A 72089-nucleotide genomic window follows, 5' to 3' on the forward strand; every position below is an offset into this window, starting at 1 on the left:
TGAAAAGAAAAAGTGGCTGATATTAATTTAATTAAAGAAAGAAAGCATTAAAAACATGACCAAGTGTGTAGCAGACTTGACGAAGCAGTACAATACTGAAGCAGAATGAGTCGATAACGCCAGCCTAAATGGTGAACATTTAGCCATGAAAATATGAAGAAGTTGCTTATGGTGTGTTTGACGTTGAAGCAGTTCCATCCATCTATCCATTTCCTACTGCTTGTCCCTCTCAGGGTTGGGGAATATGCTGCGGCCTATCTCAGTTGAATTTGGGCCACAGGAGAAATTGTCCAAGCTCCAAGGTGAATATTATACATTATTATTTAATTACTTCATAAAAGTAGTACATTCTATTGTATTGTTTACAATATATAGTTGTTTTTGTTTTGTTTTTATTTGTTTAAAAAAACGCTTTGTATGTTAAAATTGTGGTGGTTTTTTTTTTTTTTTGGGAGGGAGAGGGGGGGGCAGAATGTACAAATAGCATTTCAATTCATTTCAATGGGGAAGATTGATTTGAAATATGAATATTTTAGGTTACGAGCTTTGTCACATAAATTAATCAATTCCCGTAATTACCGGACCATAGGGCGCACCGGATTATAAGGCACACTGCCGATGAGCGGGTCTAGTCAGGTATATTTTCATACAAAGGCACACCGGATTATAGGGCGCATTGAAGGGGTCATATTTTTTTTATTTTTATTTTTTAAACACTTCCTTGTGGTCTACATAACATGTAATGGTGGTTCAATCAATCAATCAATGTTTATTTATATAGCCCTAAATCACAAGTGTCTCAAAGGGCTGCACAAGCCATAACGACATCCTCGGTACAGAGCCCACATAAGGGCAAGGAAAACTCACCCCAGTGGGTCGTCGATGTGAATGACTATGAGAAACCTTGGAGAGGACCGCATATGTGGGTAACAGTGGCGTGCAGTCACTAGAGGCAGGGGAGGCGGAGCCTCACCTGCCATCATGGAAAGAAAAAAAAAAGGAAAAAGAAAAAAAATTAATTAAATTGATATGTATCCAGTGATTATACTAAAGTTATTTTCCATTTAACTTCACCAGTTTTAGATTATTTTTATTTTTATTTTCACATTTGCCGTTCAAATACTGAACGGCAAAAATACATGTCCTGGTAACAATACCTTTATTTGTTTTGGAAGCATCAACACCTGCAGGGCCCTCCCTTCCCCCCCTCTATTTACGTAAAATGGTTCAGTCCAACTGGATCAGCTGCAGGTAGAGCACCGGTGATTTGTCACAGACAGACAGCGCCACAGCGGGCAAAGCGGAGGAGACAGCAGTATGCCTCAAAAATCAGACAGCCAAAAAAGAAAGGAAAATAAAATAAGAGAGGAGAAGGAGTTGAAGGGTCGACAATATGTCACCCAATATTTCCCAAAAAAAGGTGGGTTTGTTAGTTGTGGTGGAAAGTTATGCATATTAACTTTGTCCCTGTCTGTGGTAATAAGCTAGCTCACTTTTCTCACCATGTTAGCTCAAGAAAACTCTGGATTTTTACATTTCACTGCTATATTAGTTTAGTTTAGTCTTTATTTGAAGGGACAATGTACAGAAACATTAAGCTCAAAGACAGATATGTTCTGTACCAGATTATAGCTAAATAGCTAATTTCCATCTGCAGTCCCTGGCTACCTAAATTAAAGGGATACAAAAATCATGCAATAAAATTATGACAATAAAAACATACACAAGTATTAAGAAAAAAGTCATAAAATGCCCTTTCATGGACACATACTTAATATACAATACAACCACACCTCATTTACATCATCACACAAAGACAATACATGCTTTTGTTCACATCTGTCATCATTTGTAAAAAACAACCATGATTTTAACACACACACCTCACAATTTACAACAAAAATGCTCTCATGAATAAATATAATACACATTAGGTTGATGTGTCAAACATAATGCCCATCTTAGTGACCGTGTGAGCAGCTTTGATTGCTCCAAAGCCACTTTTTAACTTCAATTGTGAATGAAGAGTAATCTGTTAGACTTTTTAAGTTTGTTGTGAGGTCGTTCCATTCCTTTATGGCTTTATATGAAAAGGCTGATTGTGCAAAAGAGGTTTTACATCTGGGTATGCTACACTGCCCCCTGGTGGAGCTTCATGTGTTTCTAGTTGTCACAGCAGATGTAAACTGGACAAAGTGCTTAAGTGGCACTGGTGCAGTATTATTTAAGATTCGATGGGCCATTCGTATTGATGCTAATCTTTGAATTTTAGCTAAATTTAACAATCTATATTTTTGGAGAACTAAACAATGATGGTATATTAGTTAAATAATCAATCCAGTCAAACATTTATCAAGCTGTTCTTATTCAATAATAGTTGATCTCCCCTCTGTCAAAATGATGCCTCATTCTGAACAGAGTCAAGTGCAGCAGCTGTCTGTCAGCCCCCAAATCCCCCTGCCCCTGAATCAGCCCCAGTGCCCTCACATGAGGAAGGAGGTGAGCAGCTGTGTGTGTTGAAATAATAATAATAATAATGATAATATAATACAAAATATAATACATTTTACTACTGTCTCAAGAATCAATGGTGCAGCAAATAAATGACTCAAAATGAATTCCATTGTATTCAGAGTGCTCAGTTCTTCCCCTACTGTACATGTCAACTGTGATGCTGTTTTTCTTTCAAAAATATGGTAATGATAGTCAAAAATACCATTAAAATGCATAATTGTACGTAAAATAGCATCAAAAAATGTTGCCGCTGTGTTGGGGGCCCTGTAAAGATTATTTTCATGGGGCCCAAAATCCCTAGCGGCGCCCCTGCCAATGATTGTCACACACACACTAGGTGTGGTGAAATTTGTCCTCTGCATTTGACCCATCCCCTTGATCACCCCCTGGGAGGTGAGGGGAGCAGTGGGCAGCAGTGGCGCCGTGCCCGGGAATAATTTTTGGGGATTTAACCCCCAATTCCAACCCTTGATGCTGAGTGCCAAGCAGGGAAGAATGCTGGTATGAGCTTTTAAACATAACCCGTTAACTGCTGCCAATCAAATGGTGAATAAGATACTCTTTAGGGTTCATATGTTTGTAAATCTGACTGTGAGGAAGTCAGTGCCTCACCTGACATGAACCTCACCGCACGCCACTGGTGGGTAACCCCACCCTCTAGGGGAGACTAAAGCAATGGATGTCGAGTGGGTCTGACATAATATTGTGAAAGTCCAGTCCACAGTGGATCCAACACATCAGCGAAAGTCCAGTCCACAGTGGATCCAACACAACAGTGAGAGTCCAGTCCATAGTGGGGCCAGCAGGAAACCATCCCGAGCGGAGACGGGTCAGCAGCGCAGAGATGTTCCCAACCGATGCACAGGCAAGCGGTCCACCCCGGGTCCCGACTCTGGACAGCCAGCACTCCATCCATGGCCACCGGACCTGTGTAACTCCCCCTCCACAAGGGACAGGGGCAGGGACGTGCACATGATTATAGAGGGGCAGGGGCAGAAAGTCAGAAAAGGGCAGGAATTTTTTTTTTGGTCCTTTACACAATATGGAAATTAATGTAAAATTAAATTTGCTAATAGGCAGCTAACTACTTAGCTGTGTGTCCTTTGTAGGTAAAAGTGATTGCCATTTCTTTTGTGTCAACAAATTATGGTCATAATGAGTTAATTTACATTATCATAGGCTTGGAAGACATGAAAAGCAACAAAACACTGGTTTATTATTAGGCTATTTTTTGTTAAAGATAAGCACTTTAATATTGAACATTGAACAGTGCAACATGAACTTTGAAAAAAAATTCAAAAATAAATACCCAAATGGAAAAAACTTCAATGTGAAAATCTGTCCTTCTTCCCTTAACTTGATAAAAACACCATCAAGTTGTAACTTATGGTCTATCTCACTTAATGCTCAGACTAAACAACTGAAACGCAATACAGGGCCAACAATATGGACCAGGGGCCAGTAGAGGGCTGTATCCTTTCTTTTTTTGGCTTTGGGCTGCAGGCATAATCAACATGAATCAAGTTTAAATACAGATGGCAATATTCCTAACAGATAACCTACATCTTATATCCCCAGAATGTTGAAAATATTATTATTATTAATAATAATAATAATAATTATTATTATTATCATTATCATTGTTCTTCTTATTATTATTGTTATTATTATCATTATTAGTATTATTATTTTGTTAACCCACACAGTAATAGCAAAGTCACAATAACCTTATATCTAAAACTCTACTGTGAGAGAAATGTGATCCGCCGTAAACGTGCGATTTATTTTGAAAATTAACCCGGTGTTTTATTTTGTACATTACTTCCTGTCCCGCACGATCCGCTCTGCTCTGTGCGGACTTGATGTGCCGTGCTCAATTGATGCGCCGTGCTCCGACGTCCGGCAAAAACAAAGCTGGCACATTGACTAATAGAATAATGCAACGTTTTTCTGAAATATTACCCATATTAGATGCTGAATAAGTGGACGGCGACTAGACCATAACTCACAGGTTCAAGTTGCTCCACTGTCACGTCTGAGTAACCCTGGCTGCAGCCCGCAGATCGAGGAGGGGCTAAACGTTTAAAGGAAGCGGCAGGCTCAAACAACGCGGTATTACAAGAAAACGTGGAGTTTTTGTACCGCTGTTTTTTTTGTTGTTTTTTTTTTACATCCCTTACAGGGATTTATTAAAGGCCTACTGAAAGCCACTACTACCGACCACGCAGTCTGATAGTTTATATATCAATGATGAAATCTTAACATTATAACACATGCCAATACGGCCGGGTTAACTTATAAAGTGACATTTTAAATTTGCCGCTAAACTTCCGGTTCGAAACGCCTCTGAGGATGACGTATGCGTGTGACGTAGCCCGACGAACACGGGTATGCCTTCCACATTGAAGCCGATACGAAAAAGCTCTGTTTTCATTTCATAATTCCACAGTATTCTGGACATCTGTGTTCGTGAATCTGTTTCAATCATGTTCATTGCATTATGGAGAAGGAAGCCGAGCAAGCAAAGAAGAAAGTTGTCGGTGCGAAATGGACGTATTTTTCGAACGTAGTCAGCCACAACAGTACACAGCCGGCGCTTCTTTGTTTACATTCCCGAAAGATGCAGTCAAGATGGAAGAACTCGGATAACAGAGACTCTAACCAGGAGGACTTTTGATTTGGATACACAGACGCCTGTAGAGAACTGGGACAACACAGACTCTTACCAGGATTACTTTGATTTGGATGACAAAGACGCAGACGTGCTACTGTGAGTATGCAGCTTTGGCTTTTTTTTGCGTATGTACGTAACTTTTTTTAAATATATAAGCTTTATGAACCTTGGGTTAGGTGAACGGTCTTTTGGGCTGAGTGATTGTGTGTGTTGATCATGTGTTTGAATTGTATTGGCGTGTTCTATGGAGCTAGGAGCTAGCAGAGGAGCTAGGAGCTAGCATAACACGTACCGTACCGTACGTGCGCGTCACGTACGTAACTTTTTAAAAATATATAAGCTTTATGAACCTTGGGTTAGGTGAACGGTCTTTTGGGCTGAGTGATTGTGTGTGTTGATCGGGTGTTTGAATTGTATTGGCGTGTTCTATGGAGCTAGGAGCTAGCAGAGGAGCTAGGAGCTAGCATAACAAACACGCAGGTGTTATTATGCAGGATTAATTTGTGGCATATTAAATATAAGCCTGGTTGTGTTGTGGCTAATAGAGTATATATATGTCTTGTGTTTATTTACTGTTGTAGTCATTCCCAGCTGAATATCAGGTACCGTGAGTATGCAGCCTTGGCTGCTAAACATTCGATAACTTGACCGTATGTGCGCGTCACGTACGTAACTTTTTAAAAATATATAAGCTTTATGAACCTTGGGTTAGGTGAACGGTCTTTTGGGCTGAGTGATTGTGTGTGTTGATCGGGTGTTTGAATTGTATTGGCGTGTTCTATGGAGCTAGGAGCTAGCAGAGGAGCTAGGAGCTAGCATAACAAACACGCAGGTGTTATTATGCAGGATTAATTTGTGGCATATTAAATATAAGCCTGGTTGTGTTGTGGCTAATAGAGTATATATATGTCTTGTGTTTATTTACTGTTGTAGTCATTCCCAGCTGAATATCAGGTACCGTGAGTATGCAGCCTTGGCTGCTAAACATTCGATAACTTGACCGTATGTGCGCGTCACGTACGTAACTTTTTAAAAATATATAAGCTTTATGAACCTTGGGTTAGGTAAACGGTGTTTGGGCTGAGTGATTGTGTGTGTTGATCAGGTGTTTGAATTGTATTGGCGTGTTCTATGGAGCTAGGAGCTAGCAGAGGAGCTAGGAGCTAGCATAACAAACACGCAGGTGTTTTTATGCAGGATTAATTTGTGGCATATTAAATATAAGCCTGGTTGTGTTGTGGCTAATAGAGTATATATATGTCTTGTGTTTATTTACTGTTGTAGTCATTCCCAGCTGAATATCAGGTCACCCCCGGCTCTCACAGCATCTTCCCTATCTGAATAGCTTCAACTCCCCACTAGTCCTTCACTTGCACTTTACTCATCCACAAATCTTTCATCCTCGCTCAAATTAATGGGGAAATTGTCGCTTTCTCGGTCCGAATCTCTCTCACTTCATGCGGCCATCATTGTAAACAATAGGGAACTTTGCGTATATGTTCAACTGACTACGTCACGCTACTTCCGGTAGGTGCAAGCCTTTTTTTTATCAGATACCAAAAGTTGCAATCTTTATCGTCGTTGTTCTATACTAAATCCTTTCAGCAAAAATATGGCAATATCGCGAAATGATCAAGTATGACACATAGAATAGATCTGCTATCCCCGTTTAAATAAAAAAAATTCATTTCAGTAGGCCTTTAATGTTGTTTAAAGAAAAGAAAAAAACACACACACACAGGCAGAGGGCGAGGCAAAAAAGGGCAGGGGCTCAGGCACCCATAGGGCCCTATGTGTGCACGTGCCTGGAGAGGGGGGCAGAGGAGAAAAGAAAAGAAAAGATTCTTTGCTCAAAATGTTGCATAGATTATGTTTTATAGATCATCTTCAAGCCGCTCTCTGACAGTCGCTTCAGGATGCGCCGTTTTGAGAGCGGTCTTATTGACGTGGCTCACCTTCGGCAGCGTCTTTTCTCTGTCATCTTTGTTGTAGCGGTGTAGCGTGCAAGGACGGGAGTTGAAGAAGTGTCAAAAAATGGGGCTAACTGTTTTAATGACATTCAGAAAGCCTTTTTAAATGTGATAAATCGTCCGAACTCTCTAATAACTAAAGTTCCGTGCATGTTTAAGCGCTTTCATGGCGAGTTTACTGACAGATTTAAGTAAGAACTTGACACTACTTTATATTAGAAATTGCAACAGCGGAGGATGAATGTCACAAAACAAGAAGATAGAGAAAAGGAATAAGCTTATCGACTACGACGTCGGCACGGACTACAAAGGCGGACGTCAGCATATTTTCGGGATTTATGCAGATCCCAAATACAGATCAGCAGTTACCAGAAGGTAAAAAAAGTTGATTTTGCATAATATTGTGAAACAAAATGCCAGATAATATGTCTTACCTTATACACACACCATAATAATACTCAAATATTTAATGTGCCGACAATTATTCATGCGGTGCGGCTTCATAGCTTACCAAAGTCGTACTAAAATATTTTGATGGATTTTTGAGTGCCGTGTGTAATGTTCTATATTTTCAATGGAACATATAAAATGTTGGTGTTGTTTACTTGAGTCATATTGCAGTCTACACATATATCTTATGTGTGACTGCCATCTACTGATTACACTTATCATTTCACCATGTAACAAATAAAATAGCTTCGAGGTCGGTAAGCACAACCAAACCGATTACGTATATTAGGCGCACCGGGTTATAAGGCGCACTGTCGAGTTTTGAGAAAATGAAAGGATTTTAAGTGCGCCTTATAGTCAGAAAAATACGGTATACCATCAATTAAACTTGTAAGCCGAGGTACTACTGTAAGAGCTGTACACTGACTACAATCCAGTATTTCCACATTATCTTTCTACGTTGTCCCTTGAGAATATATACTATAATTAAAAATACTAGCTGTAATGTGTCCTCCAAAACTATGCTATAAGCTTTACACATGTCGTCATGCATTTTGTGTGTGTGTGTGTGCGTGTGTGTGTGTGTGTGTGCGTGTTTGTTGAGGCGAAAGTGTCGGTATGTCAACTTTACCATGGAAAGTTCTGCACTGCTCTTCCACCTCAATGACAGATGGATCACATTCTCCTTTAACTCCATGCACTCGTTTCACCTTCCGCTTTCTGTCCCCGTGCCATCGTTCCTAACGGAGCTTGTTTGTAATCCCTCTCTGACTTCACTTCTTCTGAATTCTCTTCACTGTCAGTGTGGGCAGCTGCTGCTTGCTGCAGGATGTGTGTGCACGTGTGCGCGCGTGTGTGTGTGTGTAGGAGAGCGCGAGAGAGACACCTACAAGAGCTTTTCTAAATCCCAGGTAAGTGCAAAGCTTTTCTGTGGGAGAATTTCATTTCATCACCTCTCATCCTGCACACGGGGAGCGGATTGGAGTTTCCCTAGTTATGAATCCAATAACTACTGTGTGTGTGAGAGAGAGGTTGGTGGGCTGTTTATGGGAGTGAAGGTTGCTTCCATCAATTCAGCCTGAAGGTTAAAGACAAAAGGACGCAGAAAGGAAGGAATAAATGTGCTGGAAAAGGCAAAGTCAAGGTGGCAACATGTCACAGTCACCGCCTATATCCATGCATAATAGGCTTGCATTGACATACAAGCAGGCTTGCTTCCTGACACATATATGCATACTGTACACACACACAAAATTGCTGCAGCTGAGTGGTAAACAATACATTGAGCTCAAGAGCTGAGGTCAGCCCTAAATCATTAAAGGTCACTGTGGCGACCAGATTAGATTTAAGTCTTGCTGATAGTCCCGGCCATGCACAATAAAACACACACGGCGGCACACACTTGCACATTAATCACATGGAGCGGAGACGTAAATGTGCAGCGAAGGGGCTTTGCTTTGCATTCTTGTACTATACACTCCAAAGCAGGGGCTTCCAAACTTTTACCACTGAGGGCCGCACGCTGAAAAAAGAAAGCACGCTGGGGCCATTTTGGTATTTTGCATTTTCAAAACCAATACAATTTGTTCTGCGAATGTTGCCCCCAATTTTGGTGAATGATAAAAGTCCTGCATGGGGACACAAAAGGGTCTCAATAATTAAAGTGTTAAAAAAAAAAATCCATCTCTATCCATCCATCCATCTCCTTCCGCTTATCTGATGTCCGGTTGCGGGGGCAGCAGCCTAAGTAGGGAAGCCCAGACTTCCCTCTCCCAAGCCACTTAGTCCAGCTCTTTCCGGGGGATCCCGAGGCATTCCCAGGCCAGCCAGGAAACATAGTCTTCCCAACGTGTCCTGGGTGTTCCCCGTGGCCTTCTACCGGTCGGACATGCCCGAAACACCTCACTAGGGAGGCGTCCGGGTGGCATCCTGACCAGATGCCCGAACCACCTCATCTGGCTCCTCTCGATGTGGAAGAGAAGTGGCTTTACTTTGAGCTCATCCCGGATGACAGAGCTTCTCACACTATCTCTAAGGAAGAGCCCTGCCACCCGGCGGAGGAAGCTCATTTTGGCCGTTTTACCCGTGATCTTGTCCTTTTGGTCATAACCCAAAGCTCATGACCATAGGTGAGGATGGGAACGTAGATCGACCGGTAAATTGAGAGCTTTGCCTTCCAGCTCAGCTCCTTCTTCACCACAACGGATCGATACATCGTCCACATTATTGAAGACGCCGCACCGATCCACCTGTCAATCTCACGATCCACTCTTCCTTCACTCGTGAACCAGACTCCTAAGTACTTGAACTCCTCCACTTGGGGCAAGATCTCCTCCCCAACCCGTAGATGGCACTCCACCCTTTTCCGAGAACCATGGACTTAGACTTGGAGGAGCTGATTCCCATCCCAGTCGCTTCACACTCAGCTGTGAACCAATCCAGTGAGAGCTGAACATCCTGGCCAGATGAAGCTATCACGACTACATCATATGCAAAAAGCAGATACCTAATCCTGCAGCCACTAAACCGGATCCCCTCAACGCCCTGACTGCGCCTAGAAATTCTGTCCATAAAAGTTATGAACAGAATCTGTGACAAAGGGCAGCCTTGGCGGAGTCCAACCCTCAGTGGAAACGGGTCCGACTTACTGCCGGCAATGCGGACCAAGCTCTGACACTGATCATACAGAGAGCGGACTGTCACAATCAGACAGTCCGACACCCCACTCTCTGAGCACACCCCACAGGACTTCCGGGGTACACGTTGGAATGCCTTCTCCAAGTCCACAAAATACATGTAAACTGGTTGGGCAAACTCCCATGCACCCTCAAGGACCCTGCCGAGAGTATAGAGCTGGTCCACAATTCCACGACCAGGACGAAAACCACACCTGTTTCTCCTGAATCCGAGGTTCGACTATCCGGCGTAGCTTCCTCTCCAGTACACCTGAATAGACCTTACCGGGAAGGCTGAGGAGTGTGATCCCACGATAGTGGGAACACACCCTCCGGTTCCCCTTCTTAAAGGGAGGAACCACCACCCCGGTCTGCCAATCCAGAAGTACCGCCCCCGATGTCCACGCGATGTTGCAGAGTCTTGTCAACCAAGACATCCTCACAGCATCCAGAGCCTCAAGGAACTCCTGGCGGATCTCATCCACCCCCGGGGCCTTGCCACCGAGAAGCTTTTAACTACCTCAGCAACCTCAGCCCCAGAAATAGGAGAGCCCACCACAGATTCCCCAGGCATTGCTTCCTTACAGGAAGACATGTTGGTGGGATTGAGGAGGTCTTCGAAGTGTTCCCTCCACCGATCCCCAACACTCGCAGTCGAGGTCAGTAGAACACCATCCCCGCCATACACTGTGTTGACAGTGCACTGCTTCCCCATCCTGAGGCGGCAGATGGTGGTCTAGAATCACTTCCTAGCCGTCTGGAAGTCGTTTTCCATGGCTTCCCCGAACTCCTCCCGTGTCCGAGTTTTTGCCTCTGTGACCGCTGAAGCCGCACACCGCTTGGCCTGTCGGTACCTGGCTGCTGCCTCCGGAGTCCCATGAGCCAAAAGGACCCGATAGGACTCTTTCTTCAGCTTGATGGCATCCCTCACCGCTGGTGTCCACCAGCGGGTTCTAGGATTAAAGTTAAAGTACCAATGATTGTCACACACACACTCGGTGTGGTGAAATGTGTTCTCTGCATTCGACCCATCCCTTTGTTCACCCCCTGGGAGGTGAGGGGAGCAGTGGGCAGCAGCGGTGCCGCGCCCGGGAATAATTTTTGGTGATTTAACCCCCAGTTCCAACCCTTGATGCTGAGTGCCAATCAGGGAGGTAATGGGTCCCATTTTTATAGTCTTTGGTATGACTCGGCCGGGGTTTGAACTCACAACCTACCGATCTCAGGGCGGACACTCTAACCACAAGGCCACTGAGTAGGCCTTGTGGTAATCTACTGTATATAGATTGCCACCATGACAGGCACCAACCACCTTGCGACCACAGCTCCAATCAGCCGCCTTGACAATAGAGGTACGAAACATGGTCCACTCGGACTCAATGTCCAGCGCCTCCCTCGTGACATGTTCAAAGTTCTTCCAGAGGTTCCCAGTAGACCCTTACGTTGGGGCCTGCCAGGTCTGTCCGGTATCCCCCACCATTGCAGCCAATTTACCATCAGGTGGTGATCGGTAGAAAGCTCCGCCCCTTTCTTCACCCGATTGTCCAAAACCTGAGACCGCAAATCCCATGACAACTACAAAGTCGATCATGGAACTGCTGCCTAGGGTGTCCTGGTGCCAAGTGCACGTATGGACACCCTTATGTTTGAACATGGTGTTTGTTATGGACAATCTGTGACGAGCACAAAAGTCCAATAACACTCTGGTTCAGAATAAGTCATATATTAATGTATTTTTGTTTTACTTTCAATGCTTAAATAACTATATTTCAACTTTAGATCCATACATTAACATTAAGCAAAACATTTTGTATGTTGTATGCCTGTTTGTCAAAAACTTTATTTAATAGGAAAAATACTAATTATGCAATATCTTCTCCCAAAAAATGTTCAAAGTGAAATATTTGATATAAGTAATTGGAGCCTAAAATCAAAAAACAACAACGAAATAACTGAATTGGTTCATTATTCTTTTTTCAGCAATGACAGTTTAAAGAAAAAACATCCTCAGACTAAGAGGTCTTGGGTATTCAAAAGACTCCCACTCATAAAAGTGTGACAATAGGTCACACATCAATATATATTTTTTATTTCAAAGCTTAAATCTATGCATCAATTAATATTTGTTTTACTTTTAAAAACAATTTCAATATTAAAGTAAAAAAACTGCCTTCATGGCAGTTTTGTGTTGTTATGTCTATCTGTGTTGGCCCTGCGATGAGCTGGCGACTTGTCCAGGGTGTACCCCGCCTTCCGCCCGATTGTAGCTGAAATATGCTCCAGCGCTCCCCCGCGAATAAGCGGTAGAAAAGAGTTAGAGTTAGAGTTTGAGTTTATTTCGAACATGCAAGCATACAACATGATACATCACAATTTCCAGTTTCTCTTTTCAACATGTTCGAAAAGGAGTAGGAAGAAGCAGAGCTTATTTAATCCTACCCCTTTTCTTTACATAACAGTTGCTGAAACTTTTTTATTCACTTCCTGTTCTCAATTTATTCACAATAACTCCATAGGTAATCACAATATAAATAAATAAATAAATAATAGTAAGAATTTAATAATAATAATTGGTGAAGTAAGTCATATTTCATGTGATGAGATAAGTAAGATTACTTTAAGAATGAATGAATGGATGGATGAAATAAATTGAGAATGTTTGTCATGGTTCTTCTTCTTTGTACTTTGTAAACACTTTAAGTTTGAAGAGTTTCTTGAAGTGGATCATATTAGTACATTGTTTGATTGCTTTGCTTTCAGTATATCAATATGTGGAATTAAATTATGGAATGGATTAACCATTCCATAATTTAATTCCACATATTGATATACTGAATGTCTTAAGTGTTGTACGTGCGTACAAATGTTTTAAATTAAAATTTTCTCTAAGATTATATTTCTCCTCTTTTGTTGAGAAGAATTGTTGTATATTCTTGGGTAGCAGGTTATAGTTTGCTTTGTGCATAATTTTAACTGTTTGCAAATTCACTATGTCGTGGAATTTCAGTATCTTTGATTCAATAAATAAAGGATTTGTATGTTCTCTATATCCAACATTATGTATTATTGTAACTGATCTTTTTTGTAACACCGTTAATGAATTAAGTGTACTTTTGTAATTATTTCCCCATATTTCTACACAGTAGCTCAGATATGGTAACACTAGTGAGCAGTAGAGAATATGAAGTGATTTTTTGTCTAGAACATGTTTTGCTTTATTCATTATTGACGTGTTTCTTGCTACTTTATGTTGTATATTTTTTACGTGAGATTTCCAGTTCAATTTATCATCAATCATTATACCTAGAAATTTGGTTTCATTTACTCTTACAATTTCTATTCCGTCTATTTGTATTTGTGTTTGACTTTCTCTACTACTGTTACCAAATAGCATTATTTTAGTTTTGCTGAGATTCAACGATAATCTATTTTTGTCAAACCATCTTTTTAATTTGTTAATTTCTTCTGTTATTATTTGTATTATCTCCTGTGTGTTCTCTCCTGAACAAAACGCTGTTGTATCATCCGCAAATAATACTAACTTTAAATCTTTTGTAACTTTACAAATGTCATTTATATAGAGATTGAATAATTTAGGTCCTAATATTGATCCCTGAGGTACACCACAGGATATATTTAGCGTTGTAGACGTGTGTTCGCCTAGCTTCACGTATTGTTTCCTGTTCGTTAGATAACTTCTTATCCAGTTTAAGACTAACCCTCTTATGCCATATCGTTCTAGTTTTTTGATGAAAATATTGTGATTAATTGTGTCAAATGCTTTAGTTAGATCCATAAAAACTGCTGCTGCACATTTTTTACTGTCTATTGCATTGGTAATTTCCTCTGTTATTTCAATTAAAGCCATTGAAGTTGAGACATTAGCTCTGTATCCATATTGGTTCTCTTTGAGTATTCTATTTTTATTTATGAAACTCTCTAATCTGTTATTAAACAGTTTTTCAATGATTCTGGAAAATTGTGGAAGTAAAGAAACAGGTCTATAATCTGTAAATTGATGTTTATCTCCTGTCTTATAAATTGGTGCAACTTTAGCTATTTTCATTTTGTTTGGGAATGTACCTGTTTGAAATGATAGATTACTAATATACATTAATGGTCCTGAGATCTCTTCTATAACCTTTTTTATCGTTTCCATATCAATTCCATTACAATCAGTTGACGTCTTAGATTTACATTTTTTCACGATTGTAACTATTTCCTCCTGTGTCACATTACTGAGGAACATGGAGTTGGGATTTTGCTCTATGGTATCATTATATTCCTCAATTGGAACTGGGTCTGGAATCCTTTCTTCCAATTTTGGTCCAATATTTACAAAATAATTATTGAAGCTTTCAACTACTTCCTTTATGTTGTCATTTTTTTTATTTCCGTCTAAAAAGTATTGAGGGTAGTCCCTCTTTGTGCCATTTTTAATAATGCTATTGAGGATGCCCCATGTTGCTCTCATATTATTTTTGTTCCTGTCCAATAACTCACTGTAATATTCTTTTCTACATGATCGTAGTATATCTGTTAACTTGTTTTTATACTTTTTGTACTTAATTTCTGCCTCTATAGTTCTTTGTGCTATAAATTCTCTATATAGTGTATTCTTCTTCTTACAAGCATTTTTTAATCCTTTTGTCATCCATGGTTGATTATTCTTTCTCTGCTTGTTACTGAGTTGTATCCATGGACAATGTTTGTCATAAAGTATTATGAACTTGTTTAAGAAATGTTCATATGCTTCATCAACCTCTTTTTCATTATACACATTGTCCCAATCTTGCTTTTGTAGCTCACTTTTGAAAGCAGTCATCCTCTTCTCTGTGCACAGTCTTCGAAATGTCCTCTTGTCTTCCATTTTCTTCTTGTAGTGTCCATCATATATTGTAAAAACTGGCAGATGATCACTAACGTCGGTTATAAGTAGACCACTTGTAGTGTTATTGTCAAACTCATTGGTAAAAATATTATCAATAAGCGTGGCACAGTGTGCTGTGATTCTGTTTGGCTTTGTGATTTTTGGATATAAACTGATGCTGTACTTTGTATCAATGAAGTCATGAATAGATTTTGCTTGTTAGGGTTCAATAAGTCAATATTAAAGTCACCACATAAGAACATTATTCTTTGACCATTATCCATGTAAGTAGCCTTGATCCATTCTTCAAATGTTTCTATACTTGACTTAGGTGATCTATATATACAACTGATGAAAATGTTTTTGCTTTTTTCCTGATATATTTCAATGGTTATACATTCTAAGATATTATCTATAGCAAATGACATGTTTTTTACCACTTTGTAGTTCAGGTTCTTCATCACATACACAGCTACTCCTCCTCCATTTTTGTTGGTTCTGTTGATGTAGTTTAGTTCATATCCTTCCAGATCAAAATCTATTCCTTTTTTATCATCAATCCATGTTTCTGTGACAGCAATCACTTTGAATGGTTCGTTGATGTGTTCCAAAAAGTTCTTATTGTTGTTGTAGTTTGCATACAAGCTTCTGCTATTAAAATGAATAATTGACAATTTGTTATCGCATGTAATGTTGCTATTATATTGATCATCTGTATAATAAAAACAATTATTACTGATGTGGGAGAAAAAAATTGTATGTGGATCTATATCATTTTCCAAATCCTGGTTTTTGTAATCTTTGTTGCAGAAATTTTTTAGTTCCATATTTTCTTGTTCAACAATCTTTGATGTTGTTTCAATAATCTCAATAAGTGTAGGTGGATGTAATCCTGAATGTAGGTCCTCTTGTTTAGTCGTCCCTTGGAACATATTAGTGTCGATGCTGAATTTGGGTGTTTGTTTTCTGTCAGAGTCCATTATCATCGTTGTTGTGGTAGCTGTGTAAACTTTAAAAATTGTCCAGGTCCTTGATGTCATGGACAACAATTACTCTTGCTTCTGGACCTCCATTCAGCTTGATGTAGATTTTACAGTTGGTGCTCCAAGTTCCCTGGATTTTTCCCTGCTTTCTCAAGTCGTGTGCTTTCTTGGCGATTCCAGCATTGCGTTTTGTGAGATGCTCATTCATGTACACATTTGTTCCCTTCAGCTTCTTTCCCTGTCTCAGCAGTGCCATTTTAGATTTTCTGTTTACGAGTTTCACGAGCACGACTGGAGTGGCGTTGTTGTTTCTTCCGTTCAGTGGGATGCATGTTTCGATGGTATTAATGTCAATTTCAATTTCCTTTGATTGCAGAAAGTTGACCACTTGCTGTTCTGCTGAGATCATATCCATTTCATCAGGTTCACCTTCATTATTCACAGCTTTCGCATAGGATCTTGGTTTAATTCGGTGCCCTGTCACGATGATATCATTCATTCGTTTGTCCTGATCCATTTCGTCTATGATATTCCTCAACATGTTGTTGTCTTCTTGAAGGGTCTTCATTCGTTTGCCCATTTCAGTGGCTTCATTATTTCTTCTGTTGTTCTGAGATTGCAGATTTTCTATATTTTCCTGCAGACTTTTCACATCTTGTTTGTGTTCTGTTGTTACTTTTCTCAGATATTATTTCAATTCTTTCATTTTTTCTTTCATTTCTTTCATTTCTTTTTTCATTTCTTTCATTTCTTCTTTCATTTCTTTCATTTCTTTTTTCATTTCTTTCATTTCTTCTTTCATTTCTTCTTTCATTTCTTCAAGTTGTTGTAGGATCACTTCTTGATTCCCATCATGTCCTGTGTCCAACCTCAAATCTTGTTCCCAGAAGTGAAAATGGATGGATGGATGGATTTCAAAAATGGCAATATTTTCTCGTTACAATACACCTGTTTGCTATTTCATTCCACTTTTAAATTCTTTTTTTTTGTAATATTATTTTAGAAAATGTGTTGCGCAATACGCAAATCCTCTAAAGAAACATAGAGCTGTGCAGAAAACAGCCTGTGAGGAAGCAGAGGAGACTGATTAGATTCAAGTAGACCGGGACTGGTCATCTGGCTCCCACCAAACACACAAGCACACTGGTTTGGATGATGGCCTGTTCTTAATTACCTGCCAATATGATTCTTTGTTGACATGAAATCGTGGCTGTGTTAGAAAGGAAGAAAACATGAGAAGAATAAAACAGCTGCCTTTTATCGCCACAGCATCTTGTTGGCTTTCAAGCACAAGAACAACTCAGCAGAGAGGAGTGACATCATGCAAGGAGTGCCTGCCTATCATTATGTTGTTTTCTTGGTTCGTTAGTCAGGAAATTATGGTGCAAATTTGACAACAATTGCTAGAAGAGGAATATTTTTTAGTTTTTGCCCAAATGGAAAATGCATTACTGGCTAACGAACAAAAGCACAAACCCAAAAATTATTTTATAAGAGGGTAAAAAACCAAATAGATGCCATTTGCTTCTCTCAAAATAAACCTCTTGTCTTTTCTCAAGTCTAAATCCAAAATTACCCATATTGAACAACTCAAAATGCGTATACTGACCCATCTCAGGCAACTTTATTTCATTTTTCTACAATGTTTCTAAAGCAAAGGTCACATTCATTTGAGTAACAGGACTGAAAGTAACAGGTGATCATTTTTAGCCTATAGAATTAACAAGTATGTGAAATAAAAAAATAAAAAATGCTAACAGCATGTTGTCACTCTGAATCAACAAAAACTGTATTTTGAAAAGAAACATATAACATTAAAACAAAATGTAGGTAACAAGATTGTGTTGAGATGGTATCATAAGAATTGTTTTATATGTTTTACTTGAATGCAGGTCAGATATCTGCTCAAACCTTGGTATGACGTGGGCATTTTGAAACATTTTGAAAGGTGCTGATCTACACCCATAGATTATGTACTAAAATTAGGATGTTATAAGATCTCTTGACACTAGATCTCGCAAGATTAAAAGTTGATGATATTTCTGGTACAGTATGAAATTTGGCCCCATTCCTGGGTGGATCATGCGTGGTAGGAAGGTGAGGGGTTAATTATTTTGCAATGCAGTATGCTGAAAATGATGGAAAACACCACTCTCCATAGCAACTGATGCTGTGGTCAAAGCTGAATTTGCCACAAAACACATTTTAAGATGTTCGACACTCTACTACCATCGGGCGGCTAAAGTGGAGAATGAACCCGCCCAATTTGTCACGTTTCATGTGTCAAGTAAACAGTGACAAATCGGGCCATATGAATCCCCTTCCTACTGTATATAGATTAGATTTAGATTTAGATTCAGATGTATTGGTCCCCGTGGGGAAATTTATTTTCACTGCCGTACATTTAAATAAAACAAAAAGAGCAAAAAGACATCATACATGACCAACACATTTATATAAGAAAACTTTTTTGCGGGCAGAACACAGTCTTTAATAGTTAAAGACATATCCGTTGGGTCGTGAGCAAGGATTGGAGCCACACAACAAGTGCTTTGCGCACACTCCAGAGCAGGTCTCTGCATTTCCCACGCCATTTGAGTTTCACAACCAAAACAATGCGTGTGCATGTCCAAGCAGACTAAACTGTCAATCGTGGACACCAAGACATTACTTAAAAATCTATTCCAGACACACTGAATTGCTTCCCAGAGAGTTGGCCAGAGAAAACACAATACGGCCAAATCATTGATACACTTGAAAAACAACATGAATACTCTGCGAAACTACTCAATTTAAAGTAGTATAATTTCCTTCAATTTAAGTTTTTTTTTTTTCCTTTTTTTTGTGGAAACAGTTTAAACAGGTTAAAGCTAATGCAAGCAAAGTTATAAAATACTTAAGGTCTGCATTTTTTATGATCAAACCAAATTAACCCAATATCGTACGTTGTATCGTCTGGTGAGATGAGTGTATCATCACATCCTTTACTAAATCACATCCATAAAGAAAGATGCAAATTGTTGCGTCCTCGATCACAGTTTTCGTCTTAAGTCACAGGTAGGGCCTTGCTCGGAATTCTGCACCCCCCAAAAAGAGTATCGGTGTGGGCACTGCTGGTCACTCCCAAGTTCTTTTGATGACACATAAACTGAGTAAGAAGGACCACTAGAAACAGAATAGGTATTTTGTAATTTATTTCCAAAGCCTTGGAAATAGAATGAGACCAGTCCCGTACAACGCACACAATAGCGCGGCTAAGCTGATCTAACCCCCCCTACCGAAGCGTTGCCTTCTATAATATCTCTCGCCCCCACCCTCGTTGTCCTTCGCCCCCACCTTCCAAAATGACTACACTTGTCCATTGTTTTCCTCAGCTGGACACAGAAACAGATAAGGGAAAGGAGTATCTGACCTCCTTACATACCAAAGCTTCAAGGTTTAGCACACACAGTACTTGCAGACAACTAGAAAGAGCACAATTGGAAGAACACTAGCTGTTTTGTAATATGACTATGAAAATAAAGAAGTAACACTTAAATATGGATATATGTAAATATCTGCTTAGCACCTCTACCCCATTCATTGCCCCCTTCAATGTTCTTGTGTTTTAGTGACTTGACGGTGCCTGGTGTTAATACACCTAATTTGTATCCTTTTTAACGATTAACCACTTAACAATTCAGAATATTATTATTCAAATCATGTATTATTAGTTTTCTTTGAACTTTTTTGTATTTAGGCTATTAAAATGTCTCACTAATAACACATTTTACAAGACCACATTGAACACATCATGCACACACGCACACATATAACGCTGTTAATGACATTGATTGGCTGCATGTGAACCGTATCACATTGTAACGGTCGAAACAGATAAGCAGCTTTTCAACCTATATTCAATTGAATAGACCGCAAAGACAAGATACTTAATGTAATAGAGTGATTTAAGTTGTTTCTTGCCATCTCATGGTGAATGTTGGATATAGTGTTCTGTGGTTACTTTTTGGTTGGCCAACGATTTACGTTGTATTGTGCTACCTGACGGCAAGTGTGTGAGTCTGTTCTGAAGTCTGAAGTAAAGAGACGTAACTTCATCACCTCGCCTGGTTATTGACTGCAACCCAGAATATTACAAATGGCGACGAGGAATTAACAGACGCCCACTGCGTGAGGGGACTTTATTAGAGGGCCATGTACTGGTCGTAGCAGTGGCGTGCAGTCACTAGAGGCAGGGGAGGCACGGCCTCACCTGCCATCATGGAAAGAAAAAAAATGTAAAAAGAAAAAAATAATAATTAAATTGTTATATGTATCCAGTGATTATACTAAAGTTATTTTCCATTTAACTTCACCAGTTTTAGATTATTTGTATTTTTATTTTCACATTTGCGGTTCAAATACTGAGAAGAGACGGTGCGGTGATCAGCAGCCAGTTGAGGCACGTCACTGCGTTGTGCCTCAACATGGATTGTGCACAATGACAATGACTCGGGGTGTACCGTTAGCCTGTGCATCGGATGGGGACATCTCTACGCTGCTGACCCGTCTCCGCTGGGGATGGTTCCTGCTGGCCCCACTATGGACTGGACTTTCGCTGATGTGTTGGACTTTCACAATATTATGTCAGACCCACTCGACATCCAGTGCTTTCGGTCTCCCCTAGAGGGGGGGGGGGGGGGGGGGGGGGTTACCCACATATGCGGTCCTCTCCAAGGTTTCTCATAGTCATTCACATTGACGTCCCACTGGGGTGAGTTTTCCTTGCCCGTATGTGGGCTCTGTACCGAGGATGTCGTTGTGACTTGTACAGCCCTTTCAGACACTTGTGATTTAGGGCTATATAAATAAACATTGATTGATTGATTGATTGACTCAGCTAACTGCTGGCCTGCTGTGCAGTGAGACCGTATTGCTATATGAATTATATTATACATTTCCATAGTTTAGTTAGCTGAGGTATATAATGTACAGTGTATTTTGTCAACAACTGTATGTGTGTAACGTATTTCTTCTGCTGAGCGATCATAAAACTCTGCTGCGAAGACGCACTGTGAGAGGCTCGTCTCATAACCCCGCCTCCTGGTGCCAAGCACCTCCGCCGCAGAATGCACCGCCCGACGGGAGCGCCACACCAACCAAAGCCCACACCCAAACCCTCCACGTGCAAGACCGAATCCACCCAAAAAAAGTCACTTAACAAGAAGCCAAAAAGTGCAAAAACAACAATGCTTGCGCTGCAGGAGCTGCGAACGACCGCAGGGACACAACATTAGGTACACCTGCACTGCAGGTTCATATGTTTGTAAATCTGACTGTGATGATGCAGTCGTGCCTCAACAGACATTAACCTCACCGCACGCCACTGGGTCGTAGGTAAGGCTGATGAGTAGCCCACTTGTGGAGGAACCGGGCATGTGTCGGATTAGCAGTAGCACCGGATGCTAACATGGCTCTGACAGTGGGTCGCATCGATGGGTACAATGATTCAAATTAGGATTTTGATTCATATCTGGAGCGTTTGGAGCAGTGGATGCTGGCTAACGAGATTGAAGATGACAAGAAGGTGTGTGTTTTCCTTTCTGTTATTGGAGCAGACACTTATAAGCTGCTGAAAAACCTCACGTCTCCGGCATTGCTAAGTAAATAAATAATGATAAATGGGTTATACTTGTATAGCGCTTTTCTACCTTCAAGGTACTCAAAGCGCTTTGACAGTATTTCCACATTCACCCATTCACACACACATTCACACACTGATGGCGGGAGCTGCCATGCAAGGCGCTAACCAGCAGCCATCAGGAGCAAGGGTGAAGTGTCTTGCCCAAGGACACGACGGACGTGACTAGGATGGTAGAAGGTGGGGATTGAACCCCGGTAACCAGCAACCCTCCGATTGCTGGCACGGCCACTCTACCAACTTCGCCACGCCGTTCCCGTACTTTAAGATATGCTGTGCCGACGAGGGCGCTATGTGGACATTACAAGCCAGCACCTGTTGGGATAGCGTAGCGTTTTCGCTTTCAGGAACGTAATCAGAAAGAAGGAGAGGCTGTTTCTGATTACATTGTGGCTTTGAGGCAGTTGTCAGCCACCTGCAATTTTGGACAATATTTGGACAATGCCATGAGAGATCGTTTTGTGAGTGGATTACGTTCTGATGCAATGCAACGCAGGCTGTTGTCTGAAAGAGACCTGACCTTTCCCCGTGCCTGTGAAATTGCAGTCTCAATGGAGCTTGCTTCAAAAAATACAATGGAGTTCTCTGGACACAGCGGACCTCGCCAGGTAAATGCTCTGTCAAGTGTTAATCATTTTTCTGAGAAGGGGAGGGAAGGACAGTTCAGATGGAAAAATAATAACAAAGCAAAGGAACAGAAAGAAGGCAAAAGAGACACAGGGGGGCAGCACACATGCTACAGATGTGGGGGCATGCACTCAGCACATGACTGCAGATTTAAAAATGAAAAGTATCATGCTTTCTCCAAAATTGGACACATTGCCCGTGCATGTAGGAAGACTAAAGGCCAATCTTCAACTCAGTATATTGAAACTGAAGGGAGTGCATCCAGAAGTGGTGATGAGGCAGAACTTTTTGGATTGTACGCAGTTGACTCTACCTCAAACTTGGAACAAGGTTACACAGTGGATCTTGGACTGGGAAACAAGAGCACCACAATGTTACTGGACATGGGTTCAGCAGTGTCAGTGGTTTCTGACAGCTTTTACCAGGCAAACCTCACTCAATTTCCCTTGAAACCAGTTTGCAAGTTAAAGTTGAAATCATACTCAGGCCAAAGGATTGCTGTTCGAGGGTACATCATGTTGCCAGTACAGTACGAGGACCAGCAAGTGACACTTCCACTGGTCATTGTACAGGGAAGCAGACCTGCCCTGATTGGCCGCAACTGGCTAAAAAAGCTTCGGCTGAACTGGAAACAGATTTTCACAGTACACAAAGTGCAGACAAGGACACATTGTAACACATTGTAAGGTACAAGAGGTGGTAGAGAGACATCAGGCAGTGTTCTCAGAGGGCCAAGGCTGTATCACAGGGTTCAAAGCTAAAAACCGCACTAAGCCTGATACCACACCAATTTTCTGCAAGGCTCGCCCAGTTCCTTACGCACTAAAGGAAGCTGGAGAGGTTGGAGAGTGAGAAAGTGATTTCAAAGACTGACAAAAGTGAGTGGGCAGCTCCGATAGTCACCGTACCCAAGGTCGACAAAACTATCAGGATTTGTGGTGACTACAAGGTCAGTGTTAATCAATGCATTGAAGAGCAGACATATCCACTACCGAATACTGAAGATCTGTTCGCTACATTAGCAGGAGGAACATCTTTCAGTAAACTGGATCTTTAAAGTGCCTACCAACAACTACAGTTGGAGGAAGGGTCAAAAAAATATCTGACCATAAACACAAACAAGGGCCTATACAAGTATCACCGCCTCAGTTATGGAGTTTCGAGTGCTCCTGCAATATTTCAGTCTGTTATGGACCAGATTCTGCAAGGGATGGACCATGTGACATGTTTTTTGGACGACATCCTCATCACTGCTTCCTCAGCGGAGGAGCATTTGACAAGACTGGATAATGTTCTCACACGTTGGGAGAAGCATGGCATTAGGGTGAAGCTATCAAAATGTCAGTTTTTCCAGAGCAGTGTCGAGTATCTGGGACATCGCATTGATAAGACTGGCTTACATCCCACAGAAGAAAAGATGACTGCCATAACAAATGCACCTGAGCCCACAAATGTAACAGAACTGAAGTCTTTCTTAGGCCTTCTGAACTATTAAAGCAGATTCCTGCAAAACCCCTCTACCATGCTCCAGCCTCTGCACAACTAGCTTACAAAGGACTCAAGGTGAGTTTGGACTGATGAATGTGCAAAAGCATTTGAAGATGCAAAGCAACTTCTGCTGCAGAAGAAGGTGTTGGTACACTACAACACCTGCCTGCCACTGTGAATCGCATGTGATGCTTCACCTTGTGGAGTTGGGGCTGTAATTTCACATGTAACAGAAAATGGAGAAGAACGACCTGTGGCATTTGCCTCAAAGACACTCACTGAACCAGAAAGGAAGTATGCCCATATTGAAAAGGAGGCAATTGCTATCATTTTTGGAGTAAAGAAATGTCATAAATATCTTTACGGAAGGAAATTCACACTTATCACTGATCATGAGCCACTGTTGGCCATCCTGGGGCCAAAGTCAGCAGTTCCAACATTGGCAGCATTAATGCTGCCAATGCTGGGCACTTATTCTCATGGCCTACAATTATGAGATCGAGTATAAGAAGTCAGCTGATCATGCTAAAGCGGATGCTTTGTCACGCTTACCCCAAGTAGTGATGTACAGCACAGGAGGTGTGCTGTACAAGTACTGTGCAGTGCTGTGAAGTGCTGGGAAGTAGTGATGTACAGCACAGGAGGGAAGTATCTTCTACGTTTCACACTTGGAGGAACTCCCTGTGTGTGCAAAATACATTGAGAGTGCTACTCTTAAAGATCCTGTACTCAGCAAGGTGTGGAACTACACATTAAATGGCTGGCCAAGTCATGTGCAAGATGTAGCATTGAGGCCTTAGTTTGTACGCAGACAGGAATTATCAGCAGATCAAGGCTGCATTCTCTGGGGACAGCAAGTCATCATACCCCCAGGTTATCGACAGAGATTGCTGGAGGATCTCCATCATGAACATCTAGGTATCTGCCGTATGAAGGCTCTTGCCCGCAGTTACCTCTGGTGGCCAGGCTGTGATGGTGAAATTCAAGAACTGGTGAACAATTGATCAGTCTGCTAAGCAGTACAGACAATGCCAGCTGTGGCACCGTTACATTCTTGGCGGTGGCCAGAAAGAGTGTGGCAAAGAATTCACATCGATTTTGCAGAGAAAGATAAACAGTATTTTTTGGTTGTCATAGATAGCCATTCAAAGTGATTAGAGGTTTCCCCCATGTCCTCCACCACTTCTCACAACACCATTAAAGTGCTGTGCGGTCTGTTTGCTTCGTATGGACTGCCAGAAGGGCTAGTTTCAGACAATGGCCCACAGCTGGTGGCAAAATAGTATACTCAGTTCCTGGAGAGTAATGGAGTCAAACACACCGCTGTACCGGCCTACCACCCAGCATCAAATGGAGCAGAGAGATCAGTACAAATCCTGAAACGGGCTCTGAGGAAGAATGTGCTGGAAGCAGAAGTCTTCCTTGCCACTCAGTCACAGACTTGCAAATTTCCTTCTCATATACCGCAGCACACCCCGCACAGTGACGGGTTGTACTCCAGCTGAGTTATTCCTGAAACGCTAGTTGAGAACTCATTTCAGTTTGCTGAAGCCGGAGCTTGCCAGACAGATTGAAGGAAAACAAGCAGCGCAGAAGCATCATCATGACAAAAGGGCTCCCCCCGTTTGCTTTTTCCTGGAGGGAGAGGCGGTTTGCATGAGAAATTTCAGGGGCGGAGTGGAACAATGCATTCAGGCAAAAATACTGAAAAGACTGGGAACTGTCCAAGAGGGACAGAGACAGCGCACAGTGCATGTGGATCACATGTTACCATGAGTTGCCATCATCAGAACCCAGATCACCCACAACCAAAACCTCACCAGTGATCCGCAGGTACCCAGAAAGGTTTCGAGCACCACCACAAAAACTGACTCTCTGAAGACAGTATATACATCTGTGTGAAAGGTGAACAAATACTGTTTATATAATACGTATGTTCTTGTTTACAAATAAGGGTTAAGAGTTCAGTACTAAAAAAAAGTTTTTTTAATTGAGCCTGCTGGATTTTTTGGTTGTGTTGTTTTTTATTTTTGAGTAATTTCTACATTTCTAAAAGGGGAGGAATGTAATAGAGTGATCTAAGTTGTTTGTTGGCATCTCCTGGTGAATGTTGGATATAGTGTTCTGTGGTTACTTTTTGGTTGGCCAACGATTTATTGCGCTACCTGACGGCAAGTGTGTGAGTCTGTTCTGAAGTTTGAAGTAAAGAGACGTAACTTCATCACCTCGCATGGTTATTGACTCCAACCCAGAATATTACACTTAATGTTCTAACAGAGAAACTTTTTTTTTGTTGCAAATAATCATTAACTTAGAATTTAATGGCAGCAACACATTGCAAAAAAGTTGGCACTCGGGCATTTTTACCACTGTGTTACATGGCCTTTTCCAACTTCACTGGTTTTGGGTTTTGTATACCGGTTTGTTTTGGTGTGAATGCGACACAAAGTGAACAGTTAGATAGCAGTTTTGTTGCTGATGTTGCTTTGGTGTGGTAATCAGTTTTCCTTAATAAAATTATTATTGATGCAGAACAGCTTCTCCTCCTTAAAACGTCTCATCTGACGTCGTCATTGTTTTATCTGTTGTGACCACTTGTTGAAAACAGTAGAGAATGCATTGTTATTGTAGAGTTTAAGTTGGATTTTGGATTTTGATTGTGTGCATGGCATGCACTGGCTTATTGAAATTATTTAAATTAGAAAATTATATGACTTGTGGATTTGTTTTAATTCGGATTCATTTGTGTGTGTATATATATATATATATATATATATATATATATATATATATATATATATATATATATATATATATATATATATATATATATATATAAATAAAATAGTTCAGTGTGTGCATAATCATTTTGTCATAGAGACTACTAGAGGCTATGTGTGGGTCCCAGCCGGCTGAAGGCCCATAGAATTGTCATCACCTTTCCCCTCTAAACAATGGCCCTGCTCATATATGTCAAACTCAAAACCCAGGGCCAAATCTGGCCCAACACATAATCTTATGTGGCCCGCGAAAGCCTGGAATTAATGTGTCTTTTCTTTCCAATGTCAACATTGATAACTTCCTGCTTCCGATAACTTATCTGTATTCGTTATTCTTTCAATGTAGATTTAGTTTGTGAACACCTGGAGATAAGAAAGAGTCAAACAATGGTGAAAATGATAAATTATACTTTGATTTGTCCTAACCAAATATTGATTTATTGAGAAGTTTATTGACATCTAAAATAATTTAATCCATGTGTGATGGACCCGAGTGGTGGAATATTAAAATCTAATAAAAATGTTGCTTAAAACAAATATAAATATTAGGAACCCAATGTAGTGAGAGCAGCTGTCCAAAATAAGGGAAGATGATTATGCTTGTTCGCACTTTATTACAATACACATTAAACCGTCCAGTTGTCAATACTAAAAATACCAATTGGTAACCAATATTATGGTGAGGGTACAGCCGCGACAGGCGTAGTGGGTCAGCCTCCTGGCTCCTGCACACAGAATTAAAACGGAGGCAGGCCACGGGTATAAAATAATTTACCTCGACCACCTGTTCTGATGCCACACTTACACGCAAGGCAGGGTTTCCCCTGCCCCTGTGTAGTTCCGCGTCGAAGTATTGGGTACGCCCACTCTCCTCGCCTGTCGCCGGTCACTCGCGGGACCTACGTGGCCGTACCCGTCCCGTCTCGCTCCGCCTCTTGGTCGCTCCCGGGGGTCGCCGCAGGTCTCTTGGTCCCAATCGCCCCCTGTCCACAGAACCACACAGATAGTGTACAACGCACGAGCCCGCAAGCCCACAGCCCAAGGCAGTTGGTTGCCCCCAGAGATCCACAACACACGTCACTTACTTCGGAGGCAGAGTTTCCTCTGCCCCTGCGTGTTGTAGGCTTCTTGGGGCTCACTGCGGTAGCCTGCGGGGTCTGCTGTGTAGTCCGGGGTTCCTTCCCAGCCTGCGTGCGTTCACCCGGTCCTCCTTGTCAAGCCTGTCGATTCTTCCCCGATCGCTCTGCTGTCGCTTCCCTCCTCGTCGATCCTGCCTGTTCTCTTTTAAATGGGTGCAGTCCTAATGCTCCACAGGTGCGTTTAACTTAAGGTGTCGTTTGAGTGGGCACTTCGGTTGTTAGGGGCAACAAGCTAAAAAGGGGCAACGTCTTAAAATACCAGCAAAGTCCACAAGGAGTAAAAACATGCAATTAAAAGACAATCAAATTCTAAAATGTAAAAACATGCAATAAAAAATCCACAGCAATAAAACATTATAAGACATGCATGGCAATGAAACAAAAAAATTCAATCCCCTACTTGTGTCCCATCACACATGTAATGCTTTAAAAAGGCAAATGGATGGCACAAAAAGCCAAAAGGCTTGTTTCCAGTGCGGTCCATTAAATATTCCTCACATTTGATACATTCAATAATAAAATATATATAACCTGTAACATGTATATAAAAAATGACGTTAAAAAATTGGGGGTGGGGTATACACTATGTACATGACACTATGTACATGACTATGCACATGTTGACACCCAGAGTGTGCAAAACAGAATGAGAAAATATATATACACTATAACCATATGTAAACCTGTTTGATGCTTCGGAAAGTTGCTGGGGATCAATTTTGTTTCAGATCAGGGGTAGTGCATTCCACTGTGTGGTGGCAAAATAGTTGAATGCATTTTTTCCCATATGAATTTGGGGGGGACGAGGTCTGAGGAACTCCCTCTCGTGTAGTACCTGTGAGCATCACTTACTCTGGTGAAATAGTTTGACAGGTACTTGGGGACAGTTTCTCTGAGTATTTTGAATACCAGGCACATTGCAATTTGGTGTACTCTTTCCTCAACTTTAAGCCATCCCAATTTGGTAAAGTGGGCTTGAGTTAGGTGAGTCCTGTATGGGAGGTTGAGCAGGAGTCTCACCAGCTTGTTTTGGGAAGTTTGCAGTTTTGTTTTTAGTGGCTTGGGGATACTGGTGAACCATGAGGTGCAGGCGTAGTCAAAATGACACTGTATGAGGGCACCGGCAAGGGTCTTAAGGGTATCCCTGTTGATAAACGCAGAAATCCTTGGTGATTGCTTTTAATGCCATTTTTTCACCCGAGAAAGTGCTGTCCAATACACAACCTAGGTAAATTACCTTGTCCTTGCTGGTGATTATGGTATCACCTGCTTTAATCGTAAAGCCTGGAGATTTACCTAGGTTGTGCCTAAACCCAAATAGTATGGACTCTGTTTTACCCAGGTGTAATGACAGTTTGTTATCGGAAAGCCAGAGACAGAGATTACTTTGTTCTGTGCTGAGTGCACTTTCAACCTTCAATTTGTCCCTGTCCGAGGCCAGGATTGCAGAATCGTCCGCGAACAGGAACAAAATGCTGTTACATGCTGATTTCATGTCGTTAATGTAAATCAAGAATAACAATGGTCCCAGAATGCTCCCCTGTGGGACACCACAGTTCACCTTAAGGGGAGAGGGCAGTGATCCATTTACCTCGACCACCTGTTCTCTATCCTCAAGGTAAGATTTCATCCAGTTTGTGGCTGCGCTGTCAAAACCGATTGCCCTCAACTTGTTTAACGGTATTGAGTGGTTAACTGTGTCGAATGCCTTTTGAAGGTCGAGCATAACCATTCCACAGTACTTGCCCATGTCTATCTCTCGCCTGATGTAGTCAGTTAGGTACAGTAGGCATGTATCAGTGGAATGTGATTTTCTGAATCCTGATTGAAATTCGAAAAGGAGCTCGCGATTTGATAGATAATGATCTATTTGCTCATATATTAACCTCTCCATAACCTTTGAGATGGAGCAAAGGATGGAAACAGGGCGGTAGTCTAATTTGTTTCCTTTTTTATACAGAGGTGATATTCTCGCGAGCTTGAATTCTTGTGGGACATGACACTGATTGATGGACAAGTTGGTGATATGAGGAACCATTGGGGCAATCGCGACAGCTGCGTCTTTGAGAAATCCGGTGGGAATATTATCATGTTCTGTGGCTTTGTTTGGCTGCAGCTAGCTGAGTTTCTTTAACACATCATCAGTTTTAATTTTGACAAACTTGAAGTCATCCTCACGTACCCCTTTGTTTTTGTAAAAGTCTTGGATGTGCTGTTCACCGTGGAGGCCTGAATGTGAGGGCAATTTGCTTACTAACGTGGAAGCGATGGTTGAGTAAAAGCTGTTAAAGCAAATTGCCACATTCAATTTGTTTGTGATGAGTGAGCCGTTTATTTTCAAGTTGAGGTTGGTGGTTATTGTTTTGAGACTGCTGTGGCCCAATTGTTTCAGCGTCTTCCAGAGTTTTTGCGGGCAATTTTAATTTTCAGCTATTTTTTTTGTTGAAGTAACTGGATTTGGCCTTTCTGATCATATTAGTTACTTCGTTTCTTAGCTTTTTATATTCTTTAAGGAGCTGTTCAGTCCTGTTTTTAGTGAACTTAGCATGTTTGTCATTTCTAAGTTTCATGGCTTCTATTATGTCTGCATTGATCCAGGGTTCTGTTCTGGATTTTACCCTGGAAGCTTTCATGGGTGCTAGCTGGTCAGATACATGCAGGAAGTTGGATTTGAAGAATGCCCATCCTTTTTCAACCGATGAGCAATTCAGTACATTTGACCAGTCCAGTCTCTCCAGGGCTGCTGTTAGAGCTTCACTGGTGTACTTTTTCATCGATCTGAATCTTATTGTGTTGTGACAATCTGATACAGATTTCTGAATTTTACGTGTGCAGAAAATTATGAAGTGATCACTTATTCCGCACTCGATTACACCGCTTCTGGAGATCTTAGTCCGGTCTGATGTCAAAATCAAATCAATGACGGTTTGAGCAGCAGGGCACACCCGTGTGAATTGAGTGATCAGCTGTTTCAGGCTATGTAGCTTACAGTAATTACTGAAGGATTTGCAGATAGGAGTATCTTTTTTCAGGATGTTGATGTTCAAATCACAGATCAGTATCACTTCAGAATTGCATAAATCAGTTGATCCCTCGTTTAGCTGTTCATAAAATGAGTTTTGAGTTGGGGGTCTGTACAGGAAGCCAATTAACAGTGGTTTGGTTTTGGGGAAAATTATATCGAGTAACACTGCCTCTATATCACTTTGCTCCAAATCATCCCGTACATTAAAACAGATATCAAATCTTACATACGTACAAACCCCTCCCCCACGTCGATTTATATCCCTTCTGACTACTGTGTAATTGACAATTTCTATCTCAGAGTCCTCAATAGAAATATCAAGTCTGGTCTCAGAAAACGACATCATTCCCACCTTACCATTTCCAAAGATCAGTTTGAGTTTGTCAATGTTACGGAGAAGACTGCTTACATTCATGTGGATTATATGCAGTCCTCTGGCAGACAAAATGTTTTCCATGTCTTGTGACAACAATGTTTCTTTTCCAACGGTTGTGTGGTTGGGTGCCGCCGAAGACATTACTCCATCATTGTCTGTTGCGCCATTGTTCGTGTTGTTGTTGTTGTCCCTGTAGTGGCTCATCGTAGCCGGCGAGGCCATTGTTGTTGTGGGGAGTCTCCATGACGACGGTGTCCATCTGGTTCTCGTTTCATTAGCCTGCAGCCTGTTGCGAGATGCAGCCGATGTTCTGGGTTACCCTCTGGGCAGCGTCCCTGGGTTGTTCCATGACGATGGTGTCTCGGTACCGGGGGTCGTGTCGTTTTTTGCCGGTTGTTCTGGTCCCGTGCGTCTCCTCCACTCTGGGTGCTGGGGTACTCCTTTGTTATGCAGTGGGATCCCTTCCCCCTCTACGCCGCTAACATTGTTGTTAACATTAGCTATGCTGATCCATGCCCGGTCCGCTGGATTCGATTCTGTTGAAAACAAATTTACCAACAAACCTGGCATGGACATGGATGTATGTCTTCCGATAGTAGCAGGCAGATTGAGATAACAATTCGAACATCCATTCGACTCGCCATCCGCTTCTTCCTGCTCTGCCTTTGTGGTGCGCTGAGTCGAACCCGGGCAGGCGTGTTGTGTAAGTCCGTCGTCGTAGATTGAATGTAGATGTTAGGGAAGTTTTCCATAGCTTCACCTACTTGTTTGGACTAATTTTCCTTCACATTTTCTCAAGTTACTTAGTGTATTTACGATGTAAATAACCGTGAGAAAGTATCGGATGGTGAGCGCTGGTGAAAAGATGCCTGCTCGCGGTGAAGAGGCGGTCCTATGATATAATATCACTACTGAGGTCGAGCTAACATGTCATCCATGAATCAATAGTGAATGTTATTTCCTAATGTCCATCTATCAGTGTATGCGAGAGTTTGTCGATCACGTTCCGTTTTACTAGCAAACATACATCCAAAAGAAACAGCGGCAGGTCAGAAGTACAAACTGTGGCCACAAGTGGTTTGTTGGCCAGCGGGGTTCAGTGTCTTCGGCGATAGTAGGATGGTGGGATCTTCTGCATTCTGATAATTGCAGCTGTCATCTGTATCACTGATGTATTTATTGTTTTATCTCTGCGCTGCTTGCAATGGCGTCTTGCTGCTGTAGGAAGCAAGTTTGCCGGCTGCTTTTCTGTCACACTTGGGTGTCCATGCTTGACAGTTTAGCCTGTTTGGCTGTGGAACTAGGGTTGTCCCGATACCAATAATTTGGTACGTGTCCTAAAATGTATATCGATATTTTGATACTTTTTAAAATAAAGGGATCTGCAAAAAATGTCAATTGTGGCTTTATTTTAACAGAACATCTTACAATAAATTAAACATAAGTTTCCTACTGCACTCAAAGAACAATTTTAGATGGTTAAAGTAGAGGTTAAAAGGCATTAAACACATTGGGCTTTTTTGTTGCACTCAAAGAACAATTTACAATTGTATATATTACATATAGTCTGCCAAAATCAAGGATTAGGTTACAATAAAATAAAAGGCTTTATTGGCATTATATTAAATGCTTCATGATTTATGGGTGCCTTTACTAATAATACAATTATCAGTAAATACTAAAAACAAAACTATGGATAAAATTGCACAGATAACCCATGTAGCAGGTAAAACACACTATTGTTAAAGATACAACACAAATTATAGACATTTGTTACAAGAGTCAGTCATTTTACTTGCATTAGTTGATGCTAATTGGGCAAATTTAACTGCGCTAATATCAATCAATGTTTATTTATATAGCCCTAAATCACAAATGTCTCAAAGGGCTGCACAAGCCACAACGACATCCTCGGTACAGAGCCCACATACGGGCAAGGAAAAACTCACCCCAGTGGGACGTCGATGTGAATGACTATGAGAAAACTTGGAGAGGACCGCATATGTGGGTAACCCCCCCCTCTCTAGGGGAGACTGAAAGCAATGGATGTGGCATCAAGCCAAGCAGCTGTGTGCGCGTCTACGTATCTACATGTGCACAGCAGGGGAGCCGGTTAACTATGTTATGAGAGTAGCGTACGTGTGTTTGCGAGAATGGCAATGTGTTGGCTGAGTGACGTCAGTGAGTGAGTGGGCGAGTAAAGAGAGAGAGAGGTAACGCACTGTGCAGTAGAGTGATTAAGGGGTCTGGTTGTGTCCTGCAAAACTAATAATAAAGCGGCCTCATCATTCTGACCCAAAAGCAGAGCTTAACAGACCCATTGCCAGGTAAAGTGAAGGGTGTTACCCCCGATGAAAACATCGGCCGTGGAGGGAACGTCTGCCCTGTGCTCCTCGACTACTGTCTGCACAAGAGCCGAACAGCTGGAACGGTGTAGCGACTACATTATTACATGTCACTATTTATATCTCCTTGTGTAGATCTGAATGCTTATTATTTAAATGTTTACATAAGTTAGAAGCAAAGGTGGTAATACTAATCGCCACATTTGGCGAGGCATGCTTTAAAGCAGCACTTGCAGCGTGGCGCCTCCCTGTTTAAAGTGTCACCTTTATCCTTAGTTTTGAAGCCCAAATACCTCCATATTACGTTTCACGCACCCTCTTTATTAATCAGTATAATTGCAGTTTTCTGCCATTCTTCCTCTCCACGATGTTATTGCTTGTATGCCCTTTGTGTGTGCGTTTTGCACGCTCAACATCACACGCTTCAAGTCTGTAGTCCCCGCCGCACAGCATGGTCCATGAAGATGTCTGCGGTGGCAAAGAAGGTGCCCAGAGGCAGCAGCAAAGAGAAGCTGTTGGCTGTTCTCACCGCCACTGTGTCCGAAAAGTGCAAAAAGTGCGCCAGAGATGACCTTACAGTGTTTCCCATAAACTGCCAAGATACCTGTGGTGGTGGGGGCGTGGCTATGGGCGCGACTATGGGCATGGTCACCATGACATCATCGAGTAATTTGCATAATATACTACAATGCTATGATTTTCTCTAAAAAGGCTCAAAAAATGTATACTTCCTAATTAATAATAACAGTTTTGTTTTAAAGGTCCATCCATCCATCCATCCATCCATTTTACAACATAATTACAACACTTTAAGTACATATTTATATACAGCTTTTAACAATAAGTTATTCACTGAAATATATTTATTAATTGTGGTTCTTACAAAAAATATATCTTATAAAATATAAAAGCTAAAATGTCTCTTAAAGCTCTGCCCCTTTAATCAGTGCATACTAAATAATTTAACTTTAGCCTACTACTACAACCATATTATTTACCAGCAACATAAAGTGAAACAGAGGCAGAGGTGTCCTACCACAGTCAGTAACAAATAAACAGAAAACAGTAGTGGTCAAATACAAATAAGGCAACAAGAGAAGTATCCTACACTTCTCTTTTGTAAAGTAAATATGATCAGCCTATATGGGCATCTACATCAACTATATGATTTGCCTGAAAAGCTGGACAGGACAAAAAACAAAAAAAAACAAAAAACATAACAAAAAAAACAAAACAAAAAAAAAACGATTTAAATGTTTTATTTTTTTTATTTGTGGCTGCCTTAATTCTTTCGTGGCGGGAGCCACAAATAAATGAATGTGTGGGAAACACTGCCTTAGGTCCAAAGTGTTCCCCACGCCAGCAACATGACTCACCTGCTCAACACTGCAAAAAGTCAGTGTTCAAAAACCAGAAAAAAAATACAAAAAATAGGGGTATTTTGAACTAAGCAAAATTATCTGCAATAGAACAATATAATTTGGCTTGTCAAGACTTTCCAAAACAAGTAAAATTAGCCAATGAACCAAAAAATACCTTAAAATAAGTATTTTCTCACTAATAACAACTGTGCTACTATATGAGTACGTATTTTCTCTTGTTTATTGAAAATAAAACAGCAAAGTACATTTGGCTGTCAGCTGTTTTAATTATGAGACACAATTGCGTCAAAGTCATGATTTTTTTTTTACATGCTTGAAATAAGAAATGATTACTTTAAAAAAGTAGTTTTATACTTGTGAGTGTTGATGACACAGCTTTGCAACAGTTGATATTCTAGTTTCAAGCATGTTTTACTCAATATAGGTCATCAAATCTCAGCAACAAGCTGTAATATCTTACTGGATTCATTTAGGACCAAAACACTTAAAAAGAGTAAAACACTCTAACATAAAATCTGCTTAGTGAGAAGAAATAAGCAACTATCACCCCTATTTGAGATATTTAATCTTACTTAGATTTCAGTTTTTGCAGTGTGAAAATGTAAAAACATTATTTCATCTTGCATCAAAACAGAAGGTAACAAACTTACTAACCACTTTTTTTTTCCGTAGATGTGAGTGCGATTGTCATTGTCTTGTGTCTTTGTGACAGTTAAAAAACAACAAAGACAAAGAAGAGGAAGAAGAAAGTAGAAGATGTCCATCTGAGGTCAGCCGTCATGTCTCCTATTCCCCCGATACTGCTACCTACTATCTACCTCCCCTCCCTGCCATGTCGTATGTGACATATGTGCCCTTGGGTGCAGTATGTGTGCTGTTTGGTTTGCTAAGTGGAACCATGACCTCGCTCCCTGTGACCCTGCAAGGCTTCACTTAGCCTGTGTCCTGCCTAGAGCTGAGGGGGCGCACAGGCAGGCCAGATAAGGGCTTCCCCAAAATGAGCTATGACTGCTATGATAGCGCTGCACACTTTCATCTCCTCGCCTCCTGCACGCTTGTTGTGCATGGTTGGGAGAGAAGCCGGGATAGGGTTAGACGCGGGTGGAGGGGCCGTCTAAAACCACATTTTATCTTAAAAACATCGCGGCTTTGAAGTGCAATAACTAAAGTTGAGAGGACTCATGAGTGTTCTATCCTGTTTGACCCAAACTGGCTGAACAAAGCATGTTAACTGTTGTCCAATTGAATGGACCAAAGGCATCAATGCACACCTGCTCTGTTATTTACTCATTTTCTCAGGTATTCCACTAAATAGTCCAAGCTGAAGGATCAAACTGTTGTCACAAACAAGGAAAACATACTGGTGCAGAAGGACCTTTTGATCTTGTGCATCACATTATTAATAACGCTTCACAATAGTAAACGAGCATGTGACTAAGGAAGGTGGAATAGGGAAAAAAAAAAACATTAAAAAATTGTAGAAAGATGTGCTTTCATCTTTTATGCGGCACTAAGTCTAGAATATATTGAACAAAGAGTGTCAGAAGAAACACACATAAATAAATGAATGAGGCCCTTTTACATTCATTATTGGTATATTTTTCAGCAAGTTTCACACCACACTCAACAAAAAACATAAATACAGAAATCACAGGCATACTGTGCGCAAAAACTCTCATTTGTGTTTTAATTTGGGGGTTGTTCAATGTTTAAATTAAATGAACTAAACAGGAAAATGCTTGCAAAAATATTATTTTATGTTTGGTGTGCGCATATATTTTTACTGCCATTACTATTGTTGTTATTGCTAAATAAAATAAATAATTTCTGCTGAACTTACAGTATGTATTTGCCATAATTTTAATGCAGTTAGGAAAATAAACCCATGCTTTTCTTAATTTTTGCATACATTTCTCATAAAAAGAAACCCACTGCAGTCAAAATGCTCTGTCTTGCCATTTAATTTGTTTTTACAAAATATAAATTGGAGGAAAAAACATGGCTTTTTGCCAGCAATTTTAATAAAACAACTGTAACATTATCGCTTAAAAAAAAAAAACATTTAAAAATCTGTGTGTAATGGGGGATGATTGATCGATGCACCGATAGATTGATTTATAATCCTAAATTTCAAGTATATCAATTTGTACTCGGCAAATTTGCCTTACAAGGGATAGGCATCGATCCAAGATCATTTTAAAAGGAAATCGATTGATTTTATCGATACTAGTAAAAGGAAAACATTGGATTTAAGAATGGCAGACTTTTAATGAAGTTTAGCACTTTTAATAATAAGGATTTTAAATGTTAAGTCTATTTTCCCATCTGTGGTGTCATTATAACAAAAATGGCGGATATCTATGGTGGTCGAGAAAGGTCATAATAAACGCCACAAGATAACATTGTAATACCTGTGACATGTGTGTCTGTGTACCTTTAAGAGGTGGTGCTGTTGTGGTGCTACTCCACTGTAGCACACATTCCAATATCATAACTTTCAGCTACAGCCCGATTGCAAAAGCCACAATAAATAGAAACGACACAACAAAATGATTAAGCCGCAACACAACTTTAAACTAAAGAAGACACAGCCAACACAACAAAGGTGTTAGTTACTGCGATGCACCGACTCCAGGAACACAAGAAGTCATTTGATGAGCAAAAAATAAATACAAGAGATGAATGATGGAGGCTGTAGAAATTAGTAAGTAGGGACTAACATCATCAACAGGGATGAGGAGATATACATGCTTCTGCAGACCTGGGACACTGTTGATCATCGGCGACGTAAGCACAGAGAGCAGATATTGTATAGCCGGGTCTGGGAAGTTTATTTAGCAGATACATCTACTGTTAAAATGTTGGTTACTCTATTTTAATGAAAATTGCTTGAATGTTTAACATGTGAGCCGAAAGTGTTTCCTCTTGTTGAGTCAACCTAAAGGGTTGGTTGCACTTTAGTCAAATAATCATTGTTGACTTGCTTGTTTATATCCATAATTCATTTATGCATAATTCCCTAACACGGAATAACAGGAATATAGGAAACTTCACCTGCAGCATCCAATATTCAGAGTTTATTTCACACTCCCACTGTTTTTTTTATTTGCTAAAAAGTTAATACATCGGTTTCAACCTACTGAATCGTGTCGTATCATTCTCCAAAAAATTAAAAATAATATATATATATATATATATATATATATATATATATATATATATATATATATATATATATATATATATATACATATATATATATATATACATATATATATATATATATATATATATATATATATATATATATATATATTATCCCCAAATCGTATCAGCAACCACAAATATTGAACCAAATCATTAAATTGCATCGTTACACCCCTACTGTGTGTGTGTATATATGTATATAATTTTGTGAATGTGTAATAGCAACATTAACAGACAACAAACTGCAGATTATTCATTTTAACAGCAAAATCTTGTATGCAAACTACAACAAAGTGGATCATTTAAAAAAAAAAAATTACAAACCTCTCAAAGCGATTGCTATCTCAGAAACATGGATAATTGATAAAAAAAAAAGGAATACACTCTGATCTGGAAGGATATGAACTAAATTACATCAACAGCAACAACAAAAACGTGATGGAAAACTTGAACTACAAAGTAATAAACATACATGACGATTGCTAGCGATAATATTTTAGAATAGGAAGTAGGAAGCAAAATAAAAACAATCAACCATGAATGACAAAAGGACTGAAAAATGATTGCAACAAGAATAATACATTATCCATCCATTTTCTACCAAATGTCCCTTTTTCTACCAAATGTCCCTAACTGGGGGGGGGGGGGCAGGCAGGGTACACCCTGGACAAGTCAGGGCAAACGCAGATGGACAGACAACCATTCAAATAGGACAATTATATCACAAATCTCTACAACAGTAGAAAACAAGTAGAAAACAAGTACAAAACGTAAAAGAACAAGCTAAAAAGCATAATACAAACATGTATGAAAGAAAATTACTGCCAGGAGTTGCAGGCAGCTTTGGAGACGTGACCCCAAGATCAGTGACGTGTGGTGAGGTTCATGTCAGGTGAGGCACTGACTTCCTCACAGAGTAGATTTACAAACATATGAACCCTAAAGAGTATCTTATTCACTATCTGATTGGCAGCAGTTAACGGGTTATGTTTAAAAGCTCATACCAGCATTCTTCCCTGCTTGGCACTCAGCATCAAGGGTTGGAATTGGGGGTTAAATCACCAAAAATTATTCCCAGGCACGGCGCCGCTGCTGCCCACTGCTCCCCTCACCTCCCAGGGGGTGATCAAGGGGATGGGTCAAAGGCAGAGGACAAATTTCACCACACCTAGTGTGTGTGTGACAATCATTGGCAGGGGCGCCGCTAGGGGTTTTGGGCCCCATGAAAATAATCTTTACAGGGCCCCCAACACAGCGGCAACATTTTTTGATGCTATTTTACATACAATTATGCATTTTAATGGTATTTTTGACTATCATTACCATATTTTTGAAAGAAGAACAGCATCACAGTTGACATGTACAGTAGGGGAAGAACTGAGCACTCTGAATACAATGGAATTCATTTTGAGTCATTTATTTGCTGCACCATTGATTCTTGAGACAGTAGTAAAATGTATTATATTTTGTATTAAATTATTATTATTATTATTATTATTTCAACACACACAGCTGCTCACCTCCTTCCTCATGTGGGGGCACTGGGGCTGATTCAGGGGCAGGGGGATTTGGGGGCTGACAGACAGCTGCTGCTGCTGCTGGTGCACTTGACTCTGTTCAGAATGAGGCATCATTTTGACAGAGGGGAGATCAACTATTATTGAATAAGAACAGCTTGATAAATGTTTGACTGGATTGATTATTTAACTAATATAGCAGTAAAATGTAAAAATCCAGAGTTTTCTTGAGCTAACATGGTGAGAAAAGTGAGCTAGCTTATTACCACAGACAGGGACAAATAATATGCATAACTTTCCACCACAACTAACAAACCCACCTTTTTTTGGAAATATTGTGACATATTGTCGACCCTTCAACTCCTTCGCCTCTCTTATTTTATTTTCCTTTCTTTTTTGGCTGCCTGATTTTTGAGGCATACTGCTGTCTCCTCCGCTTTGCCCGCTGTGGCGCTGTCTGTCTGTGACAAATCGCGGTGCTCTACCTGCAGCTGATCCAGTTGGACTGAACCATTTTACGTAAATAGAGGGGGGGAAGGGAGGGCCCTGCAGGTGTTGATGCTTCCAAAACAAATAAAGGTATTGTTACCAGGACATGGAAAATAAAACATGTGTGATTATATGTTAGTTAATAACTTAGTGTCATTATTTTTTCTGTATTATAATTTCATCATCATTAGGGGCCTCTCTGGGCCCCCCTCCATCATGGGCCCCTAGAATCAGTCACCTTTACCCCCCCTTTTCGGCCCCCCTGATCATTGGTATACTTAGCTTTAACTTTACACTTACAAACTGTAGCACACAAAAAAGCACATTTAATAAAAAAAACGTTATTATGGTCTTACCTTTACTTATAAGTGCGGGAGCAGTGGTGTTCGTGTTGGAAGAGTTGTGAATGAATGAAATATGAAATCCGCGCTTCAGTCTGCAGGTGTACCTAATGTTGTGGCCCTGTTCACGACTCCTCCGGCGCGCCGCACGAGCATTGTTGTTTTTGCACTTTTTGGCTTCTTGTTAAGTGACTTTTTTTGGGTGGATTCGGTCTTGCACATGGAGGGTTTGGGTGTGGGCTTTGGGTGGTGTGGCGCTCCCGTCGGGCGGTGCATTCCCAAGATGCAGCAGACAACAGACAGGAGGTAAGTAAAATAGTAATATTTAATAAACAAAAGAAAAAGTGGGGAAAAAAGAGCAAAGAGTGGAGAAGGCTAAAATAGATGCATCAATCACAGAACTTCCCTTGCTGGATATTAAGCATAGCAATATGCCAGAATAACAAAACTGAAGACAGAGCATATACCAATGACATGCCACAACGAATCGACTAAATAAGAGACTGATTGGCAATCGGTTGTTGTGTCTCAGTTGCCAATCAAGGACAGGTGTGGGATGCCTGCGCGTGAAAGGAGGAAGTGGAAATAACAAAATAGGGGCAAAGGACAGGAAGTAAAATACCACACACCGGAAAAAAGTAAACATAAGTCCAAAACAGTCATGAAGGTGTGACAATATCAATCAGTCAATTATTACACCTAAACAAAATCAACATGAGAGCAACATAGGGCATCCTAAATAGCATTATTAAAAATGGTGCTAAGAAGGATTACCCTCAATACTTCTCAGACGGATACGTAAAAATGGGCAATACAAACAAAATAGTTGAAAGCTTTAAGAACCACTTCGTAGATGTTGGATGAGATCTGGAGGAAAATATAGGACTTGAATGACACTGTAGACAGAAATCCCAACTAGATATTCCTCAATGGTGTAATAAAAAGGGAAATGATCAGTATTTAAAAAAATGTAAATCCAAGACCTCAATTGTTTGTAACGGAAATTATATGGAAACAGTAAAAAAAAAGGTTATTGAAGAGATTTCAGAACCTTTAATTTATATCAGCAACCTATCATTTCAAACAGGCAAAATCCCAGATAAAAAGAAAAGAGTTAAAGTCGTACTACTTTATAAGACTGGTGACAAACATCAATTTACAAACTACAGACCTGTTTTTTTACTTCCTCATTTTTGCAAACTTTATTGAAACATTGTTTAACAACAGATTGGACAAATTAGTGAATAAAAGTGGAACACTCAAGAACAACCAATACGGATAGGAAGCCAACATTTCAACATCAATGGCATTAATCGAAATAACGGAAGAGATTACCAAGGCAATTGATGGTACAGCATTGATGGTACAGCTGCAGTGTTTATAGATCTTACAAAAGCATTTGACACAATTGATCACAATATCTTAATAAATACATTAGAAGGGTATGGAATCAGAGGGTTGGTCTTGAAATGGAGGAAACAATATGTGAAGCTAGGCGAACACACATCTACAGCGCCAAATATATCTTTTGGCCTGCCTCCGGGATCCAAAATTGTTCAAATTTTATACAAACAACATTTGTAAGGTAAAAAAATACTTAAAGTTAATGTTATTTACAGACGACAACTGTGTTTTGTTCAGGAGAGAACACACAAAAGCTAATACAAATAATTACAGAAAAAATTAGCAAATTAAAAAGCTGGTTTGACAAAAACAGACTATCTTTGAATCTCAGTAAAAATAAAATAATGGTAACAGTAGAAGAGAAAGTCAAACACAAATACAAATAGACGGACATTGAAAGGGTGAAATGAATCACATTTTTGGGTGTAATAATAGACGATAAAATTAACTGGAAATCTCCTGTAAAAAATATACAACATAAAGTAGCAAGAAACACGTCAATAATGACTAAAGCTAAATATCTTCTGGACCAAAAATCTCTTCATATTCTCTTCTGCCTACTAGTGTTACCATATATCAGTTATTGTGTAGAAATATGGAGAAATAACTACAAAAGTACACTTCAATCACTAACTGTCTTCCAAAAAAGGGTTTGTTAGGGTATTACATAATGTTGGATATATAGTGTACAACACTCAAAACCTTTAACCTAAAATTTTAAATTTATTGACTTGGTGCATTTGCAAACAGTTAAAAGTATGTACAAAGCACACTATAACCTACTACCCAATAATGTACAACATTTTTTATCAACAAAAGAGGAGAAATATAACCTTTTAGAAAAATCGAATTAAAAGCATTTATATACACACACAACGCTTAAAACCTTCAGCATGTCAGTTTATGGAATTCAATTATGGAATTATTTAAGCAAGGAAGTCAACATTGTACTAATATGATCCCGTTTAAGAAACGGTTCAAACACAAAGTGTTCACAAAGTAGAAGAAGAACAATCTTGATAAACATTTTGAATAAATAATGGTATTCATCTCAGAGGTGAACCATACAACTTGTAAATATTTATTTATGACAATTTGAATTATTGTTTATTTATGTATGGGTCCCCACATCTGCGGTCCCTTCCAAGGTTTCTCATTACGCCCATTGGTTTGAGTTTTTTCTTGCCCTGATGTGGGATCTGAGTCGAGGATGTTGTTGTGACTTGTGCAGCCCCTTGAGACACTTGTGATTAAAGGCTATATAAATAAACTTTGATTGATTTATTTAATTACTTATTTAAGCATTATATATTTATGTTTTTATGTATTTACTGTTGTGTAAAAAAATAGAGAATAAACAAATGGGTTAAAAACTGCTATGATACAAAAAGGGGTAGGATTAAATAAGCTGTGATTCTTCCTACTTATTTTTGGACATGCACATGAATTGGAAATAAGTGGTGTATTACATTTTAATTGTATGCATGTTCAAAATGAACTGACACCAACCAATCAACCAAAATGCATCAATATAATTAATTTTAATCAGCCCCTCAAGTCATCTAGCGGCTATAAAATTATAAAATAAAATTGCTGAATAGACAATATGTCTAATATTTTTTTATTTCTGACCCTCCAAAATCTAGACAAAAAACCGTAGGACGGCACATTTGCACCTGTCCATCTTCTGTCTGCAGCTCGAGCACGGATCCTGCAGCCGTGTGTCGTACTGTCAGTTTGCATGTACGTTTGTACTTCTGACATGTGCTAAATAAAACACAAAATAGTGCTAGCAAATAATTATATTTGCATTTTCTTCTCCCAGTAATGTGGGCATTTGATGATCAGTATATATTTTGCATATTACTGAAGACAGAGACGCACAATGAAATGCATGCCTTATTCTGCTCACGTAACAGATGTAATTCACTTTGCACACGTTTAGTAGATCAGCTTTGCGTGTACTGTCAGGTTTGCACATTATTTAGTACATGCAAACGTTTGGTAAATCAGACCCACAGAGGGCAACATATGCAAAAATCAAAACCAACATCTTATACAGTTATTTTCCCCATCTTTAGTAAACTGCAGTTGTGTCCTTTGTTTTGGTCATACTGTCTAATTTTAGTGAATGGGGAAGTTAAAAAAGTGGCAGATAGGGAAGTAGCAAAGTTTACTTATTTATACATAGTTTAGAGTGTATTGGTGCTAACATGAAGGTCCATTACTTCGCTCTGCAGCAGAATATATGCTGATTACCTTGCAGGTAGCAGCCATATGAATCATGGAAGGGGCGGTGGGGGTGGAGAATGAAATGAATTTGCTGTCAGGGGGCATTAAAACAGCTTCTTGAAGGAATGTGTGCCAGAACAACGCGCAAACACACACATACTGAGCTGAGATTTGCAGTCTCATTAATAGTCTCATTAATGATCCCTATCTGTCTCCTTGCAGGGTGCAAGATAGTCAGCAGGGTTCACGCCAGCACAGCACAGTCCATATAATATATAAAGAGGCGTTTTTAAATTAGAAAAAAAAGAATGGTGGGTATCAACCACTTAAATTAAATACCTGTAAAACTACACTATCCCTACTAATTTTGTATTGTGACTCCAGTTTGTCTGGGATGACAACATCAGTAAGTCTAACTGACCTCCAAATTTGGGTTTACTCTATGTCCAAAGTTGTACAATTCTGAATTTGTACAAAAATATCTTTCAAAATATGCTTTTGAAGGTCCACAACAAATCAAGCATTGAAATTGTCTTCAAAATTATGCAAAATGTTAGAATATTGCATTTTACGAGACATTCTTATTATTCTGGCAGCTAAATATAATTTTTGAAGGCTTGAAAATGGTCAAAAAGGGCTGAAAAGCTATGGTATGGTATGGTATGGTCTTTATTGTCATTGCACAAGTACAACAAAATGTTGTTTTCAGCACAAACCCGGTCAAGATTAGACGAACAAACAGTGTACAGGGTTACAGAACAAGAACGCTAATGAGTAGCCACAAGGCGCCCCATAAAAGATGGGAAATAGGTAGATGCTGGGGGAGGATGAGTAAAAATAAATCCCACACTGGCTAGTCTGGAGTGGGAAAAAAACTGCATAGCAAAGCACGTATACATATTACAACATACAACTCGAGACTTGCAACAGAGGTGAGAGATTGGGGGCTATGGAGAGGGAGGCTGCTACTATTCAAGAAATGCCCAGCCATCCATCACTCCTTTTTCGTGGATGCATGTGTGTGTGTAAGCCTGCAGTGTGTCTCTGTTCCACAACCTTAATGTTCTTGCAGCCGACAGTTGGTCCAAAGTCAACAACAACAGGTGTGTCCATGAGAGACAAGAAGGATATTGTTGTGTCTTCGCCGCACTATCCTTCGGGAGAGTCCCGAAGCCAGGGAAAAAATCCAAGTTAGAATGTTTTGTATGCGAGTGAAAACAACATTTGCTTTTCACTCTAAATTGTCTGAATTGCAGGGCAGACGGTCCGATGTTATCCAAACCACAAAGTGTCCCCAGTTCTGCCCGCATCCTCCAATCATTTGTGGTAGCTTTGGGGTACTTTGAAGACTGCCAGCAACTTCCAATTTGTCGACAAACCAGAGCAACGCTCACTCCAATCAGCAGATGTCCTGTTGTCATAATTCCCAACAGGTGGATATCTTCACATACTCGATGTTCGCTAGGCATGTGGCACTCCTTGTTCTACCAAGAGTCCATCATGTGTCCAGCAACAACCGCTCCGTCAAGACAGGCAGGTTACCCCAAACCCAAGATCTTGTCAATTTTGTTGAGAGGCCAGTTAAATAGTTCCATTGTTTAGATTTGGAGAGCAGTGCGAAAAGAGGCAACAAGAAAGTTAAGACAGGACAAGACAAAATAAGCAAGCAGGAGAGATAAGGGAGAGGGAAGGGGAGCGTCCGCCCTCGATGAGTGCCAGTGAGAAATGTGCACACTTCGGGATGTTCCGATCAAGGTTTTATGCTGTCGATTCCCATATCAATCCATGAGTGAGAACGGCCGATACAAATACTGATACCGATCACATGTACTCACTGTACATTTTTTTAATGTATTTATGATGAGTGCTATTGACCGTTTAACAATACCAACACCATATTTAAATTAGTTCCTAATTCTATTTATCTTTTATATTAGTTACATATAATTTTTTGAGCAAAACAAAGTCAATAATACACAGTAACTAACAAAAGCAAACACTACTATCTACTACTCTTATAAATCATTGTGTTTTTGCCCTCAAAGTCCTCCTGTGCCCAGGCAATTAGTCCCTGAGTTTATTCATTTTACTGAAAGCGGTATATTGTTTGTTTCCAACATAATCGTCCGATACTAATGGGTGGCCGATCGATCATCACATTTCTGGTATACATCCATCACTTCACAAACGACAGCTTAGAAAAAAAATAGGCTTTGTCACACAACTTAAAATAAGCAATAAAGCTCTGCCAATTATCCGCTATCAGCTACAGACGTGGATGTTGTGAGATTTATCATTTTGCTTTTCTTCAGCTGATATACAAGTTGTATGTTTGCCATTTTATTCAGGCTGACTAAAAATGTGTATTCAATTTAATTGGCACTTTTAAAAAATTGTGTCTCGAAGGGCTGCACAAGCCACAACGACATCCTCGACTCAGATCCCACATCAGGCAAGAAAAAACTCAACCCAATGGGATACAATAAGAAACCTTGGAGGGGACCGCAGATGTGGGGACACCCCCTGGGCGACTGGTGCACTGGACGTTGAGTGAATCTAGTTAATAGTGTGAGAGTCCAGTCCATTGTGGGGCCAGCAGGGGATAATTATTGAGTGGAGACAAGTCAGCAACGCAGAGACGTCCCCAACTGATGCACAGATGAGTGGTCCACCCCGGGTCCCAACTTTGAACAGCTCATCTGTGGTCACCTAATAACCTCTCCACGCATGAGAGGGGGGCAGAGCAGAAAAAGAGACGGCAGATCAACTGGTCTAAAAGGGGGTCTATTTAAAGGCTGGCGTATACAAATTAGTTTTAAGATGGGACTTAAATACCGAACACGACCCTGCGGACAATGCTAGAAGATCCGTCTCTGCAGCCCGTCTGAAAGACACAACATGTCTTACTGGTCCTGCATTCTTATCTTAGCCGAAGGAAATTATTCACAAAACAACCATCTTTGAGCTACCCGGAACATGATAAGGAAATTCACCCACAAGTGCTGGTGCTCAACACTACCACGCAGGGCAGACATATTGGATCTCAGTGCTTTGAGCGCTTTTCTACCTGGAAGGCTCTTATCCTTGACATGTCTTGTCTCAGACACATTGGATGTGTCAAGAGCTGGCATGTTGGGAAGTATTTGCGATTCCAAAGATGCGGAAGACCTCAGGCAGCGTGCAAGTAAAAATATTCTTTACTTCAATACACAAGGCATGGTGCTAGCGTAGCATGAAAATTAGCAAAGTGAAAACATAGGTAGCGTGAAACAACAAAACCAACAAAAAAAACTGTTGTGTGTAAGGAACAGCGAACATAGACCAGCAACTAACAGCATGGCGAGACAAGTATAAATAAGGGTGACAACACTAATCACAAAATGAGGACAAGTGTGTAGCTATTGCTCCTAACAGAAGGTAAACAACGGATTCATGTGGCGCATACAACCAAAACACATTAAACACAGTCAAAAAATGTGATATGTGGCGGTCCGCTCCCTGCATGATCAGTGTCAGAGCATGGTCCGCATTGCCGGCAGTAAGTCGGACACGTTTCCAGTGAGGGTTGTACTCCGCCAAGGCTGCCCTTTGTCACCGATTCTGTTCATAACATTTATGGACAGAATTTCTAGGCGCAGTCAAGGCGTTGAGGGGATCCAGTTTGGTGGCTGCAGGATTAGGTCTCTGCTTTTTGCAGATGATGTGGTCCTGATGGCTTCATCTGGCCAGGATCTTTAGCTCTCACTGGATCGGTTGGCAGCCGAGTGTGAAGCGACTGGGATGAGAATCAGCACCTCCAAGTCCGAGTCCATGGTTCTCGCCCGGAAAAGGGTGGAGTGCCATCTCCGGGTTGGGGAGGAGATCATGTCCCAAGTGGAGGAGTTCAAGTACCTCAGAGTCTTGTTCACGAGTGAGGGAAGAGTGGATCGTGAGATCGACAGGCGGATCGGTGCGGCGTCTTCAGTAATGCGGACGCTGTATCGATCCGTTGTGGTGAAGAAGGAACTGAGTCGTAAGGCAAAGCTCTCAATTTACCGGTCGATCTAAGTTTCCATCCTCACCTATGGTCATGAGCTTTGAGTTATGACCGAAAGGACAAGATCACGGGTACAAGCGGCCAAAATTAGTTTCCTCCGCCGTGTGGCGGGGCTCTCCCTTAGAGATAGGGTGAGAAGCTCTGTCTGTCATCCGGGGGGAGCTCAACGTAAAGCCGCTGCTCCTCCACATGGAGAGGAGCCAGATGAGGTGGTTCGGGCATCTGGCATCTGGTCAGGATGCCACCCGAACGCCTCCCTAGAGAGGTGTTTAGGGCACGTCCGACCGGTAGGAGGCCACGGGGAAGACCCAGGCCACGTTGGGAAGACTATGTCTCCCGGCTGGCCTGGGAACGCCTCGGGATCCCCCGGGAAGAGCTGGACGAAGTGATTGGGGAGAGGGAAGTCTGGGCTTCCCTGCTTAGGCTGCTGCCCCCGCGACCCGACTTTGGATAAGCGGAGTCCTTGGGCAAGACACTTCACCCTTGCTCCTGATGGCTGCTGGTTAGCGCCTTGCATGGCAGCTCCCGCCATCAGTGTGTGAATGTGTGTGTGAATGGGTGAATGTGGAAATACTGTCAAAGCGCTTTGAGTACCTTGAAGGTAGAAAAGCGCTATACAAGTATAACTCATTTATCATTTATTTATAAGAAGATGGATGGATGGATGAATGGAGGAAAAATGTGATGCAAATAAGAAATTATTGTGAAACCCCAAACACAGTGGATGAACTCATTCAGAGCAGGAACATGATCATTCAATGTGTGCAGCAGGAAATTTATGCTGAAGAAATGGAATGTGTCAGGTCCCAAAGAGATATCCGCAAGGATAGTTCGCTGAGGATGTTGGATCCTTTCATTGATAAAGATGCACTATTGAGAGTTTGAGGACGCATCCAAGAAGCACAGTTAGGGTATGAAAAGAAAAAGCTCTTATTCATCCCTGAGTGGACTCATAGCTTGTGCAACATTACCATGTTGATTCACAACATTAAGGACGCCAATTTACTGAGGGAGCTTTCCACATAGCTGGCTACTGGATTGTAGGTGCCAAAAGGTTTAGCATGGAACCACCTTTCACACATGTTGGTGTCGATGTATTTGGACCCTGGACGGTCCCCGCATGATGTACAGAGAGAGTCCAATGTTGTGGTTTCAAGGGATACTAGGCGGGGAGTGTTCTGCCTTACCAGGGTTATTTTATTAGTCAATATGTTTAGTTGTCAATTATGACCCCCTGCTGGCGGATTGTAATAGCAATCATTAAAATCATTGTGTGTGACTCTAGCGAATGACATCATCAGTAAGCAACGGATCAGTCCTCCATGTCAGAGCCAGAGGAGATCTCATGCCTTTTTTAACGGACATTGTTTTGTTCGGGCGTTAGGAAGCATCATTGATTGGGTTTTATATTTTATTAACTTATTTGTATATTTTTACAGATTTGAGATGTTTGTAAGTTTATATAATGTTAAAACATGTTGATAGTGTATTCATGTCAGCCACATGTTCTGACTAGCTCTCAGTAAAGAATTGTGCATAATATATATTGTAAATAGCAACATTTTGCTTCGAGTTGTCAACTTATAGTGTAATTGGAAATTAGTTGTAGTGTTAAATGCACTGTATTTTTTAGGTTAAAATACTTCAGGCTTCTCTTACTTTTAATGTAGCAGAAATTTGGACACCTTGTTAATTGTATCCTTTTTCTTTGTGATCTTGCCCTAAGTGGAGGAGTTCAAGTACCTCGGAGTCTTGTTCACGAGTGGGGGAAGAGTGTATCGTGAGATCGACAGGCGGATCGGTGCGGCGTCTTCAGTAATGCGGACGCTGTATCGATCTGTTGTGGTGAAGAAGGAGTTGAGTCGGAAGGCAAAGCTCTCAATTTACCGGCCAATCTACGTTCCCATCCTCACCTATGGTCATGAGCTATGGGTTATGACCGAAAGGACAAGATCACGGGTACAAACGGCCGAAATGAGCTTCTTCCGCCGGGTGGCAGGGCTCTCCCTTAGAGATAGGGTGAAAAGCTCTGCCATCCGGAGCTCAAAGTAAAGCCGCTGCTCCTCCACATCGAAAGGATCCAGATGAGGTGGTTCGGGCATCTGGTCAGGATTCCACCCGAACGCCTCCCTAGGGGAGGGGTTTCGGGCACGTCCAACCAGTAGGAAGCCACGGGGAAGACCCAGGACACGTTGGGAAGACTATGTCTCCCGGCTGGCCTGGGAACGCCTCGGGATCCCCCGGGAGGAGCTGGACAAAGTGGCTGGGGAGAGGAAAGTCTGGGCTTCCCTGCTTAGGCTGCTGCCCCCGCGACCCGACCTCGGATAAGAGGAAGAAGATGGATGGATGGAGTTTTACTCTACTGCCAGTTACCTCATTAAAGACAGTCAACTTGATACATTGCTCTCTATGTGGTAATTGAAGATGGAGTGTATCTGCCTGTCAATTTATGCAAAACTAATGAAGAAGACAGTACAGTCACCTATGTCATAATTGTGCTCAGCTGGCGACACGTTTTTAAACAGATACGCACAAGGATGCAACCTACCATTCTTGGCAGTGAGTTAAGAGAGCACAATGCCTATTTCAACATCTGAGGCATCTACCAACACCACAAACTGCTGATTGGAGTTGGAAGGGTGAGTACTGGAGCAGTGGTGAACTTTTCTTTCTGTTTGGCAAAGGCAGCCATTTGGTGTGCCCCCTGCAGTAAAAACACTTTCCCTCTGTTCTTCTATTAACACAGCTTCGAATGCATGTACTACCACAAATGCTCTCCAAAATAACCTCTCTGTTTTTGAAGAAATACCATTAGATGAACTCTCGTGACACGTACACGGGACGAAATAAACATCATGTTTACTTGACCCACTTCCTGGGAAACTTATCAATGAGCTGTTTGTAATATTAAGACCATCAGTGCTAAATATTATAAAACTATCTTTCCTCTGGTACTGTTTCCGTAGCATTCAAAATAGTGGTTATTCATCCTCTATTCAAAAGACCTAACATCCATTCTGACCTCCTGCTAAACTACTGGCCGGTGTCGCACCCCCCCCCCCCCCTTATCTGTAAAATCCTCGAAAAAATTGTTGCACAGCAGCTAAATGAACGCTTAGCATCTAAAAATCTCTGTGAACCCTTTCAGTACAGTTTCAGGGCAAATCACTCGACTGAGACAGCCCTTGCAAAATTGACTGATGATCTTGCTGCTTTCGATACTGTCGATCATAACATTCTGTTAGAACCTATCAAATCCCATCGGTATGTCAGACTTAGCCTTTTCTTGGTAACTCCTATCTTATTGAAAGGATAACAACATGACCTTGGAGTATGTTAAAGTAACATGCGGAGTTCCACAGAGTTCGGTTCTTGGCCCTGCACTTTCGCCTATTTGCTGCTGCTAGAAGATATCATACGCAATTATGGTATTAACTTTCACTGCTATGCTGATCACATGATTCCACATGCCCTTAAAGCTGACTAACACGCCAGATTGTAGTCATTTGGAGGCGTGCCTAAATGAAATCAAATAATGGAAGTCCAGCAACTTTTTGCATCTTAACGCTAAGAAAATGGAAATGTTGATTATCAGTCCTGCTAGACACCAGCACGTATTTAAGGATACCATCTACAAAGCCACTCGGTAAAGAATCTCAGTATTATTTTTAACCCAACTCTCTCATTTGAGTCACACTTTAGGAGTGTTACTATAACAGCCTTCTTTCATCTCCGTAATATCGCTAAAATCTGTCCCATTTTGTCCACCAGCTAAGCTGAGATCATTATTCGTGCGTTCGTTACATTTCTTCTCAAATACTGTAATATATTATTTTCGGGTTTCCCCATGTGTAACATTAAAATATTACAGTTGGTACAAAATGCGGCTCCTAGACGTTTGACAAGAACAAGAAAGTTTGATCATATTATGCCTATACTGGCTCACCTGCACTGGCTTCCTGTGCACTTAAGATGCGACTTTAAGGTTTTATGACTTACGTATGAAATATTAAACTGTCTGGCTCCATCCTATCTTGCTGATCATATTGTACCATATGTCCCGGCCATAAAGCTGCATTCTAAAAACTACGGCTTATTAGTGATTCCCAGAGCCCAAAAAAAAGTCTGCGGGCTCTAGAATGTTTTCTATTTGGGCTCCAATACTCTGGAATGCCCTACAGCAGTGGTATCCAAAGTGCGGCCCGGGGGCCATTTGCAGCCCGCAGGTGATTTTTTAACGGCCCCACGGCACATTCTAAAAATACGATAACAAACAAAACAAAACAAGTGGTATAAAAGAGCAAACAGGTGAAATGTAACAAGACAATGTTGCAATGTTTACTCTAATAACAATGTTTACTCTAATAACACCATAAGCCTTTAGAGGTTAAAAAATAATAATGAACCAAAATCAATGTCATTATGAATTATTGACCTATTCAAGGCTCCAATTACGTCACATTAAATATTCCACTTTGAGATATTTTTTGGGGAAAATGTTGCATATTTTATGTTTGCCATATAAAAAACTGAGCAGATTTTTTTTAAAGAAGGGACTAAAACGAACAAACAAAAAACATAAACAACAATACAACTTATAATTAACGGATAGATCTGAAGTTGATCTCGAGATTATTGTGTTAAAAGTAAACAGTAAAAAAAATTATAATTTATTTTTTAACACTTTAATGAGTAGGAACCTTTTGGATCCCAATAATTTTAGTGTGATTTGTTTTTAAGTGTCATTGCTCAAAAAATAATAATGAATTAAAATCAATGGTGTTATGAGTTATTGACCTTTTTAGGCTCCAGTTATTATATAATCTCAAATGTTCCACCTAAAAATTGTATTGGGTGAAAGTATTGCATATTTTGTGTTTTTTTTTCTTTAAAAAACAGTTTTCTTTGACAAAAAGAGCATACAACTTAAATCTTTAAAAATGTTATATTGACAGATAGACCTACGTTTATCTAGAGATTTTAAAACTTGAATAATAACGGACGGCGTGGCGAAGTTGGTAGAGTGGCTGTGCCAGCAATCGGAGTGTTGCTGGTTACTGGGGTTCAATTCCTACCTTCCTAGTCACGTCCGTTGTGTCCTTGGGCAAGACACTTCACCCTTTGCCTCTGATGGCTGCTGGTTAGCGCCTTGCATGGCAGCTCCCGCCATCAGTGTGTGAATGTGTGTGTGAATGGGTAAATGTGGAAATACTGTCAAAGCAATGCCTTGCATGGCAGCTCCCGCCATCAGTGTGTGAATGTGTGTGTGAATGGGTAAATGTGGAAATACTGTCAAAGTGCTTTGAGTACCTTAAAGGTAGAAAAGCGCTATACAAGTATAACCCATTTATCTTTTATTTATAAAAATAATAATACTGAATAATGACACATTTTAAATATTTTTTTGACCAAAACCCTTTGGGGTCCCTGGGATCAAGCTTGAGTGGAGGCCTAAATGTATATTTTTTATACATATATTGTATTGGTTTTTAAAATAAAAAATATAAAAATGGCCCCCGCTTGCTTTGATTTTTCAGTGTGCGGTCCTCAGTGGAAAAAGTTTGGACACCCTTGCCCTACAGTTAACAGTAACAGTATCAGTTAGAGATGCTACTTCAGTAACTCATGTATATACCTTAGCCTTTAAATCTGCCACTTCTCTTTTCTGCTCTACCCCCTTCTCCTGAGGATGAGGAAGCCCTAGCTGTTCCAAGTCAGGACCAGAGGTGGACCTTCCTAAGCTTTCTCATTGTTCCCATTGAGTTGAGTTTGTTCTTGCCCGGCTGTGGGTTCAGATCCGAGGATGTTGTTGTGGTTTATTGTGAAGCCCTTTGAGGCATTTGATCAAGGGCCATATAAATACATTTTTAATTTTGATTTGATTGAATGATTCTGCGTATGCGCTCTTCTTAGGTAAGTGGAGTCAGGCCTTATTGCATGGGTTCTTCCAATGACAGCGTGAGAGAGGGCAGAACAAATCATCATTTAAAAAGTGAGGTCTGCACCACTTTCACAGTTATCAGTTTTATACGCACTCTTAGTAAAACACCCGCATAACACCTACTAAGAGCAATGATAAATGGGTTATACTTGTATAGCGCTTTTCTAGTACTCACAATTTTGTATGGTTGTATGGTTAGCATGGTTGTTGGACTTTAGTAGATCATGCCATATGTTTTTAGCTCTAATATACATTGACTAACTGCTTTTTACTCTTGCATGATATTTAAGAGTGTTAACACATAACATTTTCTGTACAGTAATACATATTTGATGGTAGCCGTTGTTTGACCCTGGAACAGATTATTTGCACTGCTAATATTTCCTATGGGAAAATTGTTGTAAAAATAAATAAGAAGGAAATAAAAACATTGCTATTGGTCCACCCCCTGCCCTTTATGCGGAGTGGCCAATGAATATCCAACAAATTGCAAAATGGCATACAATGAAAAGTCAAGTTGTTTCATGTAAATTTCTTTCACGAGCTGCTTTTCCCCCACACTGCGCCCGTCTGCACGTTTGCCACAATTAAACCCAAACACCAAAACTTCCCATAAATCATCTCTCGCGCTCTCATTTGTTCTCTTTATTCCTTCCTCACGCTCATAATACCCCCCCCCCCACCCCCCCCCCCCCCCCTTACTTGCACGCACCTTACACAAACACACCTCCAATAAATTTTGGCGCGCGCAATTACAAAGAACCCGCCGGTAAATTTTAAATTCCATTTACATTTAGATTACGAAATATTTCACTCCTTCCTATTTGCCACAGCGGGAGACCGATGTGAGCCACGGCGGCGGCCATTTGCCCTCACACAACTGTTTTTGCCATTTTTATATCGTTGCTGGTGTGTGTGCACACAGAAGTACACAAGCAAGTGAAGGGAGATTGAACATATGCTTCCTATCAAATGCGCACACACACACACACACACACACACACACACACACACACACACACACACACACACACACACACACACACACACACACACACACACACACACACACACACACACACATTTTCAAGCTGTGCAAACGCTTAGAAGAGCAGACACACTCATAAATAGGATCTCTCAAGCTCACTAACACACACTGAACAATACATTGCAGTGTTGACCAGCACTGTGATGGTAAGCATGTATGATGGCGGTGCAGTCTAATTTTACTGTCCACATGTTTGTGTGCACACATATGGCTGCCCTTCATCGCTGATATTTTTTTAGTATCAATATAAACTATCAATGCCAAATTAGAGTTTTACGGTATACCGGTATTAGTATAGTACCGTGATACTAATGAATCATATTCGGTACTATACCGCCTCTAAAAAGTACCGGTCCGCCACCCGTCGTTGTTGTCACGTCGTGTCATGCAGAGGAGCATGTTCGACAGTGCACAATCACCGAGTACTTACAAGCAGACACAGTGTGTAGACAGAAAAGGGAGAATGGACAAAATGTTGGCTTAATAACCAAAGAAAAAGGTGAAGCTATAACACTGAAACGCCCACCGGAAGAGGTGTTGTAACTACTTCACTAATCCTTGTCTCCATGAAGAACGTTCAGTGACGTGCGGTGAGGTTAATGGCTGGTGAGGCACTGACTTCATCACAGTCAGATTTACAAACATATGAACCCTAAAGAGTATCTTATTCACCATTTGATTGGTAGCAGTTAACGGGTTATGTTTAAAAGCTCATACCAGCATTCTTCCCTGCTTGGCACTCAGCATCAAGGGTTGGAATTGGGGGTTAAATCCCCAAAAATTATTCCCGGGCACGGCGCCACTGCTGCCCACTGCTCCCCTCACCTCCCAGGGGGTGATCAAGGGGATGGGTCAAATGCAGAGGACACATTTCATCACACCTAGTGTGTGTGTGACAATCATTGGTACTTTAACTTAACTTTAACTTTACACCTACAAACTGTAGCACACAAAAAAGCACATTTAATAAAAAAAACGTTATGGTCTTACCTTTACTTATAAATGAAGTCCATGCGCCGCTGTAGTGCTGGATAATGCACCCCCGCCGTATAGAATGCACCCCCTGACGGGAGTGTTATATCAACTAAAGCCCACACTTAAACTTTCCACGTGCAAGATTGAATCTATTTAAAAAGTTATTTAATAAGAAGCCAAAAAGTGCAAAAACAATAATGTTCGTGTTGGAGGAGTTGTGAATGAATGAAATATGAAATCCGTGCTGCAGTCTGCAGGTGTACCTAATGTTGTGGCCCTGCAGTCATTGATTGATTGATTTGATTGATTGAGACTTTTATTAGTAGGTTGCACAGTGAAGTACATATTCCGTACAATTGACCACTGAAAGGTAACACCCGAATAAGTTTTTCAACTTGTTTAAGTCGGGGTCCACTTAAATTGATTCATGATACAGATATATACTATCATATATACTATCATCATAATACAGTCATCACACAAGATAATCACATTGAATTATTTACATTATTTACAATCAGGGGTGTGGATGGGGGGGGTGGGGGGGGTATGGACATCAAGTAGTGGACATAGAGAGAGAGAGAGAGAGAGAGAGAGAGAGAGAGAGAGAGAGAGAGAGAGAGAGATCAGAAGGCATAAGAAAAAGAAAAAGTATCTGCATTTGATTGTTTACATTTGATTATTAGCAATCCGGGGAGGGTGTTAGTTTAGGGTTGTAGCTGCCTGGAGGTGAACTTTTATTGCAGTTTTGAAGGAGGATAGAGATGCCCTTTCTTTTATACCTGTTGGGAGCGCATTCCACATTGATGTGGCATAGAAAGAGAATGAGTTAAGACCTTTGTTAGTTCGGAATCTGGGTTTAACGTGGTTAGTGGAGCTCCCCCTGGTGTTGTGGTTATGGCGGTCATTTACGTTAAGGAAGTAGTTTGACATGTACTTCGGTATCAAGGAGGTGTAGCGGATTTTATAGACTAGGCTCAGTGCAAGTTGTTTAACTCTGTCCTCCACCTTGAGCCAGCCCACTTTAGAGAAGTGGGTAGGAGTGAGGTGTGATCTGGGGTGGAGGTCTAGAAGTAACCTGACTAGCTTGTTCTGAGATGTTTGGAGTTTAGATTTGAGGGTTTTGGAGGGGCTAGGGTACCAGGAGGTGCATGCATAATCGAAAAAGGGTTGAACGAGAGTTCCCGCCAGAATCCTCAAGGTGCTTTTGTTGACCAGAGAGGAAATTCTGTAGAGAAATCTCGTTCGTTGGTTAACCTTTTTGATTACCTTGGTTGCCATTTTGTCACAGGAAAGGTTAGCCTCTAGAATGGAACCTAGGTAGGTGACCTCATCTTTCCTGGTGATGACACTGTCACCTACTTTTATGGTGAAGTCATTGACTCTCTTAAGTTTGATGTGGGACCCAAACAGGATGGATTCTGTTTTACCCAAGTGGATGGATAGCTTGTTGTCAGCGAGCCAGGTGCAAGTTCTACAGAGCTCAGCACTGAGGATGTCACAACTCCTCCAACACGAACATTATTGTTTTTGCACTTTTTGGCTTCTTATTAAATAACTTTTTTAAATAGATTCAATCTTGCACGTGGAAAGTTTAAGTGTGGGCTTTAGTTGATATAACACTCCCGTCAGGGGGTGCATTCTACGGCGGGGGTGCATTCTCTACCACCAGGAGGCGGGATTACTGCGAGCCTCAGCCAGTGCGTCTTAGCAGCAGTTTTATGATTGCTCAGCACAAGAAATACTTACACACATACAGTTGTTGACAAAATACACTGTACATTATATACCTCAGCTAACTTAACTATGGAAATGTATAATATAATTCATATAGCAATACGGTCTCACTGCACAGCAGGCCAGCAGTTAGCCGAGTCCGCAATCCATGTTGAGGCGCAATGCAGTGACGTGCCTCAACTGGCTGCTGATCACCGCACCGTCTCTTCTCAGTATTTGAACGGCAAATGTGAAAATTCTGCGATTTTGAATAAAAATAATCTAAAACTGGTGAAGTTAAATGGAAAATAACTTTATAGTATAATCACTGGATATATATAACAATTTAATTAATTTTTTTTCTTTTTAAATGTTTTTTCTTTCTATGATGGCACGTGAGACCCCGCCTCACCTGTCTCCCCTGACTGCACGTCACTGAGAATGTTTATTTCAAGTATCAACCCTGTAGGACGACTGATAGCTAAACATGCTGCACTACTCACCGCAGCACACCGGAGTCATGATAATTGCTGTGATAAAACATGTCCATAGATGACAAAGACAAGACAATAATTCATTATGACCTCTCCTTGACCAATAATACGATCATCTGTACGTTATACACACTAATCATATGTGAATGAAGGGCATACTTAGTCAACAGCCACACATGTCACACTAAGGGAGGCCGTATGAACAACGCCAACAATATCATAAATATGCGCCATATGGTGAAATCACACTTAACAACAATGACATACATATTTTGGGAGAATATTTGCAACGCAACACAACATAAACACTACAGAACAAATTCCTAGAATTCCCTGCAGCACCAACTCTTCCGGGATGCTACAATAGAAACAAACGCCATTGGTGGATCTACACCTAACATCCACTGTAATGATACCAGGTACAGGAGGTATCTAGTCGATACTACTATGATTACATCGATATTATTTAGCATCACAAAATCTTTTTTCGTTGTTTTTTGTATTTATATTATGTTTATAAACTCAGGAAATATGTCCCTGGACACATGAGGACATTGAATATGACCAATGCCTGATCCTGTAACGACTTGGTATAGGATCGATACCCAAATTTGTGGTATCATCCAAAACTAATGTAAAGTATCTAACAACAGAAGAATAATTGATTATTACATTTTAACAGAAGTGTAGATAGAACTTGTTAAAACAGTAAATAACCAGATATTAACAGTAAATGAACAAGAGGATTAATAATTAATTGTCCACCACTTGTCCTTAATAATTTTGACGAATTAATAGAATGATAAATGACAATACGTTACTGCATTTGTCAGCAGCTAAATTATGAGCCTTTGTTTGTTTACGTACTACCAAAAGACACAGTGTCTTGTATGCTCACTATTTCATTTAAGGACAAAAATGCAATAAGAAACATATGTTTAATGTACCCTAAGATTTTTTGTTAAAATAAAGCCAATAATGAATTTTTTTGTGGTTGCCTTTATTTAAAAAAGTACCGAAATACATTTTAGTACCGGTACCAAAATATTGGTATCGGGACAACACTATGCCAGATCGATGTTTCCCATACGCAATAACAGAAATAGAAATAATTAAAGGTAGCAATCTTTGGGCACCTCACATTTAAATCTGATTCTTGTGGTGACTGTGATGACCTGTCCTGGCAGAACATGTCTTGTTTTGGTTTTGTTGGGATGTTCGCCTTATGTGACTGTTGGCATTTCCGGTTTTACTTCGCTTGTTCGCTACATGCGACTGCTTGTGTTCTTGTTTGCTTTACACTACTGCTTATGCTAAGCTGAGTCTTGACTTGGGTTCTCTGTGCACCTTCGAGCCTCACAATCAAAATCAGAATCAGAAATACTTTAATAATCCTCGAGGGGAAATTAAGTTTTTCAGCACAATCCCATTCAAGAGCAGACAAACATTACAGGGATACAGAACAGGACCGCTGTTGGGTCTGCCAACATCCGGCGCCCAGTCTAAGCCTGGGCCCCTGAGGGTCCAGACTGAGGCCAAGGAAGAAAAAAACCTCATAGCCATAGCACACATAAACATGTGTGTCAGAGGGAAACATGAAAGATCGACATTAAATACATTAAAAGAGCATAGCTGATGCAACCAGCCACGTCTACACACAGCCACAAAAGTAAAACAACAACAAAAAAATAACACATAGACTGTGGTGGCCTCTGCGGTGTTCCACGCCATCATCTGTTGGGGTGGGGGGAGCATGGCCAGAGACAGGAGCAGACCAAACAAATTCTCGGCAAGTGCCCAGTCCGCACGGATGAGCGAGGATACGTCCAAGGAGACCGAGGTGTCCGATACCTGCTCATAAAGTCCCTTTTCGTGTTTTGGGCTGTTATTGGAATTGAAAGACTCTTACCTGCGCGCTGTCTGTCTTTCCACATCCTATTAACACGACCACCGCAACAATGCGACCAGAACGCAACAGAGACCATTCGATTCAGAATCGATTCTTAATTTAACACAAATCTTAAATCAAATTGATTCTCGTAATGTATCATTTGGTATAAAAATTGTAATACAATCTTTTCAAAACAGGTTACAGGTTACAAAACTCCGTCTTGGTTGCTGACTACTACATGGAGATGGCCTAAAAATGTATTCTTAAGAAGACACACAAAACATTAGATTTTTGGAAATTATGAATTAATTTAGAATCGGCTTAAATAGGAATCGTGATTCGGATGAAAACCGATTTTTTGAGCACCCCTAGAAATAAGCTGTTCCAAACTTGAATATGTCCCAACCTTGAAAACTTTATAAAATAACAGTTTAACACAAGTGTAAAAATGTTGAAGTGATAAATATGCTGATGCTTGAAGAATATATTGTGACACCAAAAGAGCGGAAGTATTGGGACATCTTTGGAGTCTTACTGCTTTCAATGTCAGACTACATAATGTATTGTATAATCAATCAATCATCAATCAATGTTTATTTATATAGCCCTAAATCACAAGTGTCTCAAAGGGCTGTACAAGCCACAACGACATCCTCGGTACAGAGCCCACATACGGGCAAGGAAAACTCACCCCAGTGGGACGTCAATGTGTATAAACGTTTGCAGTTTATATTTCTTCTCTGCTCACATTTTTTTTTCTCTTATAAAGTAAAATATTTAATAGCCACTCCAAGTATGCTCAGGGATTGTGTGACATCGGTATTGACGCCAACACTTTCTGCAACTCTCAAGGTAATTTTTAAAAAACATTTGCTCGACTTTTACAACGTCAGAGGAATTCTGGTGTTCCACAGTACAGTTTATTGCATACACCTTGCTTGATCATACAATAATAATACTCATGTACATACGCATTTACAATGTGATTTCCTCAGTATTCAACAATTTTGTCATTGTTGTGTGTTAAGACAAAACTAAAATTTAAGCATGTGCTTGTTAACATTTAAGGTGTTAAACTTACACTATTATGCAAATTGGACTTTGGCTATTGTAATAATAATAATAATATGTGCCAAGAACTTGTTTTTGAGCACTAAGGGTGGGGAAAATCTATCACCTTCTTAATTTGTTTGCTCTACTTCGGAGTGAAGAGGCGCTTGGGAAGTTGTGGGTATTCCTGGCGTCATGAGGGAAAAGCCTCCTTCCTCACAAAATGAAACCACTTCTGACCCATTACGTAATGAGCCATCGTCGTTTATATGCACACCACTTCACAGAGCAAGGAAAAAACAATTAAATCAAAGTTTTCTCTACACATCTTAAAATATAATGCACAAACTATCCCTCAACCAGCTATAGACGTGGCAGTGGTTAATTACCATATTTGTGGACTATATGCACTTAAAATCCTTTATTTTTCTCAAAAATCAACAGTGCACCTTATAACCCGATGTGCCTAATGTCCGTATTAATTACGGTTGTTCCTACCGAACTCAAAACTATTTTATTTGGTACATGGTGTAATGATAAGTGTGCCCATTAGATGGCAGGCACACAAGATATATGTGTGAACTGCAAGCTGACGCCTGTTCAATAAATTATGCTATACAATTGCACCATGCATAGACAAACACACCCACATACACGGTGGTGGCTTCACCTGTGCTCCACGCCATCGTCTACTTTGGTGGGGTTGTGTGAGGGGGCAGCATTGCCAGAGACAGGAACAGACCCAACAAAGCAACCAGGAAAGCCAACTTTGTCCTTGGCTGTCCACTAACTCCCGGCCAATGTCCAAAATATGTATTATTTGTTGCTCATTTTGTTGTTTTCCGTTGTGTTTTACTTTTGTAGCTGTATGTATAAATGGCACCGCTGAAGTGGCAGTGGTTGCATCAGCTTTGTGCTCCTTTAACGTCTTTTATGTCCTTTGAGTTTTTGATTTTTCCCTTTTGTTTTCATGTGTGTTTGTAGCTTATTTTTTGTGGACTTTTTGCATTTGCACTGTAACCACATAATTAAATAAATAAAGTCTGTTATATCCTATCCGAGCAAGTAGCAAGCAACACCAAAAGAATATAGAACATTATGTTCACCCCCTGGGAGGTGAGGTGAGCAGTGAGCAGCAGCGGTGGCCACGCCCAGGAATCATTTGGTGATTTAACCCCCAATTCCAGTGACAATCATTGGAACTTTAACTTTAACTTTTACACATGGCACTCAAAAATCTATCAATTTTGTTTCTAATACGACTTTGGTAAGCTACAAAGCCTCACTATAGTCTGATGTACTGTTCTTTAACATATGGGTATTAAGGACCCCAAAATGGCGCCAATTAGGAGAATTATTAGCTGGCGTTTTGTTTCGCAACATTATGCAAAACCAACTTTTCTTACCTATTGGTGCCTGCTGATGTTAAAGTTATAAATGATAAATGGGTTATACTTGTATCGCGCTTTTCTACCTTCAAGGTACTCAAAGCGCTTTGACAGTATTTCCACATTCACCCATTCACACACTGACGGAGGGAGCTGCCATGCAAGGCGCTACCAGCACCCATCAGGAGCAAGGGTGAAGTGTCTTGCCCAAGGACACAACGGACGTGACTAGGATGGTAGAAGGTGGGGATTGAACCCCAGTAACCAGCAACCCTCCGATTGCTGGCACGGCCACTCTACCAACTTCGCCACGCCGTCCCCCGAAGTTAAAGTTAAAGTACAAATGATTGTCACACACACACTAGGTGTGGTGAAATTTGTCCTCTGCATTTGACCAATCCCCTTGTTTACCCCCTGGGAGGTGAGGGGAGCAGTGGGCAGCAGCGGTGGCCGCGCCCGGGAATCATTTTTGGTAATTTAACCCCCAATTCCAACCCTTGATGCTGCGTGCCATGCAGGGAGGTAATGGGTCTCATTTTTTTAGTCTTTGGTATGACTTGGCCGGGGTTTGAACTCACAACCTACCGATCTCAGGGCGGACACTCTAACAACTAGGCCACTGAGTAGGTGAGTGTGTGTTGGCGATCCGCATAAGTCCCGAAAATTTGAGCACATAGTCTTCCCCGTAGTCAATAAGCTCCTTCTTTTACTCTATCATCCGGTTGTGTGGCATGCATCTTCCGCTGTTGTCATTTCTAATACAAAGTAGCGTACAGGGCTAACTTCTATCTGTATGCAAGCTCGCTATGGAAGCACTAAAAACTATCGGTACAACAAAGAAGGCGCTGTTGAAATGGAGCCCTGTGAATAAAACGGCCCACAAATGGTGCATTGTGATGATATGGTCAGAACGCGGCTTGAAGTTTATCTGTAAAACATAATCTAGGCAACATATTAACCAAAGAACCACCATTACATGTTATGTAGATCACAAAGAAGTGTTTTATATGTAGAAAAACAATTATCATAATACAACCCCTTTAAAGGCCTACTGAAATGATTTTTTTTTTATTTAAACGGGGATAGCAGATCCATTCTATGTGTCATACTTGATCATTTCGCGATATTGCCATATTTTTGCTGAAAGGATTTAGGATTTAGGATAAAGTTCGCAACTTTTGGTCGCTGATAAAAAAAGCCTTGCCTGTGCCGGAAGTCGTGACGTCACAGGTTGAAAGGCTCCTCACATTTCCCCATTGTTTACACCAGCAGCGAGAGCAATTCGGACTGAGAAAGCGACAATTACCCCATTAATTTGAGCGAGGGTGAAAGATTTGTGGATGAGGAACGTGAGAGTGAAGGACTAGAGTGCAGTGCAGGACGTATCTTTTTTCGCTCTGACCGTAACTTAGGTAAAAGGGCTCATTGGATTCCACACTTTGTCCTTTTTCTACTGTGGATCACGGATTTGTATTTTAAACCACCTCGGATACTATATCCTCTTGAAAATGAGAGTTGAGAACGCGAAATGGATATTCACAGTGACTTTTATCTCCACGACAATACATCGGCGAAGCACTTTAGCTACGGAGCTAACAGGATAGCATCGGGCTTAACTGCAGATAGAAACAAAAGAAATAAACCCCTGACTGGAAGGATAGACAGAAAATCAACAATACTATTAAACCATGGACTTGTAACTACACGGTTAATGCTTTCCAGCCTGGCGAAGGTTAACAATGCTGTTGCTAACGACGCCATTGAAGCTAACTTAGCTACAGGACCTCACACAGCTATGCTAAAAACATTAGCTATCCACCTATGCCAGCCAGCCCTCATCTGCTCATCAACACCCGTGCTCACCTGCGTTCCAGCGATCGACGGAGCGACGAAGGACTTCACTCGATCATCAATGCGGTTGGCGGCTAGCGTCGGATAGCGCGTCTGCTATCCATCTCAAAGTCCTCCTGGTTGTGTTGCTGCAGCCAGCCGCTAATACACCGATCCCACCTACAGCTTTCTTCTTTGCAGTCTTCATTGTTCATTAAACAAATTGCAAAAGATTCACCAACACAGATGTCCAGAATACTGTGGAATTTTGCGATGAAAACAGAGCTTCTTGTATTGGATACAATGGTGTCCGAATACTTCCCTTTCAACCATTGACGTCACTCGCATACGTCATCATACATAGACGTTTTCAACCGGAAGTTTCCCTGGAAATTTAAAATTGTACTTTATAAGTTAACCCGGCCGTATTGGCATGTGTTGCAATGTTAAGATTTCATCATTGATATATAAACTATCAGACTGCGTGGTCGGTAGTAGTGGGTTTCAGTAGGCCTTTAATGCGCCTTTTGTATGAAATTACACCTGAACATACTGGCTCATTGGCAGTGCGCCTTATAATCTGGTGCGCCCTATGGTCCAAAAATACGATTGATCATTTGATTTTTGTTCAGAAAATAGGCTAACCTAGCATGATGTTGCTTTTTTTTGTAGTTACCGTTAGGGATCTGTAGCGAGTACCAGTATTTTTAGATACCGGTTCCTAATTGTGTCGGTCTAAGCGAAGCGTAAAATTCTGGACTCATGATACTGCTATCATTACTTTTTTTATCCAGCTGACCGTCATGATTATGACACACGCGCTGTCACATTCTTTCAGGTGCCACTGCAAAGCATAAAAAAAGACACGGAGGAAACGCCAATCGAAGTCAAACTTTTACCGCCCCACTTTAGGTCACACGATACGCTGAATAAACAGAATCATAGATTTACGTATCATTGGAATCGCAGACAAAATTAATGTTCGCTAAAAACAGAATGTAAATGCGGAACATCGCAGAAATTGGCAGAGGTGGGACCAAGTCATTGCTTTGCAAGTCACAAGTAAGTCTCAAGTCTTTGCCCTCAAGTCTCGAGTCAAGTCCCGAGTCAAGACAGGCAAGTCCAGAGTCAAGTCCAAAGTCAAGACTAGAAAGTCTCAAGTCAAGTCCCAAGTCCTGCATTTTGAGTTTCGAGTCCTTTCAAGTCCTTTTAACCACAGACTAATATTTTTACACGGATTGTGTATGCTTTTAAAACGCTGTATTTATTTATTAAAACAAGTGCATTTGAAATTGCAGGAAAAAAAATGGTGCTGACATTGCAATTCATAATAGCACTTTTAACCAGTCATTTTAATAGTTTAAACAATTTTAAACATTTAACTCATTCCTTTACAGAATAAACACATTTGCAAAAACAAACATTATCATACTATTGGTTGTATTTTATGAAAATAACATTACCACAAAGTTGAGAAGGAGCAAAGATCTTCAATATTTGTATGTGAGAATCACAAAGAAATCTTCTGGGGGAGGATGACCCCCCTACAGGGGTTTGGTTTACAAACTTTCAGCCCCATGTAAAACAAAATTCACCAGCCGCCACTGATTATGATGCATTCTTATTTTAGGCAAAGTATAAGACAATACTTTCTTAGCAGTATAATTGTAACCAGGAATAAGTCTTCAAGTAACAATATTCAAATACTAACATTGTTGGGTAAGACAGCATTTGGTTTTATTCTGAATCCAGTGAAACAAATTGGTGGTTTTAGCTGATATAAAGACTTTCAGGTGTTTATATATGTTTAAGTATTTGGCAGACGCTTTTATCCAAAGCGACATACATACAAAATAGATATAAAACAATCACTGTAAACATTATCATTTAAGGGAAGAATGTAATACAAAATATCAATACAAAGTGTCAAGACAGAATAAACTCTCTGCTGCTGCAGCAACAGAGTTACAGTCTATAGGTCCCTAAAATATATAGATATCTAATGTATTCATACATTGTTTATGTAGGATATACGCATGTATATATAATCTAATCATATTGTTTCTTCAACTTAAAAATAGCTGACCGTTTTTTTCCCCCTTCTCTGGGATTATATTCCCAGTTTTGATCTCGGACGTCTGGTCATTTATAGCGTATAAGAATATTATATTACTGTTAAGCAAACTATGAATAATAAAAACGCCAAAACATGTGTCCGTTATCATAGCTACACGTATGACAAAAAAACGTGTGAAAATCAGTGGTATTCAGTGAGGTAAGATGAATTAAATTTGCTGACAGTTCATTGCTCCTGCCAAATGAATTGCACTGAGTGGAGCGGATCACCACTCCAAGATGGCGGCTCCGCGTCTCGTCTGCGCCAGTAGGCAGTAGCGCTCAATGCTGCGTACCCTTATAAGATGTCTATGGTTATAACGTTAGCAGTGAGTTTACAGCCTCACTGATTTAACTACACAGCAAATAAAAGTCATGTTACTTAGCCAATAAACGTTATCTTACATTCAAAACTTACCCTTCTTTGTGCAACTTCAAATGTCGAACGAAGTTGGAAGTTGTTGCGTCTCCGTCTGTAATATTCGAACTGCGTGATTTGCATACGGCAATTCGTTTTTCGTTGACCAAGTCGTAGTTTTTATACCCGAACGAAACCAACTTTGGCATAATTGTTTCTCTCTGCCGCATTGTTTGACAACTCATGTTCGGTGGTTGTCCTGCAATTGGATTGGATGAGAGCTGTGGGATGACAACGTAGATTTAATTTGATTGGCTGTTGTACTGACAGCACACACGCTGACACGCAGCACACACGCTTATAGACACAGATGTATAAAATGAAAGATACGGAGCGCTCCCAAATAACGTTTTAAGGTTTGGGTTTTGGGGAAAGTAGCAAGTCATGTCAAGTCAAAAGGCTCAAGTCCAAGTGAAGTCACAAGTCATTGATGTTAAAGTCTAAGTCGAGTTGCAAGTCCCTTTACATTTTGTCAAGTCGAGTCTAAAGTCATCAAATTCATGACTCGAGTCTGACTCGAGTCCAAGTCATGTGACTCGAGTCCACACCTCTGGAAATTGGTGTAAAGTGACTTAAATGCTGCCATTGTGAGGAAAAGAGGAAATCATGTTTATCATGCACTTGACAAACACTCACCTCCATGGAGTTGTGCCAGTCAGGGTCCAGCTCTCTAAACATGGCAGCTCTACATGGTGCTCCTTTTGGGGCCATTTCTGTGTCTTCCTCCGGGACACACAGCCTCCTCAAACTAACTCTAAAATACATTTCCCACTTTTATGTGTCAGGTGATGTGTTTCTTTTGCAAACATGTTTACTTGTTGCCATAAAGCTAAGTGAAAAACACCTGCTACTACTGCAACCAGTTGTGGACGTGACCACCAATTAAACATCTTCATTGGTAAGTTCATGATAACTTCACAACTTCTACAAACCCCGTTTCCATATGAGTTGGGAAATTGTGTTAGATGTAAATATAAACACAACACAATGATTTGCAAATCATTTTCAACCCATATTCAGTTGAATATGCTAAAAAGACAACCTATTTGATGTTCAAACTGATAAAGATTTTTTTTTTTTGCAAATAATCATTAACTTTTGAATTTAATGCCAGCAACACGTGACAAAGAAGTTGGGAAAGGTGGCAATAAATACTGATAAAGTTGAGGAATGCTCATCAAACACTTATTTGGAACATCTCACAGGTGAACAGGCAAATTGGGAATAGGTGGGTGCCATGATTGGGTATAAATTTTAATTTTCCTGAGGGAACTCTCCTGAAGGAATCAATAAAGTACTATCTAAAAGTAGATTCCATGAAATGCTCAGTTATTCACAAACAAGGATGGAGCGAGGGTCACCACTTTGTCAACAAATGCGTGAGCAAATTGTTGAACAGTTTAAGAAAAACCTTTCTCAACCAGCTATTGCAAGGAATTTAGGGATTTCACCATCTACGCTTCGTAATATCATCAAAGGGCTCAGAGAATCTGGAGAAATCACTGCACGTAAGCAGCTAAGCCCGTAACCTTAGATCCCTCAGGCTGTACTGCATCAACAAGCAACATTATTGTGTAAAGGATATCACCACATGGGCTCAGGAACACTTCAGAAACCCATTGTCAGTAACTACAGTTGGTCGCTACATCTGTAAGTGCAAGTTAAAACTCTCCTATGCAAGGCGAAAACCGTTTATCAACAACCCCCAGAAACGCTGTCTGCTTCGCTGGGCCTGAGCTCATCTAAGATGGACTGATACAAAGTGGAAAAGTGTTCTGTGGTCTGACGAGTCCACATTTCAAATTGTTTTTGGAAACTGTGGACGTCGTGTCCTCCGGACCAAAGAGGAAAAGAACCATCCGGATTGTTATAGGCGCAAAGTTGAAAAGCCAGCATCTGTGATGGTATGGGGGTGTATTAGTGCCCAAGACATGGGTAACTTACACATCTGTGAAGGCACCATTAATGCTGAAAGGTACATACCGGTTTTGGAGCAACATGTGTTGCCATCCAAGCAACGTTACCATGGACGCCCCTGCTTATTTCAGCAAGACAATGCCAAGCCACGTGTTACATCAACGTGGCTTCATAGTAAAAGAGTGCGGGTACTAGACTGGCCTGCCTGTAGTCCAGACCTGTCTCCCATTGAAAATGTGTGGCGCATTATGAAGCCTAAAATACCACAACGGAGACTCCGGACTGTTGAACAGCTTAAGCTGTACATCGAGCAAGAATGGGAAATAATTCCACCTGAGAAGCTTAAAAAATGTGTCTCCTCAGTTCCCAAACGTTTACTGAGTGTTGTTAAAAGGAAAGGCCATGTAACACAGTGGTGAACATGCCCTTTCCCAACTACTTTGGCACATGTTGCAGCCATGAAATTCTAAGTTAATTATTATTTGCAAAAAAAAAAAAAAAGTTTATGAGTTTGAACATCAAATATCTTGTCTTTGTAGTGCATTCAATTAAATATGGGTTAAAAAGGATTTGCAAATCATTTTTTTCCGTTTATATTTACATCTAACACAATTTCACAACTCATATGGAAACAGGGTTTGTACTTGGAAACATATAAACTCAAATAAGTAGCTGTGCAGCTGGGGAGGCACAGCTACTTCTCACTCCCGTGGGCCTGCAGTCGCCGCCAGCCTGTCCGGTGGGCCTGCAGACGCCGCCATTCCACAGATGAATGCTGTAGCTCTGACACAGTGACCATCAAGTTCTTAGTCACCTCCCTGACTAGACTAAGATGAATGCAGCAATATACAGAAACATTCTGGATGAAAACCAATGCTTCCCGAAGAAGAATGGGCAAAGACCAATGGGTAAAACTGCCCAAAAATAAGTGTGCCAAGCTTGTGGCATCATATTCAATATTTGAGGATGCCATTTCTGCCAAAGGTGCATGAACAAAGTAATGAACAAAGGCTGTGAATACTTATGTGCATGTGATTTTTGTATTTTAAATGAATTTTCAAAAAAAAATTAAAACTTCACATTGTCATTATGGAGTATTTTGTGTAGAATGTTAAGGACATAAAATTATATTATTTTTTGGAATAATGCTGTAAAATAAAATGTGGAAAAAGTGAAGCAACGATTACTTTCCGGATGCACTGTAAGCACGTATTATACTGCGATTGTGATTAATCAGATTGAAACAGTTAATGGGACAGCACTCATTTTAATTCAATATTGAGTATTTTTACAGTTCTCATTAGAGATGTCCGATAATATCGGCAGGCTTTAAAATATAATATCGGAAATTATCGGTATCGTTTTTTTTTATTATCGTATCGTTTTTTTTGTTTTGTTTTTTAAACTAAATCAACATAAAAAACACAAGATACACTTACAATTAGTGCAATAACCCAAAAAAACTCCCTCCCCACTCATTCACACAAAAGGGTTGTTTTTTTCTGTTATTAATATTCTGGTTCCTACATTATATATCAATATATAGTCCATCCAGCGTCCTCTGCGCTGGATGGACGCTTTTATGCTTGCTCTCGCTTGCTCTCGCTTCTGCTTGCATTTTTTGCTACTATCTGCTGCTATTTTCTTACACAAAGAGCAACAGCTCTTGGATACTTACCAAACCAGTGGGACTATATTTTCTTTTAGATAACAGAGGCATTTTTCAATATTTTTACGACGTCCTCAACACTACGCGAGGAGGCCTACCATTCAAGATAAGCCTGAGCCCGAGCCTGTGCTACAGTGCTAAAGGTAATCAGCAGAAGATGCCTCCTTTCTCTACGGAAGATTACCACAAACTGCTACAGAATATTTTACTGTTGGAAATAAAAATGAATCGGTTGGAAGTGAATTTAGAAGTGAATGGACAATGTGGCTACAACACCACTCTAGCACTCCTGTCGACTGAAAACACTGGACAGCACCATGCTACAACCCAGCTAACTAGCAACAATGAAGCTACGAAGAAACGGGAGGTCCCTGTAGAGGGTAATAAATCTACCAGTGAAAATCCTCCCTGGAACACACTTGGTGCAAAGCCAAAGAGAAGACCACCTCCCTGCGACAAGGGAGAATGGATATCTGGCAGGACCCAGCACCCAGATACCTCTGATCTGACCGGCTGGCCTGCGCTACCATCTTCAGCCAGGCATACTGCGTCATCAACTCCACTGCCACGTAGGACACAGCAGCGGACAGCTGAGAAGAGGAGAACTACCAATAAACCTCCCCAGCATGCAAGTGTCCAACTAAAGAACAGGTTTGCCCCACTGTTGATGGACAATGGATCCCCCTCTGATTGCCTGAATAACCCACCATCACCACGCAGAAGGGTAAGACCTGCTAACTTTACACCACAGAGAAAGCTAACGAGAGCTCCTGAAAATCTGATTGTGGGGGGCTTTTCTGTAAAAGATATGAAAAGCAATAATAACACCAAAGTACTCTGCTTTCCGAAGGATATGGTATCTGACATGGAAAAAAGAATCCTGGAAATTGTCGCTGCACACCCAAATGTGAAAAATATCATCCTGCACATTGGTTTTAATGACATTGTAAAACAACAATCAAGAGAGCTGAAAGAGCACTTCAATAAACTCTTTGAAACAGTCAGCGCTGTGAATGCTGACGTTTTTATCAGTGGTCCTCTACCCCCAATCAGGAGAGGAGCTGAGAGATTCAGTAGACTTTACTCGCTGAATGAGTGGCTATCAAGTGCACTTCTTGCTCGTTCAATGCATTTTATTGACAATTTTAGCTTTTTCTGGGACCGCAGGCATCTTTTTAAGGCAAACGGACTTTGCCTAAATAAGATGGGAGTAAAGCTATACATGAACAACATGTTTCACTTTCTGCATCTTGCATCTATCATCACTGCCAAGGACAAGAGACAAGAGGAGCCACCGAGGAAGGAAGACACAACACAGCCTATCAGGAACGTCGAAGGAGGACCGCCACTGCAAAAGGAGAACGTCGACCATGAGATACACCAGAGCAAAGAGGAGAGGTGTCTATCCTCCTCTACCGCCCCTCCCTCCATTC

The 72089-nt window shown here is 40.7% G+C and overlaps 1 long non-coding RNA gene across 1 annotated transcript; it reads right to left on the bottom strand.

The window, feature by feature from the left end:
- Positions 1 to 27415: 27415 nt before the first annotated feature.
- Positions 27416 to 29026, bottom strand: LOC133660624 (uncharacterized). Its single transcript, XR_009827850.1, has 3 exons — positions 27797 to 29026; positions 27517 to 27694; positions 27416 to 27436 (listed from the first exon to the last, which is right to left on the bottom strand). It is a non-coding gene; the product is annotated as an uncharacterized LOC133660624 (long non-coding RNA).
- Between the last annotated feature and the right edge of the window lie 43063 nt (positions 29027 to 72089).

Source organism: Entelurus aequoreus, linkage group LG11 (genome assembly GCF_033978785.1).
Source record: "Entelurus aequoreus isolate RoL-2023_Sb linkage group LG11, RoL_Eaeq_v1.1, whole genome shotgun sequence".
Lineage (NCBI taxonomy): Eukaryota > Metazoa > Chordata > Actinopteri > Syngnathiformes > Syngnathidae > Entelurus > Entelurus aequoreus.